Below are 72,089 nucleotides of genomic sequence, written 5' to 3' on the forward strand. Positions count from 1 at the left end.
TGACTTTTGCAGTTGCCTTCTAAGAGTTGGTTTTTAGTATTCAGGATATGAAGCTCATGTCGGATTCCTGCGTTACGAATTCTTCCTTATGACTTGATGTGAAATGTAGCATGTTTGGAGCATGTTAGCCCTGCAGCGAGTGCCATGAGCCGATCTGTTCCTCCATGCTCTCTGCACCACAGTTGACCGAAACAAGTCAAAATTGGCCACTGTTCCTTTAAGTTGCTTCTGTCAGGTGTTTTGCCGTCACCACACGGGAGCATCAAAGGCGTTCTTTGCGTTCTACAGGAATTTGTCTTTTTGCTCTCTTGAGAGCATCCTTTCATGCAAGAAAGGTTCTAATTTTGCTTAAAGCCATCACCTTTTATTACAATTGCACTTTTACTGTCACATCTAATAAATTTTGCCAAAGGCCGTGTCATATGAATGTCTCCCCATGCTTGATGGGGCTTTTCCATTTTAAGCCTTGTGTTTATGCCTTTGCCTTTTCAGTTGATTTTGTGTATGGCGCCCAGTGGAGGGACACCTTCTTTGTCTTGAACGTGAACATGGTTTTCCCAGCACCATCTACATTCACCGTCAAAGACTAGAAAGTGATAATTAAATGGTCACATTGTCCAATGCAACCTTTAAATGGAGTGGACTCTCTGTCAAGATGCCCTGTCCCCACTGAGTGGTCTTGACACTCCTGTCAGACTCAGCTGCTCATATCTGGAAGGTTGCTTTCTACTCTTGCTGCTATCTGCCAAGGTGCCATACTGTTTTCCTTTCCTTTAAAAAAGTCTTTTTATTCTTACAGGTTTGTAGCCAATCTTGAAATCAGAAGACTAAGTCTTCCAACATAGTTCCTGTCCTCAAGATGGTTTTGTATATTTTTGATCTCTTTATAAGAGCTTTAGGTTAGATTTTTAAATTTTTTCTGGAGGACACCCTGGAGGCCTAGATGGGCAGTTTGCTGAATCTGAATGTTACTTTCTATAATACACCCATTTGAACAACATTTCCTTCCAATATTTGGCCACAAATGCATTTTTATTTACTTATGTTTCTTAAAATTTATCTCTCTTAGCAGGGTGTGGTGGCACATGCTTTTAATCCCAGCACTCAGAAGGCAGAACAGATGCATCTCTGAGTTCGAGGCTAGCCTGGTCCACAGAGTGAGTTTCAGGACAGCAAAGGCTACACAGAGAAACCCTGCCTTGAAAAACCACAGAAAAATTTATCTCTTTCTCCTTTTTATTTTCCAGTGTACTAGCCTCTAGCCTCTTAGGTCTCCATTTATTTCTAAATATTTTGTTCTTTCTAATGCTGTTGAAAGTGAGATTGTTTATTTTTAGGTTGTCCGTTGTTAGTAAGTAAATATTTAACTGCTTTTGTACATTGATTTTGTATCCTCAAATTTTTCCAGATCTATTTATTAGCTATAATGGAAGCATGTATCTGTGCTTGTGCTCATGTACACACTCGCACACACCTGCATATTTCATAGTCACTGCTCTATTGCTGTGAAGGCACACCATGACCAAGGCCACTCTTAAGAGAGCATTTAATTGCAGGCTTGCTAACAGTTTTACAGGGTTAGTCCATGATCATCATGGCAGGAAGCAGACAGGGATGGTTCAGGAGCAGTAGTTGAGGGGTTTACGTCTTGAGCCACAGGCAGCAAGCAGAAAAAGGGGCTGGGGGTGGGGGGTTGGGGGTGGAGAGTGGGGACAGAGATACAGACAGAGACAGAGAGGAACACAGAGAGAGACAGAGAGAAAGAGAGACAGAGAGACAGGACTGGGACTGGCATGGGCATTTGAAATCTCAAAGTCTATCTTCAGTGCCTCCTTCAAAGCCTGACCTACTCCAGTAAGGCCACACCTACTAATCCTTCTGGAACAGATTACCAGCTAGGAACTAAACATGGAAATCTATGAGTCTCTGGGGACCACTCTCATGGAAACCACTGCAGTGCTTGCGCACATGTTTTTAGGGTTTTCTGTGTATGCTAGCCGGACACAGCATCTGTGAACACAGACCAGCTTTACTTCTCTAATTTGGGTACCTCTCTCTCTCTCTTTCATGCTAAATTGGTCTGCCTAGATTCTGGAAATGTGCTGAATAGAATGGCAGAGGTATTATCTTTGTCAAATTTCTTGTTTTAGGGAAAATCTTTAAGTTTTTAACATTGAGTATGATATTAATTGTGATAATCTTACCCTTGAATCATTTTAAACTCTAAACAGGAGTTAGAGCTTAAAACTAACTTGACCTAAATCAGATAATAGTGTGTGTGTGTGTGTGTGCTATTCCTCTGCCTGCATGGTGAGCAAATCACTTTATACACTAGCATATTAAATAATTTATGGAACAAAGTTACTGTAATCATAATCATAGAATAAATGTTAAGCATTTAATATGCTTCAAGGTGCACACTAAAGCCTTCATATTCAATTCTCAAAGTCTAATGTCAAGAATTCTGTTTTTCTCACTAGAGAAGACAAGATGGGCTACAATCTTTATTATCTCCACAAGGAAGGAAGTGAGATAAAACAAAAGAAGGACTGTGGATTTTGGGGATTTTATCTACTGAATTCTTAAAGATTGAACTGAAGAGCTAATGATAAGAGTACATTGTCCTTTGAGAACAACCAAGTCATTTCCTGGCCAAGATATGGACTTGATAAGAGGCCAGATCTGCATTAAAAAAAGTGCCATCCTGTACCACTTAATTGTTTTCCATTCTTTCATTAACTTATTAACCAAACATTTGTTGAGCATACAGGCATCAGGCTGGATACCAGGAGCACATTTGTCGAAGAACTACAGATGTCAATATAAGATCAATGACATGCTATGCTAAGGAGGGCACAGTGTACTATGGGAGTATCTGACTGGCAAAGTATATTTTTAGAGAGAAGTGATTTGGTAGAACTTTTGTTACGTGTGAACCGATGCTGTTTCTTTTTTCTCCTCAATAACAGAAGTGCTTATTTCAAATTTGTTCTATGGAACACAGGATAGATGTACATCATTCCTATTCTTTACAGTGTCCTTTGTGGCCTATAAGCATTTTATTATCCATTCTTTGGCCTGCCAGGAAATTAAAAGTTAAAATGATGGCCTTTTTAAAAACAATCACAGCTCTGAGTGATGGGATTTGGTTCCACTTATTTTCTTCAAGCATTTACTTTATTATCTTGTGTGTTACCTGTTTTATGGATTATCTTTAATCCTTTTTGGCAATAGGGCAATATATAAGTGACTAAATAACATCTTCAAAGATCTCGTGAGAGAATTTAGGATCGTTTTTTGAACCAAAATTCTACAAATCGGATTCAGTTTCTTTTTAGAGCTGAAGTTCCATAAATCTGATTCCAATTTCAATTTTTACCCTTGTCTAGAAAAACTGAGAGAAGCCATTCAAGAGCAAAAAAGACAGCAAAGGAGAGAAGTGATGCATGAAGCCAAAGCTATAGATGCAGTTAAGTTCCTGTGTCTGGGTGACAATGATGGCTACGGTGATGATGGTGAAGGTGGGGTTTATAACATCATTGTGAGGATATAGCCTGTAAGACCTCTGTCCCAAGAGCAAATGGTTCTGTCATCCAATTCCTGATTCACTGCCAAGTGCCCGAAGGGACCAGGTGAATAAAGGCAATAAAAAGTGAACTATATGTGTGTTGTGAGTGGTGAACGAGAGAAGTGAAATGGGGAGAGGAGGCAAAACTGACATCCCGGCAGAGGGTGGGAGACAGAGGGGACAGTATGGCACACATCACACTGATATCACAGAGACTTTGCCTTTGTCTTGTCTTCCTTAGAGAAGTAAACAGTCTAACTTTGGTCCCCTGAAGATGCCCACACAGCAGCTGTGTGGCTAGGCTTTGTGTATCCTAGAAGTTCACCTCTGCCCCCGTTCTTAACATTTACAAGTGTGTGTTAAGAGTCCTAAACTGATTCTAACATCCCCAGGTGCTTTTAAATCTTAAATTGAGAGTCATCAATTCTCAAAAACCATGGTCTCTTACTTGAGATGTGTGGCTCGGCTTAAACCAACTACAAACACACTTCCATAAGAAACCTAGAGTAAGGTTAGGTTGTTAAGGCAGATGCTAGGTTTTAGTGAGCTCAGCACAGCATGACAGTTTGAAATGAAAGTATTCTCTTAACAAAGACTTTTTTTCAGAACCAACACAGGTGCACACACACACCACTAAAAATGAAATAAATCTTTCAAAGGTCAGGATTTTCCTTTGGTGGCTTTTATATTAATATGTGTGCAAGCAATCATCCTCATCTCATAGAAGATTCAGCTTGATTCTTCTACAAGGTCAAACAGAGTCATTCCCAAAGAGACAATGTCAGTTAACAGTTTCTATCAAGCCAACTTACTCATAAGCAAAAGGGAAAGGTGCATAAAGCAACTGAGGAAATCCCCCTGCGTCATTCACTCACTCATCACTCAGTAAGCTGTCATCCAGTTGAGCACAAGTGGTGGTGAGGACACAAGCTAGAATACAAATGAGCGGCACAGTCCTTCCACCTCAAGCCTGTCTGGCTCCTTAGAGGTGAACTGGGTTGTAATTTGGACACAACTTGAATAACTTTAGTAACGATTTAAATTCCTTGTAAATTGTCATGCAAATTAACTAATACCTTTTCAAGATATGCCATGTTTTCCATGTCTGCTTTAATTTCTACTTTGGTCACCACAAGGAGACAGGACCAAAAATCCTTGAAATTCTTTTCTATTTTCATAGAAAGCTATCTTAAACACCCCATGTGATTCTACATTGTGCTATAATCCAATGGTTCTATTTATGTAGCGCACACTAAATTGCACAAACATGCTTTGTGTGAAGAATTCCTGCACATTTCAGGGTGCAGGATAATTCTTTGCTTATTATGCAAATACATATTGACTAAGCATTACGTGCTGATCCTGGTTCAGGTGCTGGCTACAGCACCTACCTCATTTGCTTTACAATTCCATGTTTTTTATTGTCTGTTTGTTTTTGTCTTTATTTTTGTTTGAGCACACATTACAAATTTTGGAAGCTTTCACAAAGAAGTTCAGATATAGTAATTAGGTTTCTTAAGAATTTAAATCATCTTCTATTATGAAAACATTTTGGTTTTTTTAACTTTGTAAAAAAGGAATCTATGAATCTTGTTCGGCCTCAGTGGTACCCAAGACTCCATGAAAATGTTATCAAGAGAAGTGTAATTATAGAAGGCTATACATAGTAACAGAAGCAGTTATACTGAGCTAAAAGAACAACACCATCAGACAGTGAGAGAAAAGCAGACAGGATTAAAAATGATAGACAAGCTAGCCAGAAGAAAGCTCACTACTGTGTAATTATCTGTTCCTGAAGCATGTGGTACTTGTGGTTTCGGGTAGACTTGTTGGAGGCATGTCTGCAGGGCTGGATGAGATTGTAGGTGGGAATCGGAAGACAAAGAAAATGAATCCATTCTGTGGAGGCTTCCACCTCCTAAAAGTTTCCAGTTGTCTCCTGGATTGTGGTCGGCAGCTACAGAACCTACACACATTTGTTAAGAGGAAAGAAAACAAACACATGAAAAAAGTCCAAATGCTATTTTCCCAGGAGAGCAATAGGGGATGTTCCCAGCCTGGGGTATGGTGTCATCTCCAAGGCTAAAAGGGACCTAACTTTGAAAGTCTCCATCAGCCTCAGTCCTAGACAAGTAGATTCCATGACTCCCCCTCAATGTCTTTTCTGATTTGGGGGCCTTCACATTCTCAAGTTGTTTTTGTTTTTGTTTTTTTTAAAGCCAATTACATTTTCACTGTGTTTTCAGTGAGCCAGTATTACTTATTCACTAAGGAAAAATGTCTGACCATATTTCCCCCCAGCTGAATACTGACTGTTGATCAATAATGCTAAGTGCCAGGAGCCACCTTTGGTAGCAAGTATTAGTTCATTTTCTTACCACAGATCACATGGAGTCAGGAATGAAGTCACTCCTTACGTTTGGAATATCTTTATTTTTCTGCAGCTGTCCCACAGTGAGCTCTACTGTGGACCCTTCCACACTCCTTTTATGTGAGAGACCTGATTCCGGTGTCAGACCAATGTTACTACGTCCCTCTGAAGAGCTTATGGAATAGAAGGTCCTTTCAGAGATTTCTCTCCTCACCACCACCCCACCCCAAGACTTACCAAAGTTTAAAACATAACTGTTTTTTTTTTTTTTTCATGTATTCACTTGGGGCCATGTGAAAGACATCCTAGATTCTTTTCATCTTTTTCAAGTATCATCAATTGTGTTCGTATTTCATTTTTGTAATTGTCCCTGTCTCCTTCCCTCAGTCTTGTGTCTGCACATCATGTGTTCTTAACTAATTTTCTATCTCTTAGCTTTGGATGAACAGAGCTGTGTTATGACCTCCCTTTCCACCAAAGTGGGCTGATATTGGCAGAATGAAAAGAGCATCTTAATATTACTATTCTTTAAACATACATACTACATTAATATAATGTATAACATACAGATATATCTGTATATGTGTTATGTATATGTATAATATATTATAATTATATATTATACATACATATGTATATAATTAACATATTACATTATATGTTGCATATATACATATGTATATGTTATATATTAATATAATATATTACTATAGATATGTTATATATATATTTTGAAGGTTTTTCACATCACAAGAAGCAGGCCAGAAACTTAGTTATAAGGGTGAATAAGACAGTTATGTGTACTTCCAACACACCAGAATACACTTTATTATATGGGATGCCTCATAGAACCAAATTGTTATTTGTTAAATGTTCTTGTTAGAACATTTAACCACATTGTATGAACAAAGGGAAAATTTTTGGACTAGTCAGATTAATGTTGAAATTTGAATCAGCATAACCTTGCTCTGTAACTCTGGCCATGGGGGAAAAAATAGAATCAAGAGCAGGAAAAGCAGCATATTGTAGATGTCAGAGGCAAGAAGACAAGGAGACAGGACCCTGCTTTGTCTCTACATTAAGTTTCATTCAAGCCAAGGAATGTGGAACATTCATTAAAACTTTATTATTTTATTTGAGAGGGGAAAGAAATCTATACTATGATTATAATAGCATAAAGAATTTCATTTTAAAGAATAATGGTCTATAGCTTTAGAAAACCAATTATGACCCACTTGAAAGCTGATTAGAAGGACCAGCAATCCATGACTCATGAGAGGCATGGGTTTAAAGAATTTCTAGAAACTTCCGTGGCTAGAGCAGAGACTACTACGAGGAGGAGGAAGCTACGCATGGGGAGAAGCATGTGTAGAGGAGAGGTCGTGCTAAGGACTGAGGATGGCTGGTCCTCACAGCTACTGCACAGGTTCCATCCCAATTATAAGGCTTATGGGAAGTCACAGTTTCAGGCCAACTTCTGTACTAAGATAGGTGGTGTTGGAGTAGATTGTGGGAAGGTGTGTCACCGTTGTATATTCAATTGTTGATTGCTAAAACGACTGAGGGCTAAGTACTAGACCGATCTTGGAACTGTTATTTCGATGGCCCATCACTGGTCTCGTATTTTGTAAATATTTGCCCTTCCTCACTTGCCTATTTATTCTAAATAAGAGCTGACAGCCAATAGCTGGACAGGAAGTGGAGGGTGGAACTTCTAAGAGAGAGAGAGAGGGAGAGAGACTGGGAGAAGAAAGGAACCTCAAGATTCACCAGCAGACCATGGAGGTGACTGATGGACAAGAGCATGCAAAGAGGTAGAGCTAGCCACACGGCAGGACATGGTTCCAGGATTAATCGGGTTAAGCTAGATAGTCAGCTGGGAGACTGCCCAAACAGAAGGCCTAAGCTTTAAACTATACTAAAAGACGCTGGGTCATTAGTTTACTGCTGGTGGATCCAAGAGAGTCCAACTATAAGACAGTAGAGGTTATTCAATCCATTCCTCCTCCAATTACTTCCACCATTCTTCATGAGAAAGCAATGAAAACAAATTGGCACAATAACATTTTTATTCCCGGTTTTACGAGAAGCAACCTCATTGATAACTCTAAGATGTTTTAATTGGACAAAAACTACACATGAATTATCATCCAAAAAGATTTTTCTCAGCATCTAGAGTTGGCATGATTTATCTGGAGGAACAGAAGCAATAGAGATGTACATTTTAAAGGGGGTTTTAGTATTGGTTTGCAGGATAGTGGCTTAGGAGTTCAACAGTAGCCATCTCTGTGCTGTAGGAACAGGGAATCCAGGCCAAAAGGTGATCTTCCTCCACAGCTCCAGCCTGCTGCTGGTGGCCCAGAACTCCCTGGAGAGCATCTGGTCTTCAGAAACAACGATAGACACACACTTTCAGGAGGAAATGCAGGCAGCCAGGCACAAGGCTGTACCCTGGAACTGCCAGTTTGAAAATGCTACAGACTTTGAGGGCAGGAAAAGCCCCACCCCCACCAGTTAATCTGCTCTGAAAAGACATGTGTGGAGGTGTGTCCCCTAAATTGACTTCTGTCTCATCAAATGGGCAATTAAGACTCACTACCACAGCATCTCCTTGTGAAAAGTACTTTCTCGTTTTATTTATTCTGTAATGTGTTCAAGAATCTTCAAGATTTAGGGCCCGAGCAGAGAACATCAACAACCGAAATGCCAGAGAAGATTCTCTTCGCATGCTGCTAGCATTATCTATTATCTGACTTGTGATCTTAGCTCTGTTCTCCTCACTCATTAGACTGCCACCCATCAGGACAGAGTTGGACTCCAATTTCGCTCTCTGTTTCCAGCACAGAACACAGTGTCTGAAACACAGGAAGTACTCAGAAAGTACTTGCTGGACACATTAATGACTACAGCAGCAAAAGGCATCAATCAAACAAATATTTTTGTTGTCTTTACTTTTCATTCCCAGAAAAATTCCACTGCTTTGCCAGTGGGGCCATGTCTAGATGTTAGGAAGCTCAGCATTTATTCCCATCAGATGGCCAGGGCATTGTGGCCAGACTTCCTCTATTGCCAGGGTCCTGAAGGAAAGTCATGATTCTGAAGCTTGAGGTTTGGTTTCTGTGAGCTTAGCAACCTTGGGCAAGTCATTTTCGAAGATTTTCTTCACCTAGAATATGAGTTATTTCCCTTCAAATGCTCTCTATGCTTCTCAGGAGTGGGGCCCGAAGGATCACTTACTCCAAAGGAATTTGGAGGACACCAGGGCCTACGCAATGAAGAACGTTAAGAATGCCACATGAAAGACCAGAACACGGAACTGCTTACCACGTTCTTCTTTGTAAAATAGACTAGTGGGGAAAAACAATTCCTAAGCCAGAAACTACATTTGTGAATGAATATCCAGGCAAGACAATGGACTACTTAAACTTGTGCATTGCTTCCCTGGCTGTCCTGGAACTCACATTGTAGACCAGGTTGGCCTCCGAACTCATGGAGATCTGCCTTTGCATCCCTGAGTGCTGGGATTAAAGGCAGGTACCACCATGCCAGGCTTGAGTTTAGTTTCTTAATGGAACTACTTAAAAATATTGAAGTTTAAAACATCCCTGAAGTACTGACTTTTGATATCTCCCCTTTCCTATAAAACTTCTACTCCTCTAAGAAAACTGAATTAGCCCACAATATGTATTTTGCCCCTCTGACTGTCCCTTTTCTGCCTCACCACTTATCACTGTATGATGTTTAATGCCTGTCTCTCTCTTCACACTCAGGAAAAGTGTCATGATAGCTCTAGCCACCCCACTGCTCAGCTTTTCAAACATCACACAAGAATGACCATAGCTATGCCACAGTAAGGATCCAATGGACATTGTTGAAGATTTTCTTCACTCAGAACATGGGCTATTTCCCCTCTGATGCTCCATGTCTCTTCAGAAGCAAGGCCAGAAGGATCACTTGCTCCAAAGGAATTTGGAAGGCACCAGGGGCTATGTGTAAAGAGCATGTTTCTTAAGAATGCCACATAAGAGATCAGTGGGCCAGAGCCTGGGGAATTTGAGACACTTCGTGGGTGATAGGAGGCCAGTCAGATCTGTGACACTCAGGAACAGCAGGCATACTGTTTTTACGAGGGCCCTGCCTCTTTAGAAGCAACTCCATGCTTCAAGCCCATCATCTCTTCCTCTTAGAAGCCAGAATTAATGGGTGAAATATGGAAAAGGGTATGTTTATTTGAGCTGTTATTGGCTTCTGTGGACCACCTGATTGGCTTAAAACAATGCAAATTCCTCATTTTATCTTAAAAAAAAAATAGACATTCACAGCCCTTCTGGAAGCTCAGGGGAGAATTTCTTTCCAAGACATTTCCAGCTTCTAGGAGGCAACTGAGCCTTTTTAAACTCTCATTTCATGGCCTCCCTTTTCCATCTTCAAAGCCTCCAGCATGACATCTTCACATCTCTCTCTCTCTCTCAGTCTGAGCCTCTGGTGTCGCACTGCCACTGGCTGACTCTGGCTCCTCCTGCACAACTTTTATAATGAGTGGTGGCTCTATGGGGTTCACTGGGGGGCCCAGGATCTCAAGCTTGTTAACAGGATACAGAGCCAATGTCCTCTGCCATAGAAAGCAGTGTTCATATTTATCTTCCATCAGGTGGTAGGCATGACTTGGAAGCTGTTATTTAGTCAGCTACAATGTCTGTGTTTGCTTCCTTTTATTTACTTATTTGTTTGTTTATATGTTATGTGCACAGAAAGAAAAAGCAGAAAAAAAAATTTATGCGGCTGGGGTATATGAAAACTGGCCGGCAAAGAGGGCAGAACTGTGTGTCTGGAATGTGAGTTTTTGCCAAATCATCAACTGTCTCTGGTGAACATAAAAATAAATAAATAAACAAACAAACAAATAAATAAATGATCTTCACCAGCAATTTGTCAGACCTTCTATCTCTACACCATTCATGTAGAGGTCTGAAAATTTTGATAAGGTTTTAAAATAATGATAATAATAAAATTACACATTAGTGTTATACAAACCCTATTATACAAGGATGAAGTGAAACAGAACTGTTTAGTAATGTGTTCACATACTGCTGAGGCCCTTTCTGATGACACAATAATAGAGCATCTAAGTCTGAGTAATTTATAATGAACAGAATCTTTTTTCTAGTTCTTGGGGCTTAGAAATCCAGAACCAAGGTACCAATACCTGGTACAAATGTTCTAACTGCATTTTACAGTGAAGAAACTAGAAGGACAACAGACAGATTTTGTGTTCTCCTGTGTCAGAAAAGCATAAGAGAACCCATTCTGGGGGGCCATTTTTGTACTATGAATGCGCCCACCAGGGTAGTTCAACCAAACACTTCTCAGAAGACCCACATCCCAACAGCACCACATGGCCATCAAATTTCCAGCATAAATTTGTGGGGATACATTCAGACCACTGAAGTGGACAAGTGCTAATGTGCTGTGTATAAGGGATTAAGTGAAGAGGGCGGGCAGGTACAGAGCAAGCAGCCTCATGGACACAAGCCTTTCCTACACTTTTCCCTTCTCCCTAGGGGATTTCCAAGTCTAATAAGCTTCTGGGGAACCACAGAGAGTCCCTCATATCCAGAGTGCTAGAGAGAATTAGATCATGATTTGACAATCCTGAAAGCATCTTCCTTTAACAGTACAATCACTCATTAACTCATTAACTTACAGCCTACTGTAGCAGGTTTCAGCTATAGTATCAACTGTAATCAATTGTAATCTCCCACAAGTGTTGAGCATCTCAAATGACCCTAGAGCAATGGCGCCCAACTAATCTACATATCCACACCCTTTAAATCATACTTCATCATAATTTGGTGGGGGGGAAGAAGCTCCCAGTGATACAAACCAAACTTAAAACCTAAAATCTCCCAGGTCAATTACTATCTCTTTAAGAGAGACTCTTAAACCCGCCCAGAAGCAAAAGACAGCCTACTGTGGGCAGATATGAGCCAAAACAAAACTGGCTGCTGCTGCAGTTTAAATGAGGGGTAAACAAGTATGGCTCCTTTATACTGTGGCTGGCTCATCTGGCTCAGCTCCACAGCATGGCAGGAAAGAAAAGAACTGGAGGCAGACAAACCTCTAGACAGAGTTTGGCCTAAACTGCATCTAAAATAAAAAATTGCCATGGCAGAGGGTGTTTTAATCCCTTTTGGCTTCATTTTGGCTGTCATAGTCATGGATCTGGTTGCAATATGTTTAATGGTGATGGTTCTCCATGCCTTCTCCAAGAAAGTTCAAGGAGAAAATGGGGAAAAAAACAAGGATTGGAATACTAAGTTACAGATAATTACAGACAATTCCTAATAATTAGATTAATAATGGCTAAAATTCAAAGCTCTCTGGCTGCAAGATACCTGTCAGCTCTTTCTGGTGAGGGTCCACCAATATACTAAAACATCAACTAAATTCCAAAAAATGACAATCTGGCTTTGTTTATTACAGCATAATTTCGTACAACTGATCCCAAACTTAAAATTTTCTTGTCTCTTTTGCTTGATTTTCATTTAAAGGCTTTGAGTTACATTGATGTTAATTTGAGAAAAAAAAATTTAAACAAGTTGGTGAAGGCACATGCCTTCATTCCCAACACAAAGTAAAAAGAAACAGGCAGATCTCTGAGTCCTGGATCAAGCTTATTTACATAATGAAAGCCAGGATGGCAACTCCTGCTGTTTAGCTATTTGCAGAGATAGTCTAAGACAAATTTTTCCTTAAGGTTACCATGTAATCTTTTTTCTTAATAATAGATGTTATGTCCTTATTTCTCTAAAGGTTGGATTCACAAAAATTTTAGGTTTATGTAAAGAAAGATAATGTCACACTGCTCTTGAAACTGCCTTATCCTTTTAAACATGAGACATTTTCACGGGGAAATATGTAAAAAAGACACAAGAGGCTTAAAGATGGCAAAGTACATGCCAATCTCGTTTAGTCCTAAAAACTCAAAAATTATATTCATATATTTAAAAAACAAAACTGTTCATCCCATATCAAAAAGGAGGGAAGCCAAAGATAGCCAAAACCAATGTAAAAATCCAGGTACAAGATGCCTAGCATATACTTAAATGCTAAGGGTAAGGGAGTTTATATGCTAATGCTAAGAGAGTTTATATAAAGTTTGGCTATAAATGCATAACTGCCCATCCTGTATAAAAAAGGAGCAAGCCAAAAAAATAGTCACTATCAATGTAAAGCCCAGGTACAAGATGCCTAGGGTATGCTTACATGCTAAAGGTAAGAGGGAGTTTAAATGAAGTCTGGTTCTAAAGGCATAACTGCCCATTCTATATGAAAAAAAGGATAGGACAAAAAGCTATAACGTATATAAAAATCTAGGGCTAAACCTCAAAATAGGTACAAGATACCTGCAGTATGCTTATATTCTAAATTAAAAAGGAGTTTATATAAAGTTTACTTAAAACATGTGTTTTCTATTGCTAAAGGCAACTAGCTTGTTTCTCTAATGGGAAGCTTCTCTAGGGAAATAGGTAGCAGCTTGGCCTAATACAACAGGCACGAAAGAGCCCAAAAAGATATTTTAATCTATCCAACCTTGTTTTGATTTCAACGTGATAATGATTGCATGTTCAATAATAATGGTAATTTATATTGCTGATCCTTTTACATGAGAACAACTCTAAAACTAACTGAGACATAAAATATGTCTTCAGCCAAAACTTCAACAATACTTGACTAATAAATCCTTGGCTATAATATCCTCAAAAAATTTATTATGCCATTCTTTTAATTGGCATAGATTAAATTGGCTTACAGTTTAGTTTCATCCTGCACATCTCATACATTTTTAATTTTAGAACTCTATAATGCTTGTGAGAAATATGTTTGCAGAGCAAAAGAACTGGATACCAGAGATGCTGGATCAAACCTAACAGGATTCGTTTATACAGCATGCTGAGACATTGACTTCTGTTCCAGCATCTTGCATGTTCCAGCATTCTGCTTGTTCCTGCCTCAACTGCTTCAATTGCTGTTTCTCATCAAAGCCTGCTCCCAAAAGAACTTTGAAGAAAGCTACTAATCTTAATTGGTCCAGCATTTCAGAGACTGTTCCAAAGAGGAATTTTATTAAGCCTGAAATTTCTCAACATTCAAAGACTGGACCACAAATGTTATTGCTTGCTTAATTAACCAATTTTTCCCAATTTTCTTTGGGCCCTCTAACAGGATTTCTACATGTCCAAAATGTCAGCTAGAAGAAATCAATGAGAACGATGTCCAATTTTCCTTAAAGGGGGTTGGATATGTTTTTGGTTGTTTTCTTATGGCTACAAATTTTTATTGTCATTGGATAATGTTTATAAATTATTAATGGTCTTATTCAAAGTGAAACAAGGAGTATACAGGATATCTTATAGGAATAAGACAACAGGTAGATTATTTAATCTACTCAACTTAGGGTTTTATTTATTATTCTCAAATAAGGTTAATTTGAACTCTGGTATAGGATTTTGCATATTGATGCAAAAATAAGTATTTTTGATACATTGGTATAAGCTTTAGTATATTGATAGAAGTCAAGGTTACTTCCAATATTTTTAAACTGCTATCAAAAACTGGTTAGGATATTAAGTAATGCTAATTATACAATGCAGAGTCATGTCAGACACTAGTCTAATTTATCACAGGAGTATACATCCTAGTTTAACAGATAGATATGATTCTGTAGATAGATTATATAAATATAGGTAGTCTTCAAAAACTTCAGAGACCTACAGAATATGGCATTTAAAGGTGTCTTTATTATTTTAAAGATTCTTTGACAATAAGACAAGTCATTTCCTCTCAGTACCCCACCTACCCGAAAGAAGATAATGAGCACTGAAGAATCTCCATATGGAGATGGCCACAAATGTGGCAAATGAAAGAAAATATCCTTGATTCATGACAGACAAATTTTGCCAAAAATGAGCAAGCTAGTGCAGGACAAGTCGATTGCTGAAGTCTGCCAATACAGGGTAAGCAAGTCCTAAATAGTTCCTGCTTCACATATATGTCTGTCAAATATTCTGAACCAGAAGGCTAAAGATGATGCTCCAAAGTTATAAAGAATTATGGGTGACTGTTCAGGCAGCAAACTGTCTCTGTCAATTTTTATTTACTCTTCCTATTTACTCTAAAAACTAATTTTATTCCTTCTCAAGTCTCTGATGGGGTTGAAGACCAAATAGTTATAGTGCCACAATTAAGCTTAAGTTGTTTAGAAGTTAAGAAAATCCTTTCATATAGTTAATACCAATAAGGATAAAAGTTAATTTAGGTATTGAACTTTAAACTTGTCAAGATAGGATAATCAGATACTTTCTCCTAAGTTGCTAAATATACTTGGACTAGACATTGCACATGTAGATTTTACCTATCAGTTTTCATCATTCCATAATTATTATTGTATTAAAAGAAAAGGAGCCTTTTATTGGACTTAAAGAGGGAAATGTTGGTCTAATGTTCTTTCAGAATGTGTACACTTTACCCTTGTTCATTCAAATGCTGATTTCTCTCCCCCACTCTCTGGTTTCAATCCAGACATTGCACTGTGATGCTTGTTCTAAGCATCACCTGTCTCAACTTTGTGTAAACATGCCAAAATAAAGCAACTAACCACACTGTTGTGCAATGGAAAGGAAACAGGAAGAGAGAGAGGAGCCAGAGGGGGAAAAAAGGGTGAGAGCCAAGCTGGGGAGAAATCTTGGAACAGTGTGGAGAGAATGAACCAGACCTAAGATTTCACAAAAAACAAGTATAATGGGTAAAATCTAAATATTAGGAAACTATGAAAGCTTGGAGGTTTAGGATGGAACAACTATTGCCCAGCACTGTGTTCTAAGTTAACTAAATAAACCCAGCCTCTGTGTGATGATTTGGTTATACAGCTATTTAGGATTAACAGCAGCTTTACCAGAAGATATATCAATAGTAAATATTAATTGTCACCTACAACATGCTGTCTAGGGAGGAGAGGACTCATCTGCGTACAAACGGTGAAAATTGTCATCAGAAGCTGACCAAGAAAGTCCAGCTCAGTTTTTGATTTCTGATCAAAACATAATAAAAGTCATATTGGCTGATTGCTTGTTTCAAAAGACTATGTTAGAAGATCAATGAATTAATAATGGCTATACATTAACTCTTGGACAGTAAGTGAATAGAGATTAAAACTGAGTGAGCTACATACTAGGAAGGCGAGTGAAAGAAATGTGTGCTAGTTAGGAAATACATAACGTCTCAAGAGGAGAAAGTCCTCAGCATACAATCCTGATGGTAGTGTGTAGCACCTCAATCTACTGATGGCAGTTACCCAAATGACCCTGATCACTGTCAGTTCAGGGAGAGCTATTGCATTGTTTGAGCTGAATTCAGTTTGCTATTTCCTTCCCTACTCTCTGGGACTATGTCAGACCCCGTGTAGAGAAGTAGCTCACTCTCAGCTACTCTTCAATATTTTTAAATAGCAATTAATTGAGGATATGCCCTTGGGAAAATAAAAATGAACGAAGCAGCTTCCTTCTCTAGCTGGATTCCTCAAAATAGGAAACATGCAATCAACATAATGTGGTTAATATATCTGATTGATCATCTTACCTACAATTAGACACAGAGCAGGAGATTCCCAGAAGTCCACATTAAATTTTTTTCCATATTTTATCCACAGCATATGGTGAGGGTTGGATTCTAGAGCTACTGCTATAAAACCCCTTGGTTCTTGTACAGTTCCAGAAGGTCTGGGGTGTGAAAGTCATGAGTGTCAGCCATCGATGGCATTCCTTTCATCATCTCATAATATTCCCACCACTCAAGAAGTAGAAAAAAGACAGGCAAAGGAAGAGAAGCCATTTGGCCAGGAGACTGACAGGTGTCGGAAAATAGTGTGAATCAGAGGAAGGTGTAGGGAGCGGGAAGAGCGAGGGAGGCCAGGAGAAATGCAGCCACACCCTTTGGCTCGTAAAACTCAATGGCTGTGATGTTCTCCTTCTTCCACATGCCCAACAACACACCATATCCACAATTATCAACAGATAATTGTCCGTGAGAGGATGATGCCATGGTAGAATATAGAATAATGTTCTGCACTGCTTGCCTGAGCTCTGTTCTTGGAATTCCCAAGTGACCCTGTAGATGACGAGTCACCATGCCCAAACAGGGAATAGTACTTACACATAGACTTGTTTTGGAGAACAATTGAATGGAGTGAACCATTTCAAACAGTGTCCAACACGATCACATCTCACCATTACTGTGATGATACTGGGACATGTATGGACCCAATTTCTAGCTTTACTGTGGACAGTCTGTTTTTGTTTATGTTAAACTACAAGTGCCTTGTTAGTACTGTAGTAATCAAAGAAATGAGGATGAAAGACTCCTCAAAACAAAATCCAAAGTAAAATCCCAAAGAGAAATTGGTTTTGAAAGGTCTGCAAAGTTGGTGTGTGTGTGCAGTTCATTTAATTTTGTTTCTGTGTTCTCAGAATGAGGCGTGCAACTCACCGTTAGTGAGTGCTTGCTTAAAATTACCATCTTTTAGACCGTCACTAAATACATATTTCATTATTAAATAATGAAGGCTCTACTTTCAAATAAAGGATTTTTATAATTAGTTTATATTGTAACAATGCCTTAGAAATAAATTCAACAATGCCTTAGAAATAAATTAGCATTACAGCACTGCGAATGTGGTTTAGGAGGTACACTGGCTACTCACAGAAGGAGCAAGCCATCATCCACGAGTCAGTCCATTCCAGTGCGGATCAGCACCTCTCACTTGGGCTACATTACATTACGAATTCTCCAAGCAGAGACTGTGCTTTAAACACAGATAGGCGCTGAGCTTAACAAAATCTCAGTTAGGAGCGTGTTAGAAGGGACTGCACAAACCTCTGGGGAATAAATGAGAAAATGACCAAAATAAAAACCGTATGGCTTTAAAGCAGAATGTTGATGTCAAAATAACCTACTCAAAAGAAGGTAAGTCACCTGGGGAGTTTCAAGAGTCTTCAAAAAGGATGCCATTTAAAACTTTCTTTTAATAAACCTAATCCTCTGGTCTATTTTTCAGTTTACACTCAAGACACTTCTCTATAAGACTAGAATTTTCAGCAGGATGCAGTGGTGCACACCTGTAATTCCAGCACTTTAGGGAGGCAGGCAGATCTCTGCAGATTTGAGACCAGTCTGGTCCACAAAGCAAGTCCGGGATAGCCATGGCTACACAGAGAAATCCTATCTAAAGAAAAGAAAAGAAAAAAGGAAAGAAAAAAGATTAGAATCTTCTAAGCAACTATTTCTGAAAAAGATTAATATAAGAGAGACACAAAGTCTTACTCAGAGATTTAAGACAACCTTTTAGCATTTCAAAAGTTCTCAACTGTGATCACTGAAAGGACTGTTTATATAGTAGTCAGGTTATGTAGCCAGGGCAAAGAGTCAGAGCAAAGGTAGACCTTTGCAGCCAATGCTGAAGACAGACTTTTTCTCTTAAAAATTAAAGCTGCTGAGAACTGACCAAGCCAGAGAAGCAGTGCCAAGCCAGAGAAACAGCCAAGGTCAGCAGAACCTCAACTTTCCTTCCTTCCCTCCTTTTTTTTTTTTTTTTTTTTGTAGCAGAGAATGTTGAGAAACAAGTTTCTTATAAGCCTGACCCAGACATTAAGAGTAGAAGCTACCCTGTGCTAGGGTTGGGAAAGTACTTTTATTTCCTTTAGTACTAGATGCCAGGAATGAATTACAAACATATTCTGTAAACATCTGAGCTCCAAAATATCTATGCTTTTAAGATTATTCACTCATGTAGGAATCTCTGGTTTTCTCTGTGCTTTGTCCTTCTGAGAATCCTTTCTAAGCAAGTAACTATACCACAAAGATTTCTAAGGCCATTTTAAAAAAAGTCACAGGTCGCAATTTTTATAGGGAATACATTGGCTGTGCCAAATCATCGTGTTGAAGTCTCACTGAATATTTTGAGACCTTTATTTAAAAGGTGCAGACATTTTTAGCTAAAGACAGTCAACTAGGCTGATTGGGACCTATGACCCCCTCTTCCCCAGGCTATTCCGCGTGTACTTGAGAACTGTCTGTGTTGAACAATGCGTCTACCATAAATGGGACTACTTTTGTTTTGCCTCCATCAAGTTGCAGTAGTTGGATCCTGAGCTTTCCATGCTGCTGTGAACAAGAGCACACTTTGCAAGGGGATGTCTGGGTCTCCAGGAGACACCGTAGGAACTAAGATCACCTTCAATTTCCATGTACAAACTGGGTTTATAGCATTCATTTTCACTATGAAAGACATCTAGGGAATTCTGTTACTTTCTACAAATTAATATTATTCAGTAAATATCTTATTTTCTATTCTGTAATCATCCGTATGAAAGAACATAGCTGAACAATCAAGTCAAGAAGCAGAAAACATCACAGGAAGACAGACATGGTTACTTTTTATTTGAAGAAAAACATAAGTTTTAATAAATACTGTGGAAACACTGACCAAACAAACATACAAAGTGACTTCAACATTTAAAAAAAAAAGCAACAAAAGTTCTGCTTTATAACAGTTATAACTTATTTTCTTTTTACAATATTTAAATACAGAAAGCACTCGCCAGCTATTTTGTAATACTGCCCAAAGCATAACGCTGCACCAGTCAGAGCATATTATGTTGGTAAAATGTCTGAGTTTCATGGGAAATGACATCTTCTTGCAGAGACAAAACAAAGTGCTTGTAAGACACAGAACTGGGTGTTATAATTTTCTTAATCTCCTCTTCTGCCACATTTTAATGGAAACAGAGCTTCAACGCTTCAAAAATGAAGCGTCATCATTGGGGGAAAAAAAGCTTGCTTTTAACAAGCACCAACTATAAAAAGGTCATATCTGATTTCTTCTCTGAAAGGAACTGCTCAAAAGGAGAAACCTGTAAATTACTTTAAATGCTGATTATTCCTCTAACAACCATCAAGTTTTGAACCTGGCCCTAGCTGCGGATGATTAAGTGAGGTTTCGCAGTTACTTGAGAAATGCCCTAGGCTCATATCAGGGCAGACATTTTTTTTTTTCTTTTGTATCTGTGGTTTTCTAAAGCATGGGCAAATGGGGGTTTTGTCAGGACAACATTCATTTGAAGGAAGTGGCACGAGCCAACCAACAGCTCCCTGCCTGCTGCCAGTCCAGGGGCACTGTCCCCAGATAACAGTGCTTTCGCTCTGAGCATTTGAAATCTAACGTTCTCCCAGACAGCCTCACTCACAAACTGTGCTCTCTGCTCCTCCTCCTCCGTTCATTGCCTCTCCTGGTGGAAACAGTAGTCACCCGCTTCCTCTCTTGAGATCACTCTACCACATCAAACCAAGACACCTTTTATTTGACTTCTCGTTTTTTTTTTTTTTTATCAACGATGGCAAAAAGGAAAACAAAGCCACACACTCTCTTCTAAACAGCGCACAAAATATTACATTGAGCAATTTACCACTTGTTAATGACAATCACAGGGAATGAACAAAACCATCAGACAGAATAAAAAGCAACACTCTTTCCTATTTGATCTACGCAATCTTTGTAGTGCTGGTCTACGCATCTCGTAAGGCCTCCGAAGCCTTGCTTTCAAACCACCTCGCTCAGCAGCGACCTTCAGGAAGTCAAGATTTCAAAGCCTCGTGAAGTTTTTCCTCTCGAATCCCACGGGTCCCGATACAATTTCCATTTTAATGATGGGCTAGGAGGAAATGAGATCCCATCCTCTAGAAACCTAAACGCTAAGGTCACAGTGCGAGTTCCCCACGAGGACGGTACACTAATAGATACTTTTTTTTTTGAAAGAAAGATTAAAAACACCGAGAAACTAAATCAAAGCAGAGATCCACGAAACGAAAACACAAAAAAACAAAACCGGAAATACGCAAGCACCGTTCAGAGCCTGGATTTTCTTCTCGGAAGGACTGGCATTCCTCCTTTTCTCTAGCGCTAGCCCGTTTATAGCTCCCTTTTGTTTTTGGCATATTTTTTTTTCAAGTCACACTTGAAAACTCTTCCATGTTTTCACTTCTCACCACTCGGTCTACATGCCGAACCTAAGGACGGGATTCCAAAAACCTGGCATCCTTTCAAGGGCCTCCTAAGCCTGCGTCTGCGCGACTTTGGCTGTGCACTTCATTTGACTCCACCTTTTCGTTTCGCGCTTGTTTTGTTTTTTGTTTTTTTTTTTTTTTTTTTAATTTTCTACTTTTTTCTTTTTCTTTTTTTTTTTTTTAAACACCAGATTCCTGTGTCCTCACTGAAGACCGCGAAGCCTCACATCACGGAGCAGCTCTTGGCTTTGTCCTTCCGTAAGTCCGTAGCAACTGCGGAGAGTTCTGGTCTGCTAGGCATGTGTGAAATCCGCTTGGTGGCCCTCTGTGATTTGTTCCGCTTAACGTTCTTATTTGTCTTATTTACACACGCCAAGGTGGCGACGTGAAAAATGTCTCTGACGCTGTTTTCTGACTGTAAAGCTGAGCATTCGATGTAAGTGGCTGCTCCGATCTGCTTGGCCATGTTTGCCCCCTGTGAAGTAGAAGAAAGAACTTCCATCACCAATGAGACTTTGGAGAGACGCTGGGAAAGTGTTGAAATGCCACAAAATGCATTTGGAAAATACCTAATATGCCAAATGGATTTCCCGAGTATTGTAAAAAATAGAAAACAGATTTATAATTCTTTTTTTAATGAGCTATTTTGTTACTTCCCAAATACTGAAGACCCAATCTGCAGGCCCTCAATTACATTACTCAGTAGAAACTGCTCTAGCTCCCCACAGCTTCCAACACGCTGATTTGCTCCATCAGGAGAATCCGGAGCATCCAACTTGCAATAGGAGGATGCAAAGAAAACAAGAGAGGTGCAAAAGTGGTGGTGGCTGACCCTCACAGCCACTAACCCAAGAAGTCAGTAACTGGCTGTGTAGTTCTCATTGGGCCCATTGTGAAGCATGGCCTCTGGCTACTGGAGTAAACTCCCCTGATACCGTGAACACTGCATCTTTCACGCAGACCTGACCAAGGTGCTTTGGCCCTCAGAGTCCATTCCAGCATGAAGCTCTCACTTCCTCTCAGTGACTAGAAGCATCCCTCAACCCCAGTCAACCAGTTGTACAAAATATAGGGCTGACAAATGTAATTTAACATCCGTTTGAATAAAGTCACTTTCTATGACTGTATTGGGTTTGTTAATGAGAAATGCAAGATGGACATGAATGTAGTATTTTTTTTTCCATTTCCGGTTTTTATCATGCTGGGGATGGAATCCTCTGCCTTCCTGAGGCTGAGCAAGTACTCTATGACTGAGTCATGTCCCCAGGCCTAAAATAGAATACTTTAAATGATGCAAACCACATAGAGCTGTAGAGATTTTAACAGGAACCCTCTTCAGAATCTGGTGATGAGTTTTAGGAGAAGGAGATCCAAAGGTAGCACCTATTAACTCCTTATGTGGCCTAATTCCTGATGATTTTTACTACAGGACATTTCATATTTCTCTAGAGTATTGCCTCACCTATTGAAAAACTGTTAACATTTTCTTTATCGCAAATAATATTCCATTTCTTTTACTTTCATTGCAAAGTGACTTTTCAGGGCTGAGGAGATGGCTCAGCAGTTGAGAGCACTGGCTGCTCTTCCAGAGGCCTCAGGTTCAATTCCCGGCACCCATGTGGCAGCCCACAACTGTCTGTAACTCCAGTTTCAGGGGACCCGACACCCTCATACAGACATACACGCAGGCAAAACACCAATGCGCATAGAATAAAAATGAATAAATTCTTTAAAAAGGAAGGAAGGAAGGAGGGAAGAAAGGAAGGAAGGATGGAAGGAAGGAGAGAAGGAAGGATGGAAGGAAGGAAGGAAAGTGACTTTTCTACAGCGACGACACACCTACCTGATCATATGACACCGGAGTCTGCCTATGGTTTGAGAGCTCCACTAATGTGCTGACATCCGTCCGAAGATCAGACTTGCAGCCAACCAACAGCATCTTGGTATTGGGACAAAATTCCTGGATCTCACCTTTCCACTGTTGGGGGGTGGGGGGGAAGGAAAATTAACAAAGCACTGACATGTATACAATGAAAACAATCTCTTCACTGGCAGACACTGACATGGCAACTTCAAGCGAAGAAGCATGCTTGCTTTTAATTACTGAGTAGGTACCAAACTTTAGAGAGTGGCCACGGACATTTTTATGTTCGGTGTGACTCATTGGTTCCTCCCACAGTGAACTTATTGGGGCATCAACAGACGGTAGCTTCAGCAATGTCTTAATTGTGGAGGTATTTGGAAGACAAAAGCACCTTAGTAATCACATATCCAAATGGATGACTGCATCCTCGGATATGCTGAGTTTCTTATTACTCAGCCTAACATGTGGTAAGTGGAAAGAAGGCTGAGCATAAGAAACAGCTCGTACCAGCAAAAAAAATATGCTCACAGACTCTATCATGAAAGACTTGGCCATGCTTCCGTGTGCTGGAAGCTCTGTGTAAGCATGTGGCCTATGATTAGTGAAGCAGAATGTCCTGCTTCAAGGATCTTCTGCTCAAGTGGCTGAATGGACACAGACCATAGCTTCAGCAGAGAACCAACTACCTCTTGAGCTCTGAAGACAGTATCTGGTTTTGCAGCACATAGGACTTTGAGTTAATTTTTAACTGCTAAGCACTACTGTATAGTCTGTTTAACTAACCATTTCCTGTCCTAACCAGAATTAGGAGAACTTCGAGAATTCCTTGCTTTTCAGTTCTGTAGGGAAGGTGATAGATGACCCTAAATGACTGTGGGAAATAAGAAGGAAAGAAAAAACCTCAGTGGACAGACCAGCACTCTGTGTGCTACATTCCTCCAGTAACTCAGCTGTTTCCATTGAAGGAAGGAAAAGGCTTTTTGTGGTCTTGCTTCTTCTCACTTGAGCTCATCATCAGAACGTGAGAGAAGTACCCCGAGAAGATCTCGCTCTGAGATATGAAGGCCTAGAAGGGCTGATGCACTGATATCTTTTGTGCTCTGTGGAGTACTGTAATAATGATGTCGCTACATCTTTCAGGAGTTCACAGAGCAGAAGGAACAATAAAGTTGTGTAAGTGTAATAGTGGGGAAGAGGGACATTGTGAAAAGATGATTTAGGAGACCACCCGAGGAGACCTCCAGGTCTCAAGGTGCAGCTGAGCAGTGGCGTCCAGTACAGAGTGCTCCAGCACACAGAGGGCCTGGTCTGTCTGTTGAGGTTTTCCTTCCTTCTTCTCTCCCAGTTATCTAGGGGCATCTGTCACCTCCCCCTAAAGAACTGAAAAGCAGAATAAGAAATCTTTTCTACCTTAAGTCACTCTAAACTCTCTGATATTAACGGGCTTCAGGACTCATTTAAGACAAAACACAGATAAAAGTTATCATGAGCCTTAACCCTGACACAAACATCTGAAGCATACTCCTTAATAGCTACAGATCTAATGTCACTATTTGTTTGGTATTAGGAGACAAAAGGGAAGCAGAAGGAAAAAAGCTTTCTGTGGTAAATTATGTATAAGCTTATACTACATCAAGCACAGACACCAGGAAGTAAGTGTTCCTTTTATCTGCAGACATAGGCAGCCATGTTGTTATGTTGTTCTCAGCTGTGTGATGTTATTGGCCTCCCTTTGTACTTGTTTGCAGTGTTGAAGACAGGAAAGGTGTATTTCTGACAGAATCTGACAAAAGTCAGCCCTTTGTTTCATATTACTCAGAACGTCAAGCAGTTAAGAACGAAGAAGGAACCTTTGATCTACCAAGAGTACAATTTCACCAAACTGCCTGCAACGTTTAATAAAAACTGAAGGAGGGCTGTGCCTCAAACCCTAAGTTTATAATGACTTACCCAATTAAGTACCACACAAAAAGTTAATACAAACACTTAAGATGCAAACAAACACCACGGAAAGTATAAGCCAAAAGAACACAACCGAATGAAATAAGCCTGTACATCTAGACAAGTTCCTCTCCCTTTCTCTTCCATCTGCCCTCACTCTGACTGGGCAACAGAGACAGCCACTGAGTGACTCTCTGTGTTCTTGCCACATCTGCACCGCACAGAAAAAAAAAGGAGGGGGACTGCAGCTAGAGTCTCATTCTCAAACCCCACCATGTCCCCTCAAGGGTGAGTGGTCAATGTTTCCCCCTCTACTGGACCCTCTAGAACTACTATGGAAAAAGTCTAGGTGGCTGTAGGCCAGGCAGAGTCCATGTCCCCACTGAATTCCCTGGAATTCATCTATAGCAAGTTCCTGGAGCTACCCTGGGGGCTAAGTTCTCTGCTGCTGAAGGCCGAGCATCCGCCCCTTACAGAGACACGCAGTGGCCTTCTGAGGCCTCAAGACCCATCTGCAACAGATACCATTCCTCCTAGTCCTGGGTACTTCTGTCCACAGCTTCTTCTAGTCCTATCTCCACTTAAGGATCTGAACCAGCTTTGCTTCCAGAAACTGGGGCTGTGTGACAGTGTTCACATTCAGCGTAACTGATGCTCTCTTAGTATTTGGTCCACCATTGCTGCGTGTGTAGGAACAAGCTTCATTCCACATATTTCTCTTGTACTGATTTCACTTATGTCTATAAATAACTGAAACACAACTTCTTTGTCAAAATAGCTCTTATTCTCTTAATCTCAGTATCTCAGTTGAGATCACCAGTAAACACATACGGAGCAGTCTGTCTAGCAAAAATGAATGAAGGCTCAGGTAGGACCCACTGGAGCTATTTCTTACATTTTCATTCCCCCTCCCCCCAAAAAAGACAAACATGGAAACTGATGAAAAGTATTTTGTTCAGAGCTCTATGAAATAAAGTTTCAAGCAGATAAATTCCCCAAACTCATGGCATTCATGTACAAAAGCCTTGCTTTGGTGTGGAAGTACCCTTTCCAGTGTTGTCATTAGAAGACATAAGGCAACAGGTGAGAATCCTTGTGGCCCCCTAGCCAGCCACCTAGCTCTAGAACTCCATCATCAAAAGTGCTGCACGGTGGTGTCCTCATCCTTCAGCACTCACCTTTTTTAAGACACTGTCCAGAGTCTCTGGCCTACTGATGTCAAAGCAAATGAGCACAGCGTCAGAATCTGGGTAAGAGAGGGGACGGACGTTGTCATAGTAAGGAGAACCTAAGGAACAAAAAAGGACAGAGATATCAGACAAAAATCCCCGTGGTCTATGGAGGATTAACTCTACCCTTTGCAGTAAATCCATAAAGTGTTATAATGTAACACTCCCACTCACTGACTCCCTGCCCCCATCACACACTCCCTTCCTGTAAAGAAATGCAAACACATACACAAAAGACAGGCTAGTAATACATTCATTTGTACTAGAAAATCCAAATGCTCCTATGCAGAGGACCTCGGTTCCTGGGAAAGCCAGGAACTTGGGATGCAAGTCAGAAGGACCCTAGATGAACTGGGGAGTATGTGGGGCCAGGTAACGTTGAGTTCAAACCCATTCTCACCACTAAAGGGGGAGAAGCCCAAGTCTCAGGAGTGGGAGATTCTGATTCTTCAATCATAAGATGAAAAGGGTGACAACCTATATCCGTGGGATGAGTAAACCCAGGTAGCAGTTGGAGTTCAGGAAGAGATGAGTACATATTAACCAGAGGCATTGTGGCCGTGCTATCGCTGTGGCCAAAGGCAGAGTGGCAGTAGACAATGGAAATGAAGCTGCTTTCTGGGAAAAAAGATCCAAACTCAAGATTAGTCCAACAGGTGAATGGGAGGTGAGCGGGAAGGGAGAAAGAGGCCAAATTTAATGATGCACAGAAAGCCACGGCAAAGCACGTGACTGTCATTCTTTCTCCAGTTACCAGTCTGGATAAGCCGTTGACCTTTGAGCTTGCTTACACTTATCCCCAAGCCCGATGTAAGTTCACTTCCTGCTACACCAAGAATGTCATAAATGCCATGTTGGATCACGTTACCTTTCTACCCAGTTCCACCTGCAAACATGACAGCGGGAAATAATCCAAGGGCCCTGGCCTGAGCTAAATAAGTTCAAATCACCAGTCAATCAATAGAATCACAGAACTTTTCGGTTATTTAGGACTATTTTTCCTTCCTTTTTTTTTTTATTTTTTTGACACCTTTATAAATTCCAAATGTTGGGTATTCATACAAGGCCCATAATTATAAACTAGCTTGACTATAAAGTTGAAGATGACTTGACAACTGCTACTTTTAAGGAACAATTTGCATCATACAGCCATCTCACAGACAACCTGAAAATCACTTACTAGGCAAACGCAAGCACACTAAAGCTTCTCTGACTTTTAATTTCGTTTTGACATAATTTTGCATTTCTGGCAAAAAAACACAGCGTGCCTTCCTTAAGTCAAAACTGTAATAGTCACAGAGAGAGAGAAAGAGAGAGAAAAGCTTTAAAAAATTGTGTTAGTCAGATCTGGTAGAAGGGTAAAGCAAGAAGACTAATTTTGATTCCTACCTGAGCTTTAGAGTGCATGAGATTTGTGAAATGAACTGGTTTAACTCTATGTCTTAGTACATTGGTATTTCCATATTAGTTCCCCATGGTGCAGCTGACTGAGTACATGTCTCAAAGAAAAAGTACAAAGACAACTGACCTTTAGGAGTCAGTTCTTATGACCCAGAAGTTATTGTAGTTAGGGTGTGTGTTCTGGGCCCTGGGCACTCATGCTGCAGTCCCTGCCTCACTGGCTGCTTTGGAGATGGAGTGAGTGGGTGTGCTGAGCAAGGAGGAGGAGAATGTTGTAGGAATCCGGAAGGAAAGCGTCAACAGTGAAGATGGCCTAAAAAGGTCTCAGGCAGGGCAGCAGCTTTGAACTGGCCTGTGGGTGCTGAAGCGTGGTAACAAAGCCTGGCAATGGAAGGAATTTCCCCATCCTACCTGAAAAAGTCACATTATTTACAACATTAAGGTGTCTAAAAATGTGTAGTGCATTTCTAAAAATGACAAGCAGTGGCCACCCTTTGAGCCACTTGAAGAACTCAGAGGTGAGAGAGTAATTCACTTAGAGTCTAGCTTCAGTTCTTTTGCGAGGTACCAAGAAGGGACGGCTTTCCCCTCTATGAATATATTGCTATTTTATATTAATTCTGCAGTTCCAACTCTCTCCACTGGAACCTTCCTTGTTTGTTTGTCCAAAGTCTAACTTTGACATTAGCTGCTGCTGCTGTATCTCTTTCCTAACAGCCAGACACAAAAATCCCAGACTGCACAGAGAAGAAGAAATTCAAATGAGGACAGAGGAGGCACTCTTCTGTTCTTCAAAGCTAGTGTAAATGACCTGACCCAACCTATGCAGTCAGAGGCAGCCTACTGTGTAAAGCCTAACAGGTGTCAGAAAGCTCATGTCTTATGCTTTCCAGTCTCTAGACCCACACAGCATGAGCAGCAACTGCAGGTTGCCAGGCTCCTACAGGACAGGGTGCTGCCTGTGCTGAGACTCAGAGCGGAGTATTCTCCAGGACAATGGGGACCATCTTTTCCAAAGGTGGCTGAAGAAAGTCAAAGGGGCAAAACTAATTTAATTAAACTTGGGACTGCTGGGAAAATCCAGAGGCCGGGTTGCAACATTCCAGTCACCATGTGGCTGCAGAGAACACCCCGCCCTTTGTGGGATGTTTTCCCTCCCCCACCCATTTTAAGGCCACAAAGGGATCTGGCTTTGTGTGCAGCCCTCTGTCACAGGCTGGAGATTGCTTGCCTACAGGAAAAAAAAAAAAAAAAGGAAAGAAAGCAAAGCGGCTTTTGTGTTCAGTGGCTATATGCAAATAAGTGAGAAATTTACTTTCTTGATTGACTTTAAAAAGAAACAGTTCTCTTCCAGTTAAGCAAGGTTCTCAGGAAGGCCTGTTTCTGTTTTGTTTTCATTTGGTGTAACAGTTTGGATGAAAATACATATGTAGTGTAATGCTTCATGAGAAATCAGCCTCAGAGCTTGGAGGTAAAAAGGTAACTCTAAAGCGTTTTAACAAGATCTCATTAGGAGCAGGACTTTGATCTGAGCCTAGTCCACCCCCCCCCCCCCCAGCAGTAAACAACGCAGCTTTTTGATCAACAAGTGCCCTAGGGCCCTAATAAAAGGAATCCTCAAATTCACTAGTCATAACTGTAATGTGACCACCAAGGAGAGGTGAGGTGTAACTTACCACAGACTATAAGACAATTTATTCATTATTTTTCTGATAGCTTAAGGTTAATGTTTTTTTCTGGATAGAAACAAACAAACAATCCTCCCACCCCCCAAAAAACTATTGTCTCCATTTTTTTTTTCATAGCAAGAAAAGTGAACAATAGAATTACAGGTCTGTCCTAATAGGAGAGATCTCACAGTTCGTTGGGTAAAAAAGAGAGACCCTTTCTTCTGTGTTTCTCCCCATAGGGCCCTATGACTTGCACAAAGGAACTAGGCAAGCAAAGGGCCGCTCACCACAGGCATGCGTGGGATAACTCAGAGGGAAGAGTCATAGGAATGCCCTGTCAACTGAGGAGTCCCGGAGACAGAAGAGACTCCAAAAGAAGGAGTGCGGGAGTAGTGAGGACAATGCCATTCCGAGACTGCCCTGTCTTGCTGCATCGCACAGATGAAGAAGTTCCAAGACACCCTGTGAAGGCAAGTTTCCAGAAATATTCATTTCTATAGATTCTAGTTATGCTGCTAAGGTGCTAACTGAACATGCTTTCATGATGTGCTAAGACACAGTGGGTCCTGATGTGTCCACAGTCTGTACTTTAGCACCTAAAAATGCACTATAGTTAAAACCCAGTAAGTCTAGGACTGAAGCCCTGCTTGTCAGACAAAACTTCCTTGGCATACGGATTAGGCCTCATGCATGTGGACTTTTTTAGGGCAGCATTTTCCTTAAAGGCATATAGCACTGTTCAAATTCCTTTAAAAACAACCCACCACACACATAGGCAAATTGCAGGGAGCTGTATTAGCATCAAGATGCAACTGGACTACATGCAAGCAAGTGTCTCATCCTGTCCACCCCCGAGCTGGAAGGCTTTAGTCAGACACAGATTAGAATAAGCATACTTTGGGGGCTCTTCATTGCTCAAGTTTGGCAAGCAAGAGCAAAGTTCTGAAAGACTCCTGAAATTGCAGGTCTACCCATCCTTGTCTTCAAGATCATTTAATTTGGGGCGAGAGGAAAATTTCCAGCCCAAGAATAGGCACAAAGTGCCTCACCTAGAAACTAATTCTTCAGACACATACCTGCCTGCTGAAGTCACCCTGTTGCAGAGATATAGCACACCATATATGTACATAATTGAACATATATGGAAGGAGAGTCATGCCTAAAAGGGAAGCCTTTAAGATCTTTCGCAAAACCAGTTCAAATGCTGAAACTTTTATCTTCTAAAGTCTGCAAACTGAAAATCCCTCTCACTGGGTATTCTGAAAGTGTAATACCTTACAGTTGAAGTAAGTTGAAAGTTTTTCCTATAAGAGATTCCTATCAAGGTCAGGGAGTTGGGAATAGTGAGTATTTGGGGCAGAAAAAAAAATACAGTAAGTTTTGGTAGTTTTAGTATTCGCCAAATGCAAGCAACATGAGGGGCTGTGGCCAGAGGGGAAGCTGCCCAAGAGTAACAGGCTCAGGAATATGAGTCAAGTTCAGGCAAGACCTTAGGACCCTGCTTTAATAAAGGACTTGGCTGAACTCTTCCCTCCTGTCTGTGCCACAAACATCAAGCCCTCAGTAAGCGACCACCACCTGGCCCAGCAGGGATATTTCATTTGTATCTTCTACTGAGTCGCACTCTTGGAGATTATGGAAAGCTCTTATGAAAACACGTGGGCGGTTATGTGTTTGTATAAAAACTCAGTCAGTGTTTTCTGTTTTGGGGGCTTGCGCTGATACACAGGTGGTTATACGTTCAGATGGGTAGAACCAACGTTATTTGAGGGCTCCACGGAAAATCTTGACAGTAATTCTCCACCTTGGGATACTTAAAAATTGTGAGAATTCTCACATTTTACAGACAGTGGAAGCACAATGAGCTTGAAGGGGTAAGATTACGTAGATAAGTTTTAAAATTCTACACTATCGTGCAGTCCAGACTGAAGCTATTATGTTTCCAACTCTGTGTAAGAGTCTATTATCTTACATGAAGTCCCTCAAGTAGATTCACCTTTCCACATACCATAACATTAGGCTTGTGTTTCAAAACCAATGTGCTCAACACCTGGCCAAACTTTTGAAGCATGTGTGCTATGTCAGAAACGTCTGAATTTTTGGCAAAAGGGACTCTGTGAATGTTGCCAATATGTAGTAAACCAGAAGACATTTCAAGAACATCAAACAGTGACTGAGGCCTGGCTGATTTATTTGGCATGGCTCACATGAGCTGAGCGAAGACCTGCTGTCCATGGTGTTCTGCTTCCTTGTGAAAGAACTGTATTAATAAGGGAACACCTGCTTGTCTTAGGAGCATTAGAACAACCCATTTGGATACCATACTCCAATGTGCAACATCGGGAAAACCAAATTGGAGGCAAAACTAGAACTAAATGGATTTAAAGGGAAGGAAGGAAGGAAGGAAGGAGGGAAGGAAGAAAGGAAAGAAGGAAAAGGAAAAAGAAAAGTCTAGGGAACAATGAACCCTTGCCTCTAGCCAATTGTTTGTCCAGCCCTAGTCCACATGTCAGTATATAGAATCTCAGTTTACAGCTGGGCCTGATTTCGAAACCCTAAGTTCTAGGAATCATAATTACTTTGTGCAATATCTAGTTCTGTGTAGTTTGTTCTGCTATTCAGTTCAAAACCATTTTCTGATTAGCTTGTAAATTCTTAGCCTACCTCCAAGAAGCATAGGTCAGAAATCTCAACTTGAGACTGTTCCTTTCCCTGATAACCTTTAAGTGTAAGAATGTTTTAAAGCACAAAAGATTTTGAGGAATTTGGGAGTTTGAGTCAACTTCTAGAGAAGATCTGGAATTCTGGGAGCTTTCATATAGAGGAAGACCTCAGTTGGGAACTTGGACTTGGCACAGGCATTCACCATCTCTTTAACTTTGATGCCGTAGGTGAAGCCACCATTGTCACTGAGGTCCATCTCCCTGGAACCAAGAGGAGGAAATGTTTCCATGTCTCTATTTGACTATGGAGTCATAACAGATGTTCTGGGAGGGATTCCTTGCCTTGTTTAAGTCCACAGGTATTTCTTCCTAGTTGCACGCCATACTTATACAGGGCTTCTAATGTTTTTTTTTTTTTTTTTTTTTTTTTTACCCTGGAAGAAGCATGGGAATTTCAGATTTCCTCCTATATTTGCAACATTTCTGTTTGTCTTCTCACCCTGACTAGAATGTAAGTAACTTGAGGACAGCACCTATTCCTGCCCAGCTCAGGGTCGCCCCTCCCTGTCAGAGCACCAGCTTGCAGATGGTGTACTCTGGCAGTTAACAACCACATCTTCATGCCCTGTCCAGATGTGTACATTTATATGTCAAATCACAGAAAGGGGATCAGTAATCTACCTTTTCTTGATTAATATATAGATGGATCTCCAAAACTATTGAACCGTTTCCATTTCTGCCAAGAAATATTTCATTAGTGTGCTTGTCACACAGACTGGCCTTCAGACTTGATGTAAAATCTGAAAGATACCATTGTAGTTAGATATATGTTGATTCTGAAGACTTTCCTTAAAGTAACTAAGGTTTTTCTTGCTTATCTGTTGCTTTAAATGTAAAATGTAGAGATTATGTTGTTTTAGTTAATAATACTAGAAACAAATACAGCAAATGCTAACTTTAACACTCAGGACCTGAATGAGGTTCATAGGGTGTTAAGATCCAAAAGAGATTTCACGGGGAATAAAACAATTATTAACTGGGAATCAGTAGTTAAATGGAATATTTAAAACGAATAGTATGCCTTAAATAAAATGTGCATTAACTTGCCCTGGTTAAAAGCTGGCATGAATGACTATTACTCCTTAAATCATGTATGCTGAAGTTACACTGCAATCAGGTTCCAAGGAAAAGATATGGTGATCTTTAAATGACTAACTTTCTATTATTAGGAGGCTTTTGGCTTCATCTTACAAACTGCTTCTATGTTTGGCAAGTGTAGCAGATTTTGAAGCACAAGCTATTAGAACTATTTTGTTTTCACTTATCTCTTTTAAATACCAAATCTATTCTCTCTCTGAAAACTCATTGAGAAAATTTGAATACTTTCCAGCACATTTCTGCAACTATGAATAAACTCATTTCATAATGAAAAGAAACTATTTCATAGTAAATGAAGACATGGACCCAAGACTACCTTTAGAAAGCTCCCATTTTAGAAGATTTTCATGACACTTATAAGATCCTGTTACCTATGGAGTCTTTTAAGTAGCCATAATAGTCAATTGGTATTGTACCACTGTTGCTGCTGTGACTGGTGGGTGCTTGGGGATAGATAGAAAGATTGCTCAGCACCTAAGGACTGCATAGAGCTCTACAAAAGCTCATAGGAAAACGCATATGCAACCAGGTGGAAGAGGCCATTTGAGTTCAAGACTTACGTGCACCATAGGTTGGCATTTTGCTAGTCCCCAGTCCTATGTCTAACAGAGGACCTGCTTACAGTCGACACAGAAAACAAGGAAGAGGAATAGAAAGGAAGGAAATATTAACTGCCTGTGCTCCCAAAAGAGAAATGAATGGTTTCCTTTCCTCTACTTCTGCTTTATATTCTTTCCCACATTTAAATTAGCAGTTTTTGCTTATGTATGATCATATGACTGCTTCAGGCAGAAACAAACCACTTAGGAGATGTGGTTCACAATGGAAAGCCCATACAAGAATTGCCTCTGTTTCCTAATGTTTGTTTCTCTGCTGGAAGGTTGAACACAATAGAAATACCACCAAAGGACACAGTTTATACTCCCTCGCCACCCAATTTTTCCAAAATAAATCTCTCTTACATAGTCTTGGAAGACAATAAAAAACGACTTTTAGAGCTCATAAACTTGGATTGGATCTTCTCTCCAGAGATAAGCTGATAGCAGCTGGGGGAAACCAAATGTATGAAGAGGCATAAAGTATATGCACTTATTTTCACACGTCAACAAAACAATGTCCTTGTAGACAGAGAAAATGTGAAGTGATAGTGAAAGAAAGAAAGAAAGAAAGAAAGAAAGAAAGAAAGGAAGAAAGAAAGAAAGAAAGAAAGAAAGAAAGAAAGAAAGAAAGAAAGAAAAATTTTCAGGAACTTGTCAGGAAAAGCAAGTGAATAGGAGAGATGGTAAAGTTACTGGGAAGCATGAACTTCTTGCTGGAAGCATGCTAATCCTGATCTGCAAGGCACTTTCGGTAGAAACATCCTGTTCCTAGAACTTAAGCAACGCTCCATAATTGTGTCTAATTAACTAAACATCTCACTTCACAAGCATAATAGAATTCCAAACAATTCCTTATGTCTCCTTTTCCATTTGTCTAAATCTAAATTTTAAGCCAGGCTTCATAACTTGATAATTTTGCAATGTAATACTGCTGCGACCAGCTGTTACACCTTTGTATCTTACAGACATATGCATAGTGGTTTCTTTTACTAAATAAAAACACATGTCATTATTTTACTACTGATTTCATTTTAAGTGATTAACTTTAATTTGATGAAAAGCAATATTTATGAAGTTGCCAATCTTAAGGCACAGGTAATTCAGTGCTAATTAATGCCAGGAACCTCATCTCCTTGGCAACTATGCATATCATCATTAATTTGCTTATTCCTTGGGTTTTACTGGGTGACTACTGTATGCAAGGCTTTCTGCTGTATGCATAGAGACTGTGAACTATATAGCTGTGAGTAAGGCTTGAAAATATTTGAAGTGATATTTGCACTGACTTCCCTCTATAAACCGTTCACATTTTGCCAGCTCTTGAAAAGCTTGTGCCTTTTCTCTCTTAAAAGGAGGGAGGTGACTAGTTTGGCCTTTGGGCACCTAATCTAAAATCTCCGTTGGTGGTCTTGAGATTCTTAAAGCTTGAGACACGGATGTATAACCCAGCATTCCTAGGAGTCCACCCATCCCCCTCCTTATCCAAATAGTCTCATTCCTAAATCCACTGAGAAGCCTGGCTCAGCCCAGAATCTGGCGTGGCTTGCAGGCTGTGAGAACTTCAGCATGGGATGCCAGATCCACTGAGACTAGGAGCTAAAGCCAACCAGCATCCTGGGAAACAAAAAGATCTGTCTGTCCAGGACACTAAAGCCAAGAAGCGATAGCTGGGAGAGATCTTGCACATTATCCAGCCCCGCGTCTGCCCTCTTTTTACAGATGATGAAAATGAGACCCAGGGAGGTAGAGGATTTGCACACAGAAATCCCTGGTAACCAGGAACTGAGAGCGAAATACAGCTTTGTATCAAAGGCTGCATCAGACCCACTGCTCCACTCCACGCCTTGCTAATTCTTATAAGTCCAAACAGGGCTGGGTGGGAGAGAGGGAGTGCTGGTGCTAATTATTGGTACCACACCAGCTGGCCTGCCCACTAGGCAAAACAATTACCACGATCTGCCTGAGAACAGGAGCCTAATAAAATACTGGGCTGTGTAATAATTCTGAGGATAGAAACTAGTACTAAACCACTAGAATTCCGTCAACACTTCCTCTGTAGTATCAAGCCTGTGTCTGCAATTCCAACAACAACAACAACAACACTAAACGCCCTTGTCACAGCTGAAGGAAGAGCCTGACTCTCCAGGGGTAAGCTAGGTCTGTCCTTCCCGCTGCAGCAGTCTGAGCATCTGGCCCCGACTGTGAGAGGCGCCCGTGTGAGACTTCCCTCTAGCCTTTGTGCCGGGGCTGCCTCGGGAGTCCTTGTGACTCTGGCCCCTTCCCCTCACTGTCTCATCCCCCAGGTCCCTCAGAGGTTCCAGCCCAGGGTGTGGGAAGCTCGCCGGAGCTCCACGAGGCCCCTCCCAGCTGAGAGCAGCTCCACCTCGGGCCACCCGCCTGACAGCAACCCTGCGTGTTGGCGCTTGTGCGCTCCTCCTTGCCAGTTTCGCCCAAATCTGTCTGGCAGCCCAGTTCCCCCCGGGTACCGGCCTTTCCCCTCCCTGCCTGATAGCTTATGCTCCTCTGGAGAAGGTCTGGTCTTTACAAACTGCAGACGCTCTCCCGGGGCGTCTCTGCCCTGGCTTGCTGGAGCTTGGGTATCAGGGGGGTGCACTGTCCTCCCTGTCCCTGGCTCGAACTCGGCCGGAGGCTCCAGCCTCCCCGCACCCCCGCGAAGATCCACCCTCCCCACTACCCTGGGCTACGTAGGTGGGTGGGCGCATGGGAAGGCAACAACCCGACCTTGAACCCTAGACCTTTGGACAGAACCCACCACGGCGCCAATAATTCAAGTAGACAGGAAGGTCAAAGGCGAACGGTGCTGCCTGCGGCCCTGCAGGCGGGCAAGGCCGAAGCGATGGGGCGGGGAGTGACATGCTCGGAGGGCTGGCAAGGACTGTTCCCCTGGCGGGCGCAGAAGCCGCTCCGCGCCGGTGGCAGGGAGGCTACGGGGGCGGAGGCCCCGCGGTGGCCGCTGCCCGCACCACCAGCGCATTCCTGACAGTAGGCGTCACGGGCGCCGGCTGCGGCCATTCATCCCTCTTTCCCCCAGCCCACACGCGACCGGGTGGCTTCGGGGATCTTCTCCCAGCTCAGCCTGCGCCCCTGCCCCGTTACTAGATGGCCGGTGACACCCACCAGGGTCGTCTTCTGCGAGCGGGAAGGCTCTACACGGCTCCGCCTGCTCCAGCACTGAGCCACCCCGGCGGCCCGCTCCGGCCCGGCCCCAAGGACCGATAACACAAGGCCACGCGGCCACCTCCAAGCAGGGGTCACCCCTGAACACACAGCGTCCTCCTCTCCCCACGGCCACGGTCACCCCCATTGCCGCCCCTGCCCGGGATCTTCCCGCGGCTCGGGACCTGGTAGTCACCCCAAGGGGCCACATTGGAGGACAGGGTACCAGATCCCAAAGGCCCGGGGCGCACCAGGCCAGACCACCGCCACGCGGTGTGCGGAGTCTTACCTGAAGTGTCCCACAGGCTCAACTCTATTCTTTGTGTGTCGATTTCAAAACTGGCAGTGTAATTCTCGAACACCGTGGGGACGTAATTCTGGACGAACGAAAGGGACGGAGGGGAGGAAGGAAAGGTGGCAGAGAGATCGTTAAAAACGCGACACTCAGCGAACTCTTGAGAAACACCAAGCCCCCCGCCTCCCCCCAGGTTAAAACAACAACAACCGCACACTCCCTACACACTAGCCACGCGTCCCCCTCCCGAGAGCCCACCCGGCTCTCCCCACCCGGCCCCCCACACTGAAACCAGCAAGTTTCGGGGGCCAAGAGCCCAGGGTGCCGGCGCGTTCCAGCCCGGAGGCTTCCAGGACACTTTCCCTTCCCCGCAGTGTGGCGGTGGAGATCGGCTGGGCGTGAGAACAGACTTTCCAGAGGAAGGTCAGGGAAGCCGGAGAAGCGAGCAGGCGCTCTCTTCCAGGCTGGGGGACCCCACTGGCCGCTCCCCTGAAAGCCGTGCGGTGGGTCACACTCACTTCGGGGAAGCAGTCCTTCGCGAAGACGTGGAGCAGCGCGGTTTTCCCACACTGGCTGTCGCCCACCACTACTATCTTGCATTTCACGTTCTGATTAGGATCCATGATAGATTTACTGGATAATTTCTGGCTGGCTCTTCTCTCCTTCATTGATGTTGCCTTATTTTCTCTTGGAACAGGAATTTTTCTCTTTAGAAGAAAAAAATATATATATATTTCTCTATATAAAAAGCCGATATAAAAATAAATCGCAAGGCCGGTGGGAACCCCTTAAGCGCAGCGCGGTGGAGGAGGAGAGGCAGCGGCTCTTTACTCTCCCCTCCAACAAGTTTTCCGCCTCTCCGCGCCTCTCCTCCCAAGTCCAATTCCGATCGGTCTGCTTTGTTTCACGCTCTCTGCGCGGCTTTATACGCCCAGCCTTCCAATCCCCTCCGCTTTCTCAATGAGAGAAGGAAACTGATCCGCCTCCTCCCCTTTTATGGAGCCTGGGAGCCAGCGCGGCCGCCTCGTTGGCGGAAAGTGTAGGCAGCGCGCCCTCTAGGGTAGCGTGCGGGATGGCTCGCAGACGCAGGTTCTGGCATAAACTGAAGGTGCCAGGCAGGATTTGCAGATGAACAGACTGTTCAGGACCAGGGTAAGCGAATATCTGTGCACATGGATTTGCACTGGGATTCCTTTCAAATTGCTTTCGAAGGGGTGCGTCTCCAGAAGTCTCGTGATCGTTTGTGGAAAAAAAAAAAAAAAAACGCCACCCACTCAAATTATAAAACAGAAGTAAATCTTAGATGGGAAAAGACTAGGCAGTTGTACAAAACTCCACAAAATAATAATTTTTTTAAAGGTTGTGTCAGGTACATAACATAGGAACAGATAACATAGATGGTGGAACATTTGATAAACGAATATTTCAAAGACCAGAAATGGTTTTCCTTGATCTTTACAGAGATCAAGTTTCAGCCATTCCAGCGGAGGCAGAAGGCTTTGGCGAGTACATACATGAATGAGAGAGGTAGAGAAGGGGGAAGAGAAATGGGAGGTGTCAAAAGGTGTTAGAAACTTGGTCACTCTCGTGATGAGGACACTGGAACCCAGGAGTCTAACTGCGCTTCAGCTTCAGCTGACGCTTCCACAATGCCCTTGAATCGAGACGTTCTGCACTGGACTGAAAAGTCGTTAGGCCCACATGCCCATGATTGAAAACACAGGGACTCCCCTTCTTCACATCCGCACCCCAATCATTACTCCCTCCCTGAAAACCTTAAGAGGGACAAAAACAAAGATGGCATTTGTTCTCTTGTTTTCTGAGAACAGTGTCTTCATTGCTCTAACTCCAATAGCCAGGAGGCTTCAGTTATTACATTTGTATGAAGGTGAACGTGTCTGGAAGATGATAGTTCAGTGCTTGCTCTGCAAACACGACTTGAGTTTTATTCCCAGCACCCATGTAGGAGCTGTGCATGGGGGTACTCCTCCAGAACTGAGGAGACAGACTCAGAGGATCCCCGGGGGCTATCTAGCCAGCCATGCCAGCCAGATTGTGGAGCTGAAGATTCAGGGAGAGACCATGACTGAAAATAATGCAGACACAAATTGAGGAAGATACCTACTGTCAACTTCTGGTTTCCACACATAAAAACACATACATATATGTACTTACACACACACACACACACACACACACGCACACACACACACACACACACACACACACACACACACAAGACTTTATGGAAAGCACGGTGACTGAATAAGTAGTGAATTGCTAGGATGGTGGTTCCAGGAGATCCGCAATGCTAGCTTACTTCTTTCAGAGCTGAGAACTTTAGAGCCTTCTCCTAAAGGACAGCCCTGACTCTATCTTTGTGGGTAGGTCTGTTTATTTCGGGCTGACCATGGAAAGGGGAAGGCTGGCCAAAGTCTGTATGGCTGCCTTTTCCAAAGTCTGCTTGGAAGAGCTTCACTCTCTACTTCACACAGCTCACAAGGAAAGCACTGCCCCCGTGTCTTCTCCTGAACACTTACGATGCACTGTGACGCTACGGAGAGGCATGTGTGCTACACAAACTGAACATAGTTTACCCTAGCAGTTCCCTAACCTAACTAGGGGCAGGAAACATCCATCAAGGTACTTGTTTGGTTGAGAAGCAATGGGAATATGCACTCAAAAAAGGATGTATTTAGGCTCCAAGCTTTCCATCTTTTGACTAACGTTAGAGCGATTATTTCACATGTGTAAGCCTTTATTTCATCCTCTTTAAAATAGGATATCTGATGGCATTTTTTAAGGAAGTACCAATAAATTTTGCCCTTACTTGGTATCTCTCTGTAGCTCACAATTGCTTGCCCAGAACCAAGACTCATATCTGGGTGAATCCTGGATTCACTAGTCAATTTACTGACAGAAAATGGGCATAGTCCTTTCTTTGTTTACCTCCTGTTTTTAACCTATGACTCTTCCCCTCTCCAGAGATATGACTTGATCTTCCACATTCCTGAACTGATGTAGCTTATACAGTCATCGTTCCTTTAACTAGAATTAATTATTGGTTATTTTGAAGTGACTTAATAAACTGGACATCAGATATTTTATCATGTAAGCTGTATCTGAGAGGGAAATGAGATACCACAAATGATATGGCAGGCCTCCAGGTAGAAAGGAGTTTATTCCATCAAATAATAGTAGTCACTTCCCAAGGGAATAATCTGGAATCATAGTAGATAGCTATTTTTGGAAATCAGGTGACCTGAATCTCCAGAAATCTGCCAGCTGCTAAGTGAAATTTAATGGATATATGACTGAGCAGAAAAATCTTGTTCCTAAAGCCACCAGGAATATTTCTAAAAAATGACTTATTTCTTTTTTTGTCTTTTGAATGTACTTTTAACGTCTAAACATTTAGCTTAGTAATTATTTATTAGGTGTCTGCTATCTGCCAGGCACTGTTCTAGGAGCTTCTCAGAGGGCAGTAAGCATGCAAATTCCTTTCTGCTCTCACCAAGCATACACTTCAGAAAGTGTTTAATAAAACATAAGGAAGAGAAGACAAAACTCAGAATGAGTGTTCTAAGCTCTGTAACAAAAACCAGGATTCCGTGACAAAATATATTCATTCCGTCGGGGATTTCTCAGTGTATCTGTATAGAGACGGATTTCTTGATGAGGAGGAGAAACCAGCCATTAGCTGGTCTTACAGAAGGCTGCTCCAGGCAGGAACAGACACTAGAAAGTTCATGAGGAGGGAAAGTATTTGTCAGGCTTGAGGAACAGAAGGAGGGCCAGACTGAGGCCCGTTGAAGGAGTGAGAGATACCAGGAAGGGCAGGGGCTGAGTAACTAGCCTTAGAATCTGAATTTTCTGGGAAGGGCCCCATGAAACCAGTCACAGGAGGATATAAAGCAGGGTCACAGCATGATTACATGAGTGAGCGAGCAAGCTAATGGATGTCTCTGGGTCTGGGTCTACACCTGTCACTAGCTGGGCATCCTGAACGAAGCCTCATCTTCACTGAGAATATTGGCTACAAGCCCACCTTAAGCCCTAGACAACATAAAGACCCTAGAATGCAATGAAATCTTTCCCTGGAGACACAGACTCATCTGGAAACCGTAAAGCCCCTTCTAGGGGATCATCTATGATCTAATGGCCTTCCTCGTCTTGTCCTCCTCGTGAGTGTTTCTTCATTTACTCGTGACTCATTCTTGCCTTGCTAAACTGTGAAGATCAAGAAAAGGGAAAATAAGCAGCAAAAAGCAGTAAGGTTTTTGTTAATTGTTAATTCAGTTGCTCTAAGTGGTCTGAGCTGAGACTTTATTTCTTTCTCTTGTGGCTAGCCCTTTCATATTTGGGGGGGGGAGGCCTCCTTCCATAGCAAATGCATTCCTTTTAACAACAACAACAACAAAAGATGATTTGATACCAGGAGAGAGAGGACTGAGGGTCCACATCTAGGGACACCAGGGACAAACAATAGTTCTGTGTTCTCTCTATTGGAAATTTTCATTTCAGTTCTGGCTAACTGGATACACATACCATCTGACCTTGGACAGCCTTCGAGTACTTTTGCTTACTTACAAGAAAGGAGTCACCATTATAATGACTTCCAAGCTCAGTGTGTCCACAGGTATCTCCCCCAGATACACACACAGTGTGATAAAGCATAACCCTAATTGTTTACACAGGTAGCCTGTCCAGATTCAGACGTCAGCAGCTGTGTTTGAAACCGGAGTGTAGAGAAAGCACGGGTCACCTGCAGGCATAACCCAGGAGCAGAGAGAAATTTGACATCAAAACAAGAAAAGGAACAGGGCGCCCTCAAAGGTGTTATGGCAGAAAATATGGACATGACTCACCGGCATGCACTCTGAGAATTTAACGAGGCGATGGATGGCAAGTAGCTTTCAGAATATGGAGAATAAGGGCAACAACATAAGTGCAAACTTTTCTATACTGAGAAGTGTTGATTTACTGTTGTCTCTTGAAGAGGATGCCCTACACAATAACAACACAGGACGGTTTTGTTTTGTTCTGGAAAAAAGACTTGAAGAAAGAAGGTTAATGACATTCAGTAGGTTAAACCTGCTCTTGGAAAATAATTTGTTCTTACAGAAAGAAATCTTTCTCTTAATTATTTTTTCTTAAGGATTTGCCTATGTGGCTTGTCCTGGGGCACTGGCCAGAGTTTCTTGGCTGTGTGGTAAGACTGCTTCGGTTTGGGTTGAAGTAACTGGTCTTGTTTATCCTCACTAATGCTAATACAAATACTGCTACCGTGTGGACTTAGGCCTCTCTGTGGCCAACAGAAAACACTGCCCTGTGCACGGGAATAATAAGCTACTGGACAACTGATCAAACTTTTCCCTGTTCATAACAAACTTGAGGAAGAATTTCTTGCCTTTTCTATAGGGACCCATGTCACATACATTTGGGCCTACGGATTTTAGGATGCATATAATCCTTTCCAACCGCCTCTCCTTCATTTAAGAGTTTCTGATTGATGATGCCATTTTCTGTACTTTAGTATTTTCCAGAAAAAGAAAATGAACAGCAGATTACTACAAAACCATCACACTGGGTGATTGCTTCGTATGCCAAGTATTCAATCATACTTTGTACCAGCTGGTAAATAGAATATGAAGTATATATTTGAGAATGGCCTTTAGTAGAAAATATTTTTATTGAGTTCTTTTTATTGCTCTCTTTGAAAAGTACCTGTATTGAGTTCCAGAAAAGTGCCTTTTTGAAGATTTTAGGTACAGCCAGTGGAAAGCAAAGGTTTCGCTGTGAACAAATCGGATCACCTCTCAGCACTGCCAACCTCAGGAGGTACACTGAGTGAGTTATTGATGGCTCTGTGAGTAGCCAAGTGGCATTTGATATTTTCACTGAAGACTTCGAAGATGCAAGAAGAGATATACTATTAAGTTTCTGGGGAAAAAAAATCCCTTTTGGAAATCCTTCTCCCTTATGCCAAACTACTTAACTAGTTGGCATATAAAAATTTGTGGAAATTGTGCTTGCTTAATGCAAAATATGTAACTGTTATACTAAAAATTATTAAGTAAATGAAAACATCCCATAGCTATGATTTGACCATTTTTGGCATCAGAGTGAGAAAACAAAAGACAGTTGACTAGGATAACTTAAGATTAGTCACTAGCTTATATACAAGAAAATCCACAGAGAGAAAGGGTCTGAAGCCTTGAGTTGCCCACTCACACCTTTTTTTCTTCATAGCAAATCTGACAAAGAATTTGTTGCAGGAGCTCTCATCTGTATTTAGGCCTGTGAACTACTTCTCTGATAAACAGAACAATCAACCAACAAAGAAAAACATGCAGATGTTCTCCAAAGCTGTTCTCTGCTCAGATTTAGAGGATAAGTGGTAGGAAAACCTAGCAAGTGCTGTCTAAGACCTTTACTCTTCTATAATATTTCAATGAAAGTTTAGCCGTATTAGATATGGAATCTTTATAGCATAGGAGCCAAGGTTAGATTTGGTCACTGGTGGCCCACAGCGTGATGAGTGCTCTAGACCACCTGGAGAGGTGCAGGATGAAGAAGGGGGGGTGGATGGGCTGGCATGTTCTTTTGACACAGCCAGTGTGACTCCAGCAGAGCTTGTTCTCAGCCAGAGAAGAGCAAATGGACAGCAATCACCAAGCATGTGGTAATGGCAGCAGAAAATGCCAGTGCTGGATCTTTTCAACATAGAAACAGAAGCACGATGATATCATTTTGCTTTCATTACAGTATTCGAAATACATTGTTTTCTATTCCTAAAGAATGTTTCCAGTTAATTTTTGTGTATGTCCAGGTTGTAAGTTGAGATTAGAATTCTATTTTTTCCTCCTGGCAGAAGAGGCCATACATGAAATATACCAAAATGCTAAAAATAGGACATGAGAATGTCTAAAATAATGTAGGAGCAGATAAATTGTGACAAACATTGATTTTTTTTTCAATTACATTTGTTTTGCTCCATCTACCACACGAGTCCTGGGGGGGGGGGGAACTGAAGTCATCAGCCATCTTTTGGGCCTCAATTGCTAGTTTTTAAAAAGGTTTATAAAACAGAAGGAAAGATAAGTCTGAGGTACAGGAATTGCAAGTCCCAGGTCTGCCTGGGCCACAGAGTCAGTTCAAGGCAAGCCTGGGCGACTTAGTGAGACTCTGTCTCAAAATACAAAAACAGAAAGAGGACTTAAGATATAACTTATCAGTAGAGCCTCGCATGTGTTAGGTCTGGAGTTCTATCCTTAGTACAAGACAAAAAGATGAAGAGATGGGGAGGGAGAATTCTTGATGTGGTTGGCTCAAGTTATGTTAGAATGTTATATATGCCTGATGACCTGAGTTTTGTCCCTTGAGTCTACACAGTTGAGGGAGAAAGCTGACTCTTGAAAGTTGTCCTTTGACCCCACCCCACTAAAACAAACACTCAAATACTGAAAATTAAAATCAAAGAACCACACTTTATGTGAACATCTCCTGATCTTGATGGTCCTCTGCCTTTCCCCTTTGGGACTTCTGGAACTGCAAGGCACCACTTCTTCAGTGCTGGCTGAAACATCATTTACATGTCACTTGGAGATGACTGCTACCACCTTGGAACCTGACATGTGAGTAGAGGACAAATGACTCAGTCTAATCCCGGCTTTTAGGTAAGATTTTTCTGTAGGTCACCTCACTGTCACCAAAGCAGGGCAGCCTGACCATAGGTTGAATGAATATATAAGCATTATGATGTAATGTCTGGTGACTAACAAGGTGTGTAAATTGTATGGGGGTGGGGATTGTCCTGTCCTTCAGAAGCAAAGAAAAGGCCCTAATATAACTACAATGTCATTCATCTTAATTCTGACTCAGAGCAAGAAATTGCCATCAGCACACAGTATGCGGCCATCAATCTTAATAAGTATTTACTGAGCTTTTATGCTAGCACAGTTTGTTCTCACGTATAGTTTCATAGCCCCCCCCCCAATACATCATAATGCATCTTTGCTGTCACAGCACCTTTATGGAATCAATCAAATCTCTGCTCTCAGGAGTACCTCATGTCATCATGCTCGGCTAAAACTAGACAAAGTTACCAAGGTCTCAACAAGCGGACAGCGGTGCACACAAGGTAGTGCACACACAATTAAAACTTTGACTATACAGGAAAGGAAGCCCTAAAGGGTTTGGAGAGACTAACGTTAGTGTTTGGAGTAAATGTCAACACATTTCTGTGTTGAAATGATGAGTGATGGCGGATATAATGATTTGGCACTGTGATGGGAATGAGGACATGGTCATTTCGGCCTTGTCCTTGTCGGTGTTCCTGGGCAAATACTGAACCTCTCTAGCTCCATCTTACCTTTGCAGTTATTGTCTGTATGGCTCTGAGCTCTTGTATGACTATTGATACCATGTGGTATTACAAGATTGTTTTGGAGATCGGCAGGAGAAACTATATATCCTCAACCGCTTGTCCCTGAGAAACCATGAATCCAGGCTCCTAACTCAGGATTATGGACCTTTCTAAGTCCTGGATTTTTTACGTACTTGAACTTAAAAATTTAACTTCATGGCAGGTTAAGACTTGGCAGATAAAGGAGCAGACTCCCATTGTATATAGCTAATGCTATTGATAAATGACTGCAATTGATAATCTATTGTCGACTTCCCTAGATTTAGAAGCACGATGGAAGCACACACCTGTAGTTTTATGAAGATGTTTCCAGAAAAGTTTAATTAATGAGTAAAGACCCACCCTGAACATGGGCAGAACCATCCCATGGCCTGGGGTTCCAGAATGAATTAAAAGGAAAAGTGAGCTGAGCACCGCCGTTGATCTTTGTGTGCTCCCTGACTATAGGGCAGTGTGACCCCTGCTTTATGATCCTGGTCTTTCTTTCCTGCTGTAATGGACTCTGCTCTCAAACTGTGAGCCAAGGGAAGCTTTTTCTCCAGTTCCTTTTTGCATGTATGTGTGCTGGGGTGTAGTGGGGAGTTGAACTTAAGACTTTCTACATGCATGCTGGGAAAATGTTCTACCACTTGGCAGTATCCCCATTCTCTTAACTTTCTTTCGGTCAGGTGTTCTGTCACAGCATCAACCACAAAAATGACACAATGGGGAATATGGGAAACCCATTCAAATCCAAAAGACGGAGAGCAGATCACAACCTGGCCAACCACATGGTTTTATTACATACACACACACACACACACACACACACACACACACATTTCTGCATAAATATGTCACAACACACATTGACTCTATTGAGATCTAATTACAGGGGGAAAAAAAGCACAGAAACTTAAGTATACAGAAGAATGCATTTTGACAAATAATATGCGTCCATGTCTCCCATACCCAAAACGAGACTAAATATTGTACTAGAAGCATTCATCACGACCTTGCTTGCTCAGTCTGTCTCCCACTCAGAGCAATCATTGTGCTGATTTCCTCTGCACGACCAGCTCTACTTATTCTCTGAGTTTCTATAAGTCTTCTATCTGATTCGTTTGCGAGGCAGCAAGCATTTACACTTGTTTTCCTTTGTTGTGGGCATCAAGCTACCAGATGAATGTAGCACGGCTCACTATGAGCTTGTGACTTCCAATTTTTAGGCTTATAAATTAAGTTGCTATGGACTTAATTTGCGTATGTGCCTATATGTGACTCTTTGTAGACACATTTTTTTATTTTGAGAAATAAGTGCCTAATAGTAGTCTGTTGGGACCAAGCTTTATGTATACATTTAACTTGAAGAGAAACTATTAAATGATTTTCAGGACAGTTATACTAATCTACTGCCCACCAGCAATATGGTTTAGAAATTCTATTCTTCTATAATATTACTGGTATTTCATAGTTTAAATTGTAGCCATTCTAATAAACAAATAATGGAATTTCTTTATGGTTTTGATTTTCATGCTCATATATGCACACACACACACACACACATATATATATAACTTCCATGTGATTATTATTATGCCCTCTTATGAATCAATCATCTAAAATTTTACCCATTTTTGTCTGGTGTCTATATTCTTATCAATAAACCAAAATTTTTAAAAAGTTTAGATTTGAGTTATATGTCATGTATTCATATCAAGGCTATTTTGAGCCAAATTGTGACTACAGTCATTTTCAGTCCTATTCTCCATTTATTTCAGCCTCTAATTTTTGACAGTATTATTATCATTTTAAATTTAAGAAATCTTGTAAATATTTTGTGAAATAAATCCCTGTATATGTTGCTTTGTCCTGCCATATTGTAATTTCCAACTACTCAGCCACAGTATAGAAAAAGAATCAATATTTGCATATTAATACCAAGTCTCCAAGCCTTGCCTAAGTCATCCAATTACTTACTATGTCTAGTGGATCTATTACAACCTTTTCTTTAAATATTCTCTCTCTCTCTTTCCCTCCTTCCGTCTGAGTGTAGATTTCCTGGAATTTTCTTCATCTACAAATATTCTGTTTAAAATAAAATGTTTTCATCATTTGTTTCCAAATTTAGTTATTATTGAAATATTTGTGGAAGTACAATGTTGAATAGTGTTGGCAAAAATAAACAGATTAGTTCTAGTTTTAGTGGAAAACCCTTAGGGTGTGATGGGCTATTCAGATTTCCCTGTTAGAGGCAGGGAATTCCCTTTTCCACAGTTTGCTAAGTATTTTTACTGAAATGATAATATGAGTTTTCTTCTTTATCATGGGAATATGTTGATATTGCATTTTTAACACAAGCACACTCTTATATGTTTATGCTTATCAACATTCTCTTAAGGATCTTTATGCTAATGAAAGATCCTGACCTAAAATTCCTCTTGTCGTCGCCTATCCAGATATTGACAAAGGGCTATATGGCTTCATATAACTCATTGAAATACACATGCTTCAATGTATTAATTTTTTATAAAGATACAGCGTTTGAAGAAATGGTTTAATTCCCTCTCGAGACATTTGGATACACTTTCTTACTAGAAATTATTTAAGTAAAATGTTTGCTGTTTGAACTGTATAACTATTATACACATGTTTTATATTTATCTTTTTAACACATTTAGAAATGATGTTTTTAAACTGTTTGTCTTTGTCTTCTATGTCTCAAAGGTTTTGGTTTGTTTGTGGTGTCTTCTTTCCCTTCTAATGTCTGTCTATGGAGTTGGCTCTTTATCTTCTTGTATGTTTGCGACTTCTTTATTATCTTTCTGGTTGGCTGTCAATTTTATTCATATTTAAAACAAACAACTCTTGAATTGTTTGTTTTAAAACAAACAACTCGTTATGTAACTAAAAATAAAGATGTAATTTAAAAGATTTACTTGACTGGTTTCTGCACTCATTTTTTTGTTGTTGTTTCTTTCTTTTCTTTACTTAAACCAATTTTATTTTCCTTTCTTTGTCTAGATTTTTATTACCAGGAAAGGGAGCACACTTTAGGATTTGATATTTCTAGTGTGAACATTCAAAGCCATAAAGTTCCCTTTAACCAACCAGTTATTTTTTTCTTTTTTTTTTCATTGTGGTGACAAAACACCTGGCAAAAGCAACCCAGAGAAGGGTGTATTTGGCCCATGGTTTGAGGAGATGGTCCACGATGGCAGGGAGACATGTCAACAAGGGTGTGGAGCAATTGTCCCATCTATAGTTGTGCCGGTGCTCTGATGTCACTTTCCTTCTCCTTTTGGGCTAGGTCCTGTGTCCATGGAATGGTGTTGCCCACATCAGGATGGGCATTCCCCCCTCAGCTAAACTTCTCTGAAAACACCTTCGGAGACACACTCAGGGTGTGCTTCTACAGCGCGGTAAAGGCAGTCAAACTGACAATGAAGATCGGTGATCACAAGCAGTGTGGTAGAACGGCTGTCATGCAAATGTCAGCATGCTGTATTTGTTATTGCTCAGACCAAACGTGAGCTCTTTCTTGACTGATAGATCACTTAAAAATGTGTGCTTAATTTCCAAGTATGGGGGGGTATGGGGAGTTATCGATTTTTTTCTGTATGTTGACTTTATTTTTTTATTAATTTATTCATTTTACTCTTTGCCTCCAGATCTGACACTCCCTCCTCCTCCCCACCCCCCACCCCCCGCCCCGGGCCCAAATCTGTGTCTTCTAGTCCTCAGAAACAGGGAGCCCTCCTTTTTTACCAAGTGACCTCCAAACTGTCAAGTCTCTTCAGGACTTCCTGCGTCCTCTTCCTCTGAGGCCTAGTAATGCTGCCTCGCCCCATTGGAAGTGATGGAAGTGCTAGCAACAGAGTTCCTGCTGGAGACAGCCCTTGACTAGGGAACCTACATGGAGACTGAGCTGCCTATCGGCTACATCTGAGCAGGGGACGTGGGTCATCTCCATGCATAGTCCTTGGTTGGTGCGCAAGTCTCCACAGGATCCCTGGGCCCAGATTTGTCATTCTTTCTGGGTCCTTTTATCCGCCCACTCTGCCACAGAACCCATTGCGCTCTTCCCAAAGTTTGGCTGTGAGTCTCAACATCTGCTTGCTTCCATCTGCCGGGTGGAATTTTTTCACAGGACATCTATGGAAGGCTCCTCCCTCTCTCTTCAACCACTTCCAGCATCTATTCTATTTATTCCATGTCTCGAAAATTTGTGGAAATTTTCACACTTATTTTGTTCTTTTGGTTAATAGTCCATGCATTCTTGGACATACAGATCAGCTCTATACAGAATTCCATTGGCCTGTGAAGTCATAGGCTGCAGCCCTGTTCAAATCTAACACATTCCTGCTGGTTTTTAAAAATGTACCTTTTTATCAAATATTGTGTCTTGATAATTATGAATTTGCCTATTTAATTTTCTACATTTTGTTTCATGGACTTTAGATACATTATATATAACGTTATAATTTTAAAAGAATGTATCTTTTGCTATAGAAAATGTTTCTCTTCTTATTGTACAAAATATTATGTGTATGTGGTCCAAGGGAGAGAATCCAGAGCCTCACACATGTTAAGTAAAAACTCTTCCACTCACTAATCTGCATCTGCCCATTGTCTGATACTTCTTGATTGACCCTACTTTTAATAGTGTACGATATTAGCCTGTGGCTAGCATTCAAATGATGTAATTTTTACCTTTACTTTTAAATTATCTATGCTTTATATTTAAATATAATTATTTTTTACAGTGTACAATTGGATTTTGTATTATTATTATTATATCTGTTCTGATAACAGATCCCTATCTGGTATTTAATGTTTAGATTGAATATAGTAATTGTTTCAGTTTGATTAACTATGATTTTTTATTATTTCTTTCCATGTTGTCTTCTAAATATTTACGGAGGTTATCTCTGAGTTGAAATTACTTTCTCTCTCTCAGGGAAAATATAATATAAAGGACACTAAACAGAATCAGCTGTGTAAAGTAATGAATCAGTGCCAAACCTGACGGCAGCACTGGTTCTGGTAGTGGGAAACACTTTTTTTTTTCTCATTTGTAACAATAATAATTAAAAGAGCAAATACTGTACTGTTAGCTGGAACAGTTGGATAGCTTGGGTAGCCAATATCTTAATATAAAATGGTATGGGGAAAAATCATTAAAAAATAAATAAAAGAACGCAATAAACTGTATCTTTAACTGATATGCTAGAAAACAAAGCTGAACACTTCAAAGGTGAGAGGATGCAAAAGACAAGCAGGACAAAAAGCACTGGCCACAGTGATAGGAAGAGGATTCAGATACAGTGGAAAAGCATCTGAGAATGAAGACATGGCTTCCATTTTAGTGTCCTATTTAACAGCAGGGTACTGTACCCAGCTCTAGATTCCATAATCTAGAGGACAAGTGGATTCCAGAAGGGAATTGGAACTGCTTGATATAATTACAGGTGATTTTGTCCACACTCGACGTTTCACTGATCTTAACACAGAGAAAGGCTGAAGAAACTTTGACAAAGATGCAGAGCTAATTCGTGGCCCAGCTGCGTCTAAAGCCTTCGCTATCGATCTTTCTCTAGTGCGATTTCCAGTTCTCAGTGTGAACTAGGTTTTGTGAAATTAGAGCAGATGAGGGAAGATGCAGAAGTGTGATGCAACACACTTTAGGGAGAAAATGCGAAGACAGATGAAACATCTATAATAAAGTTTGTAAACTACAGAAAAAGATTTTCATAGTAACTATTATATAATGATAATAGTTCTCCTCTCTCTTTTTATCTCTCTGTATCTATCTCACACACACACACACACACACACACACACACACACACACGCATACACACACCTTAAGTTGGTCACTGCAGTAGACTAGAATCTTGTATAAATTATGCGGTGGTTTGAGAATGCCCCTCCTCCCCATAGGCTCATATATTTACATGCTTGGTTCCCAGGCAATGGCTGCTTTTAGTTTCTAGTTGATGGGCTGTTTGGAAAGGATTAGAAGCTGTGTACTTCTTAGAGGAGGTGTGTCACTTGGGGTGGGCTTTGGGATTTCAAAAGCCCACGCCAGGTCCAGCGTCTCTTTCTGTCTCTACCTGCTGTCTGTGGATCAGGATGTAGCTCTTACCTACTTCTCCAACACCACACCAGCCTGCCACCACATTCCCTACCATGATGAGAAGGGACTCACCTTCTGAAGCAAGCCCCCAATTAAGTGCATTCTTTTGTAAGTTGGTTCGGTCATGGTGTCTCTTCTCGGCAATAGAGTAACTAAGTGGCAAGAACAGTTACAATGTACTCATTCAGAAAAATCCAGAATACAAACACAATTATTAATCATAGTCTGCCCGCCTTAGGTGTTTTATCTTCTGTCTAAGATAGTAGTATTTGGAGATGGGTGAAGTACCTGTGAAAGTATCTTAAAATTCTGTGCTACACATTCTTACTCGCCTGTAATTTTTGCTTGTTTCTTATTCCTCTTGTATAATCACTCCAAGAACTGGAGTTACAGTGTGAGGCTCACTGAATATCCTTTGTTGGAAAGCCATCCCTTCCTCCAGTAAGCTGACTGCTGAGCCTCAGTGTGGAGCTACTATTTTTCTTTTATATTAACTACAAGCTTATAGTATCAGATGAGACAATTTATTTATGTGCTCATTCTGATTGGCAAAAATGTGTTCACAGATGGATTGACGAGTGTGTCAACCCCTTGTCAATCACAATTGGAATCCTTGAGGGAAAAAAAAAGCTAGAAAAATTTTAGACTGTTAATTTGTGATTTTTTTTTCAGCATCATAACCTATTGTCAGTTTATCTGATACTGCAAGATGTGCAAAAGCTATAGCGAATATAAACTAAAACTAAACTAAATGTGATTACCTGTGGGGTGGGTTGCTTATTTGTTTGTAAATGAAAAACCTCCAGGTAATATTAAAGCCTGCACCATGTTATTTCAAAGAACCATTTTAATGGTCCTAGAAGTTCAGAGTTTGCTTTATGTTGTTATGTATCAGCTCCCCAGAACATTCTATTCTATAAATAAAACAGACTATAAATAAGACTTTTTGATAGCTGAAAGTAAAATGAAATTCCTTTTTAGGCCAGTGCTTTCAGTCGAGAAAAATCAATGTATTTCAGTTCATTTCAAGGTTGATTTTTTTCCATTATGGAAGAGTGTTTACAAATGTTTCTGACAAAGGGCACATCAGCAAATCATTATTCTGCTTTCAAGAATGCACCTCTGTAAAAGATAACAAAATAAGAACCAGCCAGAGAAAATAAATAAGGTTGTTTACTTCTTTTCAAGGGCCGTGGGGACCCTCTGACTTGTCCACATCCGACCTAATTTACAAGGAAGAAAAACAATTGCTATGTAACAGCTGGCTGTTTAGAATAGCTTTGATGTTCCTAATAGTAGCTAATATAATAGGTGGGCACTCCACCGAGTAACATGTACCTCACTTTTGAATACTTTGGGATTTGTAGCACACATTTTAGGCTCACTTGCTCTTGCTACATAAAGGTGTCTGTGTGCTTTGGAACGTGTAAGGTCTTTAACAATGGAAGCTGGAAGACCTGGTTTCAGATATGTGTTCTCTCTGAGCTTCCTGTAAAGGAGCACTGTATGATGGACCTGAGGCCTCCGCTTTGAGGTTGTGTGTGACGGCACAGTTACCCCTGTTGGTGCCATAACCAGGATGTTCACATTCCCTTCTGATTCCCTAATGGGTTTGCTTGTCCTGGCACCTACCCAATATGGACAAGCAGAACAACTTTTGCAAGGTGAGGAAAAGTTCCAGGTGACACTTGCTGCCCTGTAAAATGTCCCTCCTAGTCCATGCTCTACAACCTGACTGGAACTTCTGTGCCTTTCTCCATAAGGGACAACAGGAGTCTTAAGCTTTTTCTTGCATGCAAATCACAGGACTTGCCATTATTTAGTTCAAAACGGCCTAAGTGGTACACATTACCTTAACGTCATTCCACACAGCCTCGTGATAACCTTAGATGTTCTGGGATGGGTGGGCAGGCCCTCCCTACTATACCACATAGGGTAATTATTTTGCTGTTGTTATGTGCCTCGTTTTTCTCAACAGTCAGGTGTTTCAGAAAGCATTGCAGTAGAGCTATTCTGAAGACTGCCTTGGATCTCAACAGCACAATACTTTATTTTTTCTAGTACTTTTCGTTTCTTGTTTTTGTTTTCAAGAGCAGGTTTCTCTGTAACCTCGGCTATCCTGAACTTGCTTTGTAGATCAGGCTGGCCTTGAACTCACAGAGATCCCACCTGCCTCACTGCCACTGTGAGTCCTGGGATTACAGATGGGCACCACAGTGCCGACTACTTTCTAGTATTTTTTTTTCTGGTATTTTTAATGTGCATATAAACTACTTTAATCAGCTTGGAGGGTTATAACAAAATAGCACAGACTCTGTGGTTTAAACATGCTAAATTCTTGTGTGTGTGTGTGTGTGTGTGTGTGTATGTGTGTGGTTCTGGGGGCCTTGGAAGTTGGACATTAACTCTGGGGCATTTTCATCTCTGGTAGAATATCTCCTCCTGGCTTCTACATGGCCACCTGATAACAGTATTCCAATGCCAACTTCCTCTGTGCATGCATAGAAAGGAACCTTGCTGTTCTGAAAAGTCACCTGTACCATCTGGAAGATGCCAGGTATTTCAAACTGCATTTAACCTCCATTACTTCCTAAAGACCCTTCCTCCAATGTAATTACATTGGGAGCAAGAGTTTTAGTATTAAAATTTGAGGCGAACAAAACCGACCCATAGCACAAAATAAATGTGGATATCAATGGAAGCAATTCAATCATGTAAATTTATTTTTCCTGAAAAAGGTGACTTGATTTTTTTAAGTTTTTTCAAATTTTTTTTTCAATTTTATTTTAAAGAAAGCTTATCACTGTAGTCCATGCTAGCTAAGAACACTTGATGTAGCCTAACCTGGACTCAAACCCCTAAATCTTCCTATCTCAGGCTTGAATTGCCCCTATGACCCATAGCTCTTGGGAGATATTTTTAAAGCAGTTACGTTTATTCAGTTGTGCTGAACATTTTATAAAGTAGTAAACTATCTTATCACATCATAGTTTTGGGGTTCATAAGATCATTGCAAGCTTCCTAAGAACTATGCGGGGTGAGAGCACTTGCATCACATTACAGGGCCAGTAAGACACAGGCCGGGGCCTCTACTGTGAAGGTAATAGAACAGAGGTCTAGAAGAAGCCAACAACCCAACCCCAGCTGCTGTCTCTCACACCACTGCCCTGGTTCATTACTCTCTTATACAGACTCTTTAGAGTCTAGAGCCAAGTTTAAAATTTTCCCCCAGATTTATTTAAACTGTTACCAGAGTCTGTAAGTAAGAAGAGTTTGGTGGCTGAAGCATGCCTTTAGCATACCTCTGACCTTATATAGAGAAGCAATAAATCTGAATTTCTAAGTAAACAGAGCCTCATGAATTGGATAGCCTTTAAGTTGAACTTACTTAGAAAATCAGATGGTGTGCTAAATATTGTTGGTATATTTAACAACTGTCTGATAGACTAGGATACTGATAAGATCTGTGTAGGTACTTTACTGAATGTGTTTATAGCAGTCAACTAACCAGCAAATCCCATTATTAAACAATTTCTGGGAACACAGCGTTAAATAAGATGGCACCATGATTCTGTCTTTTTCATGATTCCGTATTTTTCTTTCCAAGCCACAGACAGCATTCTAGTGACTCTCAAAGTATTTTATGCTAATGTCAGATATACCCAGCAATTAAAATTTGAAAATCAAAATCACAGATACTTCGAAGCAGTACATACTAGTGACTGTTTTATTCTATCTAACGTGGTGGAGCTTCTTTGCAGGGACAGCTTCCAAGTGAGTGTTCGGTGAAGGTCAGACACAGAGGTTGAGAAGAACCCAGAGGGAAAGGACTACACTACTAAATATCAGTGTGTCCAGACCAATGTTCCTGCAGTTTCTCTGGCTCAGCTGAAAGCCACCTGACTGCAGCGAGTAGGCTCGCTTAGCCTCCCTAGCCTGTTACGCCAGCTCAAGCTTCTTGGTGAGAATTCCAGGAAAAGTAACTATCTTGACAGTGAGTTGTAAAATGTTTTGGTTAATAATAGTGCAGTTGTGTGCCTCGTTCAGAAGGGGTTAAATCAAGGGCACAGAGCATTCCTGCTTTGGGTGGAAGAACCCGCAGTAGCAGTCGTGTTACTGTGCACCAATGTCATGTTAATTACGGAAAAGCAATAATTAAGCCCATACCTTTAACTTTGTTAAGTGAATTATCTGACAGGCTCCACCTCCTCTAGAAAAATAAATTAAGCTGTGTGAGTCTGCTGTTAGCAACTGCAGTGTTTACTCGAGAGAAATGTCGTCCAGGATTAGTTGGTTTAAGAACAAACTGTAAGTGTATAGAGTGACCACTCAGGAAATCGGCTATTTCCGGGACCTGATCCCGCTTCTCAGATAAAGGCAAAGTCTCCTCCTGAGAGAAATCAGTTCACATTTCATAGTTACATTTTTTTAATATGGAGAAAATATGCATATTATCATTTAGTTCTTAACAAAATAAGATGGTACATTGTAAAACTTCGCTAAATTCAGCTGATAAGGGGATAATAACTATAATCTTTGTATAGACCGAGTGAAAGAAATTGAATAAACCATATTGGAAAAACTAGATTTTTCATAGTACAATAAATTCATAGTAGTGACAGTTGGAGAACAGAGACTTCATTGAATCTAAGAGAGAAGATTGATGGATAAAACACACAGGTGTTAAATTTATCATCTTCAATTGAGGCTATGGGACTTTTAAAAAATGACCTCATATTTTTCTTTGATCTGGCTAATTACTGCGTGTGTGTGTGTGTGTGTGTGTGTTTGTGTGTGTGCTCATGTGTGTTGTGTTTGCATGTCTGCTATGATATGTTGAGGGTACCATACACTGGAACAGCTTATCAATGGATGACCTCAGGGAGGTCACCACCTACTAACTGATCTTTACCTAAAAAGCCGAGACTAATTGATTTCTCTTACCCAGAAGAGATCATTTTTCTAACGACAAGTTTACTTGTTTTCTCTGCTGAACTGGCACTGGAAAAATTATCTGGAGATGTGCAAAACACCAGTAGATTCTGGTTACCTCATGCTCTAGATCCATACCACACAGATACCTAGAGGCATTTCAACTAAGTGGGGATGACTATTCCAATTAGACAAGAGTCCTCACCATTAAGTGTCATTAGATTTAATTTGATGCCCCAAGAAAATTGTGGATGAAGCCCATCCCACTGAGGGCAGGGCTCTGTAGACTTAAGTCCAAGCAGGATGCTCAGAACACACTTCTGCAATAAAACCCATTACATTTCCAACAATAGCATTTGGCAACATATTCATTGCATCCAACAGTTTTACTTCACAGATGAAAGAGGAATGGCTAATTAGGAGAAGTAAGACTAGGCTTTAAGCCTCACTCACCTTCCAGCCAGAAGGTCTTTACATGATACCATCAAACCTCCTAGACGGTGCAGTGATTGGAGCACACCTTTAAGGCTCCGAGCTCTGAGTACTTGTGCTGTTGGTTGCATACGCTAATCATGAAATCACTGTGATATGACTTCTGACTAATGTTTTACCCTTGAGGAAGTCAATCTTGAGCCAAGGAGATGGCTCCTTAGTTGGCATACTTTCCTACAAGCTTGATGAGTAGAGGTCAGCCTGCAGAATCAATATGGTTGTCGCCTGGCTTCGACATGTGTGCCACGGCACATGAGTGCCCACTCCCTAATAAATATAATATTTTTTAAAAAGAGGAATTTAATCTTACTGTATCTGATTTTTTTTTGGTGGTTGAAGTTAGAGATCATATTTCATATGACATGAAGTCAAGGTAAAGATTTAATAAAGTACTGAACGATATGATGCTTTGTACGTAGGAAATATGTCTGGAAATGTGTTGCTAAACCAGTGATGAGAAATTGTTGCTATAGTCTTACTTGTGAATTTTAATTTCAGATGGTGGGTGGTAAGCATGTTTCTTTCCCTAACCCCTACCTAGTTCACATGAAATGCCAAAAATAATAATAGAGAAGGAAGAAGACAACATCCTACAGAAAGGAAAAGGGACAGACTTCAATATACAAGCGATTTAAGCATGCATTTGGAAGACATACATGCATGGATGGTTGGACTGATACATACACGATAAAGTTAGTCAGTAGGAAACACTGCTGTAAGTTCATTTATATCCCTGGTTGAAGCTTATTGTTAATTAAGACTCCTGAAGAAGAGTAAGTTGAAGAAGTACCAGGCAGTGATGAAGAGGAAGAAAATGTGTGAGACACGATGACAAAAATTTCAGAGCACGATTCAATTGATCTCCACGAACAACAAGCGCAGCACCAAGTTTCTACCGAGCACCCAAGCATGACCACCGTGACTGCAGCAGCCAGAGGAGTCATCCTAAAGAGAACTGAAGCCACTGCTCGGAGAGTTGGGACAGAGGGTGTGGGATTGTCATTCTATATGGAAAGCCACTGGATTTTGCCTTGTAGAGGCAGCAAAGCAGAATCACTCCCTGCCAGTTCTCTGCATAAAGATGGTTGGTAGAAAGTTCCTTTCTCTGTACTAGAGCAAGAATGAATTTTATGTTGCCTTTCTCCTAAGTGTGATAAAACAACTAAAATTAAAAAAAAAAAAAAGCACTTGTGGGAAACTTACGGTGTGACACAGAAAGAAGAAAATAGAACAGATAAGCCCAAAGAAAAATAAGTCAATTTAAGAAGCAGGTGAGACTAATAACAAAAATCTGTAGAAGCATTCTTAGGGCACAAAGAATCTAAACCCATAAACCCTGCATTCTGGGGACCAGACAAAGATGAAGAAAGAGCTCCTGAAGTTTTGAAAACATAGTTTAAAAAAAATTTAAAAAGTTTCTCAGAGAAAGAAGTTAACATCTTTTAGAAAATAGCATCAAAACACTGTGCGTAAAGGAAAGAAAACACGTGACAGATGATAAAGTAGTCAAGTGAGCAAGTGCGTGGTTCAGTTAATGAAACTTAGCAAGAAAGAATTAAGGTCAGATGGGAAGACATCTTAGAAAGTAAAAAGCAAAGCGGCTATGACTGTAGGGAAGGACAGGAGCCTTCAAACGGAGGCCTCAACAACACACACCTGAGGGGTGCCTGTGGGAAATGTCTGAGTGTTTAAGAAAAGAGGAGTGCAGAAAACTCACAGAGAAGGCACAATCAGGATAATAGAATGAATAAAGGATTAATCAGGATTAATTAGAAGGAATGAGGACCTAACACAAACCAATGCACCAAAACAGCAACGATTAAAAACAAAAACAAAACAAAACCCTTCAAAAACAGAAATGTGGTGTATAACCCAGGCAGACCCTCTGGGGCACTGTGTTATAGCCACCATCACACCAGGAACAGAAATGTCAGAGATAAACAATGCATGCATTGTGGCTCACCGTTTTGAATGCTTTCGTCAGCTGGCTCTCTTGTTCTGTAGCCTGTGGAAAGGAATAGGACACCCTCAAGCCCCCAGCCCCCAAAACAAAGACAGGAAGGGGCTAGGAGCCCATTTTTCCCCCCTTTGCTTTCCAGCAGCCAGATCATCCAAGGACATTAAATAACTATGGAATTACACATGGTTTTAGAATAAATTGTTTGTTTTGAAAGATTCAATGTTGCAAGCAAGCTTTCTAAAAAGTCTGTGAAGATGTTTCTCAGCAAAATGGGAAAACAAACTAAGAAAAGGAGAGACATAAACATTTTAGTAAATAATATATACAACCAGAGGAAGAGTTGACATTGGTCCTGGAAAGGCAGCTGAGCAACCAGGGTAGTTTTGGTTTTTGGTTTTAAATTTAGCCTTTTCTGATAGATCTCTGTTCTTTTCATATGCGCATTAGTCATCTGCACTTTTATTCAGATCTTTCAGTTATTATTCTTTTACCATTTGACTGTTAGTCTTTTTCCTAATTGTGTCATTATTTGTTTCTTAGGAATAAATCTTTTATTACATCTAATGCAAGAATTTCCCTACATTACGTTGTTTCTCTTAGGTTTTAATTTGTAAACATCTCAGTATGAGGATGTAGAGCTTTTATTGACCTTTCTTTAACCTCATTAGAATAAATTAGAGCAATACTACATCACTGAACAAACCTTATTAGATGCTCAACTGTCCAACCCTCACAGAGCACTCCAGTTGGGAAGTCCATCTTTGATGCCAAGGGACTCACTACTAGGAGCAGGTGGACATGTAAAGAAAGAGTTCATAACAAATGTGTCCTTGGGACATATGGGTTATGGGAAAAGTTCTTAGAAAACTGAAGTAAAATGTGCTATTTCTTTGGATCTTAACTTATTTAGACAAGTTGATTTGACATGATTGTTGAGTTAGACATTAATACCGTGTCAGTGAAGTATACTTTGTAGGTACTTAGCTGATGTCATATATATATATTTTTTAAATTCTTCCAAGTCTATATGTCTTACCAGTCATTTGACTTGTTTATTTATTCCGATCATTTGATTTAAAGAACAGTTGAAGAACTGACTTGGAGTCTTGAAAAGCCAATTTCCTTTTTCTTTAATCATTCCATCTAATGTTTTTTATTTCTCCTTTTAATAGTCTGAGGTTCATTTCACAGAAATGTGAGCCACCCAGGAACATTCTAGAAAATATCCTACTTGTCTTCTCATTTACGTGATTATGAAAAATTGCATTTTCTTTCAAGGTTTTGCACAAAGACTCCATCCAAACCCACCCCCCTTTAACCAAAAAAGGAAGAAAACGTGGAGCTGAGTACCTCACTCAAACCCCCCTTGACTCATCCTTGACAGTGGCATTTGAGTTTTGCATTTAGTCAACACTCAACCAGCTTGAAAGAAAAAGACAAGCTTGAAAGAAAAAAGAAAAAGCGCAAGGTTCCCAGTCTCCTGACACCCTTTTCATTTTTAGGACACTAAGTACAATTGATGAGCTATCCTACAGCTCCTGAGAAACCTTGGGGCTTAAAATGCATGTCAGTGCCAACACACAGCCAGGTTCTGTTGACATACCTTTACCTAGCCACCTACCCACCCCACGCTTTTCTCGTTCATCAGAAGACACACATTTCTCCTTTAAATATTTTGTCTTTCTTCCATTCCAGAAAAGATCATACATAGTCTCACAATGCCTTGAATTTTCTAGTAGTTAAAAAAAAAAAAAACCCTCAAGAAAATGGCTCTACCTGCCATTCTAAGCAGTCAGGGATTTGTTTCTGAATAGCTTTGGGGGATTTCACCATATGACTCCCATTAATGAAATTGCCGGGCTAATCTCTCTGTGTGACATCACAAACACCAGCTTCCTGTCCAACTTCAGCTGAAGCTTTCATGTGTGTTTCTTTTGCTGTTAGAACCAGAACTGTGAACCTGGAAAGGATTTCCAAGATCAATCAATCCACTCTCCCAATTTTACAGATAGAAAAAAAAAAAAAAAAAAAAAAAGGCTTCCAGGGCCGTTACTGGCTGTAAGTGGCCATATGATTGAGCAATTTGTCCTACAGACCGCACAGGCTGTCGTGGAATTTAAGGAAGCATTGTTTTTAGGCATAATTTGTACTAAGTAAATAAATAAGGGAATGTGGAGAAGGACAAGTTATCCAATGCCAAGCTTAAAAGAGTTTGCTTTTACCCCACAAGGAGTCCAATTACTGGTTATAGCAATATTTGGAAGGTTCTTATTTAGATAATTATTTTATAGAAGTAATGTTAAGGTTCATCTGACCAGTCAACTATAGGGACTCATTTTTTACTATCAATAGGGTTAATATAATAGGATAATCTCTCAAGTGTGTGCTCTAACATGGTTGCCTGAATTTGAAGTCTGTAAACAGCAGTAACATCATAAAATTATATGCTAAGGAGTTGGAAAGATGGCTCAACTTTTAAGAATACTTGCTGCTCTTGCAGAGGACTAGGGTTTTGGTTCCTAGTACTCGAGGTGGGTAGTCCACAAGGGCCTGTAACTCTAGCTCCAGAGTCTGATGCCCTCGTCTGAGCTGCTTGGGCACCTGCACACACATGGCACACAGACATGTGCAAACACAGTTAGCTTTGGCTCAAGAGGAACTCTTGGATTTTTAAAATGAGGTAAATTCTGAATCACTCTGAAGTGGGCCGTGGGCAAGACACAGGAGGTTGCAAACCTGATTTGTGTTCCCCCCAGATAATTTTCTTTCTCAGGAGTGTTGCAATCTAAGCAACTTGCTGTTAAATCAAATTATTCTATGTTCTACTTTTATACATTCAGACAGTTAACTTAGAGCAAATGAGACATCGTTCATTAATTTCTGTTTTCTTTAGTTTTCAGTATGGAAAAATATTCTTTTGTAGATTTTTTTTTAGTGATACTGTCTCATAATTTAACACTTTCCCATAGTACTCGCATCATCAAACGTATGGTATACTTCATAAGTCGTGGCTTCACTGTCACGCATGTCATCAGGTGCATCCAAAGTATATAATGTTTAGTGTATGGCCGAGGGTCCTTCTAAATCTGCATTCGTGGTGAAGGTTTATCTTCGTCTCTTAGCTTCCATTCCAATGAGGTGGAAGGCTATAGAAACCAAAGCTTCGATATCTTGTGTCCCCTCAGGAAGTGTGCGGCAAGTGTGCAGACTAGCTAGAAGGAAACCCATCTGTACCCATGTTCCACCTTCAAACCTAATGTATGCACTTCTGTTCTGACACTTTCTATTTCGTCAAATAGTTTTAAGAAATGAATAGCCACTTATTTTAGTTCCCAACTATCAGAGCACACTTTGCATGTGGGAGTAGCTCACCTTTCTCCTTTTAGATCATGACTCTCTCTCTGCCTTGAAAACAGATGACTTTTAATTGCCATGTATGGTACTTTATCATGGTGGAAAGATGACACAGAAATTGCAGTATAACTGTGAGTTGCTCCTACTTGACCCTTCTTTGGGAAAGGCTTATACTGATATAAGAGCCAGATTCTGCAATTGGAAACAAGTGATTAATTGGATTTTGCCAAAGAGGCAACACACTCACTCCAAACTCTTCAAACAAAAGGAGGAAAATACAGAGCCTGACGGTTGCTTACCACTTTTAGCCCTTGCTCCTTTATAAAAACGCTGGAAGAATTGTAAATGAAAGGCCTTAGTTGTAAAGAATTTCTTAGGATTTGAAAAAAAAAATTGACAGTATAGATTGATTGAGCCTTGACAAAGCGTATGTCTTACATATTTTAGTTTGGCTAGGCCTAATTCCTCATTCAGACTCTTAATTTAGCAATGGCACCTGAACTCTTGCACACATTATATGGAGATTAGTGAGCTCATGACAACGAACCTAACAAACAAAAAACAAACTTAGAGGCTCAAGTTGTGAGGCGGAGCTCATGTACAAACAGTAATTTAAAATATCCTCCCTTAGGTATGTGCCTTTTTTGACAGAGGAAGCAAACTGAAAAGCTGGGACCTTCTGGAACAGCTAGCCTGGCTTCTGGAAGTTGCTTTAGAGAAGACACAGAGGTCTGCAGATAAAAGCATTCCTGGCATATTGACAACAGGTGACTCATCCCTCCAAGAACATGGAGAGAGGGAACATGGGCAGTGGCGTATCATTTTCAAAAGACATCGTTGTTTACTTAGGTGGAAATCGTTACTTTTAAAGCACATAGTTTCAATGGAATATAATTGATTTACGGCTGAAGAATTCATGTTTTCCCTTTTTATGCTGTGTTAGCACCCTCCTATCATAAATAGCTTTCCTCTTGAGCTAACATGGGTATAATTTATTATAATACTGAATATGACATCACCAACTATGTGTGTGTGTGTGTTATCTATGTGATTTTTGAAATAAGTATAGAATTTAGATAAGGCTAGCTTAAGGCTAAAGTCACTGGAAATATGGAAAACTGAAATGTTTCATTTTGTAGACTTGAGGTGAAACTCCTGTCCGTTTATGGTTGGCAGGCATAGCTGTAAGGCTGGCCTGCCTGATCTGGAGACTCTTTGCTTTTTTCTTTGCATCTGAGTCTTATGAAGATGACATGGGTGTGTGAGCCTGGTTAGAGTTAAACGAGATTCGCACCTGAATGCATATTTCAAATGCAAATCAAGTCTCCATTGTTTTACCCATAAAAGGCATGAACATGAATTCCAAGGAGGATTTCACATGAGATGACGTGGATAATAACATTACTTCCTTTGTGCTCTTCCTCCCCACAGGTCTTACCACTTCCTTACCTGTCTTGTGGCTTGCTGGTACATGTTCGTAAGCATTTATGTGAATAAACTTATAATTAAAAGATATGCCCCAGTCCTCAGCAAGTGATTATAGTGACTACTATTCACCCTCTACAAGAAATTCCTCAAAGATCTAAAGAGTGACAGCCTCCTCAAGCTTTCATGACCTACCCTGATGCATGACTATATTTGGAAACCTAGTCTTACTTTCAACTTTACATGTAGGGACCCAAAATGAAACTAAAAGGAAGGTACCTTCATTAAATAATTTTCAAATTAGAAAATTACATAGTCAAACCACATGCCTACATAAAAGGACGAGATATACATGTGTCTGCATGTTTGCGTGGGGAGGTGCAGTCTCCGGGATATATAAATATGCATAAGTTTCTCATACAACATAATTAAAGAAAATTACGTATCTAACCAATTAGTCTTCAGAGCACCTTTCTCCCCCTTTGCCCTCAGTGCCCTGGGTAAGCCCACTTTCGCTTTCTGCAGTTGGGCTCTCCCATTTGCCTCCTCTGGTTCCTCCCCTGATCCCTCAAACATAAGACTTTCCCCGCAGGGCAACCTGCTTCCTCCTGCTGCCGATTCCCATTCATTTCCCCAACTGCTTCCGAGTCTCAGATACTGGGCAAGACTCCAGCGGTTTGTGGGTGGACAAAACAATTACACAGAAACGCTAATAGAAACAAAGGTGATTTTCTGTCTGATGTCATGGATCGCCCTAGACCATTGCCCGTACTCTCCATCTGTTTGTCCCTCAGCCATACATGGAAGAATAAGCCATCACTCTAAGCAGAATTGGATGGCCGACATGTCTTTCTGTGCCAGCCCCACTGGCTTACAGAAAGCCCAGTGTAAGCATGAAAAGGAAGCCTTGCAGGGTTTGGCGAGACACAAGCTCGGGCTAGGCTCTGCCATGTTTAGGGTAACTTTTATTTCTGGTGACTTTAGCCTTAAGCTCTCCGCATCATTATCCCAATTCTGTATTTATTTCAAAAATCATGTAGATAGCCCCCCCCACACACACACATAGTTCGAGGAACTCAAATCTGAGCTTCCCGGAAAGCCCTGAGAGTCCCGCATATTCAAGTTTAGCACACCGCTCCTAGGCAAGTCAGGGCGGTTCATACCCTGCCTCCGCTCCCTGAATCGTTACCTTCGGCTTTCGGCTTTCGCAGAGTAGACCTGCAGCAGCCAGTCAGCTCCACCGGAGCTCACAGGGCAGAGGTTTGGTGAGATTTTGTCACACACGAATCTCAGCGCCCTCCACCCCCCGCCCACCCCCAACACACACTCTTGTGACAGCGCTTTTCAGCCTTTCTCAGCATTGCTTTTCCTGAACATGTGAAGACAGTATCCCCCAATACATCTGTGAGTTCATAAAATCTGCCACAGGATGGTTTGACACCTTTTACTACATAGCTTTAGCTCTAAATTTATTTCTCATCTGGTTACGCAATATTTACGTGTGTATTTGTTATCCTGCATATAACATGTGGGATGTTTTTACTCCCCAAGAATCAATCTCAGAGGCAAAGGCATATCCATTAATGTTCAGGCTGTATGGATTTCCTATATCTTTGAGGTAAGGCTGACACCATATTTGGCATATTCAAGGTCCTTCTGTTGCCTCCAGGCTGCCTACCTTGAATGACCTCATATGTCATTTTTCCCTTCTTTTCAGCTATACTTTATTTCACTGTGTATCCTCAGAAGACGGGGTTGTGTGGGGGAGGATGCAGGTCTGCAGAGGTGATGGGAAGATTAAAGTGTGTAGACCATTCCTGTGGAGTTAACAGTACCACAGAGAACATTCCCTTTATTGCAGGCTGTTTTTTATTTTTTTCCTCCAGTTCTTTATCTCACCACCAAGAGGTAGAGAGGGGTTGCACAATAGATGCATCGTTTAGGAAATGTTCCCAATGTAAACAAGGGTTGTCACTGAACGGGCCTTATCTTGATGCCAAATACAAGAGCTGTCTGGGGGTGTTGGAAAGGGTGAGGTGCTTTTGAGATGTGGGCAGAACTGGCAAAGAGTCCAGAATGATATTCTCAGCACGGGAGTGTTACGTGCTATGTTTTCGGGAGATAGGCATGCCCTCTTTGTGCCTGTTTCCTTCTTTGTAGTTCTTCTATATAATATTGGAGGTTTCAGCAGGGTCAGCCTTGACTTTTAGCAAGATCAGTCATTACACAGCTAAGCGCATTCAATGTCTTAAACTATGTGCCGACTGAAAAGTATTCATACTGAACAAGCATGTGGCGTCCTCCAAAGATCCTACTCGTTTCTCTTTTAGGAGTTTCTGACTGGCCGGCCACATTCTCCCTAGGAAGAGTGCAGTGTTTAGCTTCTCCATGACATAGTGAACCAGGGTGTAAAACCACTGAACTTTAAACCTTCTTGCTTATTCTGAGGACAGGGTAAGAGGTAAGAGTGCTTCGAGTTTATTGTTTCTGTTTGTGATTTTGCTATGGGCAGCTACCGTAAAGGGCTGGAACCACCCACCTATGATCCTATCTTCCTTTGTTCTGTTTGTCTTTATTTCCTTTGACAAGGAAGAGGTAATAAGGCCAACGAGTTTTAGTATCCAGGGAACATATCCGCTTGTATTTGAATATTGTTAATTTGCAAAGCTGAAGACAGCCCCTCTGCTGGGCGCTGATAGGCTGCTTTCAGATAATTGACAGAGTTGAACAACCAGCTCAAACATCGTTACATTGCATCTTCCCAGCTTGTGTTTTCTGTCTTCTAATTTTTCTGACAGTCTTTTTCTGCAGTGGTTCCCTGCTGGCCAGTCCTATCAGATTATTTAAACAAGGTAGGCCTGAAAGCACCTATGTGACAGTGCCCTGGCAAAAAGTTATTTTGTGTTTAGAATTGAGCAGCAAGGTGGAGAGAATTTAAAGTACATTGTTTCCCTGCTTCCCCCCTTCCCACGTTTTGGTAACCATGGGGACAGGAGAGCAACACTTACCAAGGTGGTGGGAAGGAATGGCCCTGGAGAGCCTCCTACTGAGGAATGAGTAAAACATTATTGTGACATAGAATCTAGAGGGTGCAGCTTTCTGTCAACCAAACCAGAAAATCCAGAATCCAGCATCTGTGCAGTTAATGGGAGCTGCCACCACTTCTGGGAACTAGTACATCGATGGGGGAATTTTTCTAAAATCACTGTGAGAGAGTGCAAGTAACACAGGGAGAGCCAAGTGGTGTTTTCATCAAGATACTGGGGTTGGGCACAGTACCAATATCCCAGGGTTGTATTCGCAATGCTGTGAACAACTCAAATTTTTATTTCTAATTTAGAAAACAGTCAAAGGATTTTTACCTGCCACTATCTAGGCATAAATTATGTCAAAACAATGCTGTTCTGGGTGGGAGTTTTAATCTTCAGCCTGCATCTCCTAAAGCATACATGCAGTTATGCGTGTGCTTTTACATGCTTTTAGCTCAAGAGATCTCCAGGTCCTTTTGAAAGGACCTTGTAGAAATGGTTACTTTGGATCACTCTTTTAAAAGAACAGGAGGAAATGTGAAGAATTATTAGTGTGTTAGAGAAAAGCATGAAAACTCAATGGATTTTAATCTTTAAGTTGGAAGAGAGGTATCTGGGAAGAATATAGGTGCAGGCGTTCTGCCTGTCTAATGTCTATTTGCTTATCTGAATGCTTTATCAGAGATCATTTTGATGTTTTCTTTCCTTGCATCACCGATGTGAACAGCTGTGTCAGTATCACAATTCACTCTGTATTTGTTGATGTTACAGAACTATATGTTATGCTCCCGACAACTCCATTAGATGAAAGAAAAGCTTTGGTTTTTAAGTACTTTTGTATGCAACAGATGTTAAACTCCCTTACCAGTTATCTCTTTCCATCAGACCCTCACTAGCTTTCTTTGCCACAATTCAAAGATAGGTTCATCGAAAACCCTGCCCCTGTCTACACTGGAAGAATAGACTCCACTCTCTCCATCCACCAACAGATTCCCTGCATGCTGTTCCACAGAGTCACAGGAAAGCGAGTGTTCTTAATCTGTCATGTTCATTTTGTCTCCTCTCTGATAATTACTACACTAAAATTGTTGTTGTTATGTTCATGGTGTGTGTGTGTGTGTGTGTGTGTGTGTGTGTGAGGAGAGTGCAAATGTGGAGATCTGAGAGAAATTTGTGGAGTTATTTTCTTCTTCCACCTTTCCTTGGATTCTGGAGACAGGACTCAGATCACTTGCACGGTGATCCGGCTTGCGCAGTGAGTGCTTTTACCAGTTCAACCACCTGGCTGGCCTTCTGTATGTTTTTGAGGCTGGCTTGCATCTTCTCCACTGTTTTTTTTTTTTTTTTTTTTTTTTTTTTTTTTTTTTTTTGTTATTTTCTTGTGCCCAGTCTTCGTTCAGCTCATACGACTTTTTAAAAGTCATTCTTCTTGCGAGTTCTTGCTCTCTACAGTGAGCACATTTGTACGTATAGTCTGGGGCTACCGAGCTGTGGGATCTCAAGGGCAGCCGTGAGCTGACTGCACACATTTCTTTCTAATCATTTATTTTGATTCTCTTCCACGTCACCTGTCACTACCACTTATTGCAACAGGATGCGCTATCCGAATCCACTCTGCCTCCAAAAACTGACCGCTGGAAACAGGATTTACCTCCCAAACGGGTTTAAATTCACCTCGCTTGTTAGCACCAGATACACCAAACTGTAACCACGTTCTTCCTACCTTTGCCACCCAGCCATCTTCATTTCTTTGCATACCGGCTTTCCCTTAACACTCTGCCGGCCCGAGGAGGAAGACTGACTCTTTACTGTGTGCTGTCCCAGGCCTCCCGGCATGCACAGCGCGGGACACGGGGCTGACGAGGAGCAAACAGAGAGAGTTTCCTCCACTTTGCCTGGCAAATTCTGCCTTTAGTATGACTTTAAAGCCACGACAGGCCCGTACTAGAAAGTCTGTAGCTTATCAATTGGTTCTATTCCAGAAATGACTCCTGGGTTTGGATGAAACAGAAACTCATCAAGCATGTGTGTTGCCGAAGCCACAAAGACACTGCTGTGATCCTCCGGAGTGTGGCAGAGGGACTGTGTTGAATTGCCTAGCAGAAGGAAGCAGTAGGGCATGGTGCAGAAGGCAGGAAACAAGACAATTTCTCAGGTACCTGCTGTAGTTTTGTCAAAATTCTAAAAGAAGGTTCATCTAGGACATTGTCTATGTTTCACTTTTATTTGCAGTTGTTCCCCAAACCATACTGTGCACTTTTTACCTGCTCCTGCCCGCCACCACCTTGGTCACTTTGCTGTCTTTTACCTTCTGTGGGTGATGACAGTTCTGCAGGGGTGGGTGGTGACGACGGCTCTGACTGTACTATTACCTGCTCGGAGCTGAATGACTAATAGCATTTTAAAGTTCTCTGTTGTTTGGAATGTGAAGCCTTTCCCCATGTCAAATTACACTAGTCATTGCCTTTCACAGGTTTTCTCTTCACATTTACACTCCACACCTCATGTTCATAATAGAAAAAAAAAACATTCTGCACGTGTCTATATGATAAAGCAATGATTTTGTGTGAAGGTGAATGTTGGTTCTGAGGAGGGAGGGAAAGCTGTGTGCCTGGCGTCCTGATGGATGAGTCTGGTTTGAAGTTAGGAATGTATAGCATGTGGGAAAATGTTGCTGCTTCAATCCCATTTTCGTCTCTATTTCAGTCTTTACAGTTTAAGTAAATAATCCCATGAAAATCTTTGGTGGAGAATGTCACCCTCAAACCAGTTTTCTTTAACCGTTCACAATTCTAGAAACCTGATTATGTCAATTAGGTAAGGTTTATGTTTCCTTGTTTTCCCCAGGGAGTTCATGCTTTATTCTTTGGTAATTGCTGTGCAGTTATGAGTGAGAACAAGCTTCAGATACAAGAAGACATTGCCAGCTTTCTTAGAATGCGTAAAAAAGAATATTCTTGGTATCAAGGACATGATAAAAGGAATACATGAGCTACACAGTGATATAGCATTCACTGCTATCCTTTATAGTTACTGTAAGTGTATACAAAATCAAATAACATGTATATTCTATGTAGTATATATACAAATTTATATATAGAATTATACGGGACCAAAGAAATGCATGTGCTTTATTTCTGCATGTTGGACAAAACACACGCATGTACACGTACGTGTGTATTTATAAAATGCTTGCACATAAACCAAAGTATGGCTCTTCCTGAAGCACAGAGATTATACTATCACCATGTTTGAATGTAAGTTAATATGGAGGCCTGCCGCGAGCCCTGTTCTCCAATCCTTCAGCTGGAACAGCTGAGGGAGAACATGCCAACCCCCTCAGCCCTCAGCCATGTGCCCTTAATTCCTGTGGACATGAATTAAAGCAGGGGCCTCTTTTTTTATGGTGTCTTATTGACACATTCTTCCTTGCTGAGCGGGCAGGACCTCCATGGTTTCCAAACAGAAGGATCTTTACTGTAACTGTCCTCATCACTGCTGTTAAGGAACATTTTTGCCCACGGTCAACATCCGTGTGAAGAGTCTACTCATGCAGGTAGAAGAAGGTGTTCTTTACTCTGAAGAAGGTATTTCTCTTTTTTCTTTTTCTTTTTTTTTTCTTTTTTGGAGAAATCACGTAGTATGCAAGCATATTATGGTTATGTGCTGGGGTCTACTGGTTTAGAAATTCACAGGCCAGGCTATCATGCTTATATGTGGAAATACTAAAACACGAGGTAATTATATTACACAATTGTATTTTATAATTCTAACAGAATATCTAGGCAGTAAATTGTGTTTCAAGAAGTTAACGTAATGGGAAGATAAAGTGCATTTAATAAATGAAAAATAGAGGTTTTGGCCCGTGAAGAAAAACTTACTAGTAATGTGCATTTTTTCTGACAATGATGGGTGAGTTTCCAAATACACGCAGCCTAAAGTTATTAAAATTAAATAGTAAAACAATATATCTTCATATGTCCTTGTGCGCTTAGACTTCGTAACTAACTGTGTTATTGATCAAGTATGGGTTCCTTTTTCTGAGGAGAAAGTAAAAGCCTTTAAAAAGCTTTCGTAGCTCGTTGGTGACCATGTGCCTGTGGAAAGCCACATTCGGATGAAGAAAGACACTGAATCTGAAACACATGGATTACATTACCTGTGAATAGACCGACTTTTAGAAAAGCCCTGGGGGAAATTCTTGGCAAAATGCGTCCTTGAGTTAGAGTATGAAAAAAAAGTATAAAAGGTGGGTACTAGAAATTTTTAATATACAGACTCTGCAAGACCTTGAATAGGTTTCCCCATTTCAAATGTCTAGGACTGTCGTAGAAATACATAGCTACCCCTGGGATGACTGACCGTGTGTTTGGAAAAAAATCAGTTGTGTATCACGTTTGTGCAACAGCACGAAGAACCAACTCCACCAATTTCTGATATGTGACCTGGAAAAATGGCGGCAGTTTATATAGAGTGTTATGCGTCCTTGGGAGAATGGGTACAGGTGCATAAAAAAAAATAATCCACCCATATGCTTTCGGAAAGAAATTTACATTGCAATTATGCATTCCCCTATCACTTTCTGTGATATGCTTACTTTAATTTCACTCACACGTGCAATGGTATCCAATATAATACTTTTTACCTAGTCAGCCTTGATCACAGTCTTCCTGAAAAGTACATGTGGACACCTGAGCCTTTAGAAGGGGTCAAGGGAGATGAGAATACATTCTCTCTGCCACTGGGGCCTGTGGCATCTGTCATAAGTTCTCACACCTCTTCCCTACTTTCATAGGAGGTGTCAAGTGATTCCAGGCTCTCTAATGGAGGAGCGGGTCTGCTCTTTCCACACAAAGTTTTTCAGGGCAGAGTGACTCTCCCGGGCTCTGAGTTTCCATGGAATCTCACTGCATCACCCTCCAGGACAAGCCTCTCTGTGCAGATTATTCACTGATTGAACTTTTTTTTTTTTTTCTTTTCTAAAATAGTTTGGCTTTGTCTGTTCAGACCAGAAATTATGATTAGGTCTGCTTCCTTTTTTCTTTGTTTGTCAGTTTTAAATTTGGTTTTAGGAAGGGCCCATTACTACAACCTTGTTGGAATGGGAAAGCAGGAAGATGTAATTTGGGTTCCCACCTGAATGTCTTGCTCTTCTTAATCCCAGGTGTAACTCCCTCACAGAAGTCCTTAAAGCATGTACAGATTCCATCAAGGAAGCCAGCAGGAAGACCCCCGCCCTTCACTGTAGCCGTGTCGACTGTCAGTCACCACAGGCACCTCCAGCTGTTCCCTGGCATG

The 72,089-nt window shown here is 41.0% G+C and overlaps 1 protein-coding gene across 1 annotated transcript; it reads right to left on the bottom strand.

Annotated features, from left to right (window-relative positions):
- Positions 1 to 19,412: 19,412 nt before the first annotated feature.
- Positions 19,413 to 37,986, bottom strand: Rnd3 (Rho family GTPase 3). Its single transcript, XM_021652494.2, has 5 exons — positions 37,572 to 37,986; positions 37,048 to 37,135; positions 26,040 to 26,149; positions 22,900 to 23,034; positions 19,413 to 21,531 (listed from the first exon to the last, which is right to left on the bottom strand). The coding sequence occupies exons 1-5, from the start codon at positions 37,719 to 37,721 to the stop codon at positions 21,280 to 21,282; spliced, it is 735 nt and encodes a 244-aa protein (XP_021508169.1). The 5' UTR covers positions 37,722 to 37,986; the 3' UTR covers positions 19,413 to 21,279.
- Between the last annotated feature and the right edge of the window lie 34,103 nt (positions 37,987 to 72,089).

The sequence above is a fragment of the Meriones unguiculatus genome, chromosome 8, assembly GCF_030254825.1.
Source record: "Meriones unguiculatus strain TT.TT164.6M chromosome 8, Bangor_MerUng_6.1, whole genome shotgun sequence".
NCBI classification, from domain to species: Eukaryota; Metazoa; Chordata; class Mammalia; order Rodentia; family Muridae; genus Meriones; species Meriones unguiculatus.

Excerpts from the sequence above, each read along its gene's own strand:
- Rnd3 (XM_021652494.2), bottom strand. The coding sequence starts at position 37,721 with ATGAAGGAGAGAAGAGCCAGCCAGAAATTATCCAGTAAATCTATCATG. Across the intron at positions 37,136-37,571 it reads CGAAGGACTGCTTCCCCGAA|AATTACGTCCCCACGGTGTT; the intron begins GTGAGTGTGACC and ends TCGTTCGTCCAG. Across the intron at positions 21,532-22,899 it reads CTCCGGTGTCATATGATCAG|GGGGCAAACATGGCCAAGCA; the intron begins GTAGGTGTGTCG and ends TCTACTTCACAG.